Source organism: Cololabis saira, chromosome 19 (genome assembly GCF_033807715.1).
Source record: "Cololabis saira isolate AMF1-May2022 chromosome 19, fColSai1.1, whole genome shotgun sequence".
Lineage (NCBI taxonomy): Eukaryota > Metazoa > Chordata > Actinopteri > Beloniformes > Belonidae > Cololabis > Cololabis saira.
Window position 1 is genome coordinate 39,613,000 of NC_084605.1, and position 72,089 is coordinate 39,685,088.

General features: G+C 43.1%; 2 protein-coding genes across 3 annotated transcripts in view; both read left to right on the top strand.

Moving 5' to 3' along the window:
• The first annotated feature begins 6,101 nt into the window (after positions 1 to 6,101).
• Positions 6,102 to 32,671, top strand: cdc42ep4b (CDC42 effector protein (Rho GTPase binding) 4b). 2 transcript variants are annotated; one of them, XM_061707701.1, is made up of 2 exons: positions 6,102 to 6,306; positions 27,921 to 32,671. In XM_061707701.1, the coding sequence occupies exon 2, from the start codon at positions 28,113 to 28,115 to the stop codon at positions 29,106 to 29,108; it is 996 nt and encodes a 331-aa protein (XP_061563685.1). In that variant the 5' UTR covers positions 6,102 to 6,306; positions 27,921 to 28,112; the 3' UTR covers positions 29,109 to 32,671. The 2 variants fall into 2 exon arrangements, with proteins under 2 accessions (XP_061563685.1, XP_061563686.1); XM_061707702.1 differs by lacking the exon at positions 6,102 to 6,306 and adding an exon at positions 16,174 to 16,244.
• A 36,151-nt stretch (positions 32,672 to 68,822) lies between these two features.
• tekt3 (tektin 3) overlaps positions 68,823 to 72,089 on the top strand; it is a 15,552-nt gene continuing 12,285 nt past the window's right edge. Inside the window, exons 1-5 of the mRNA XM_061708498.1 lie at positions 68,823 to 68,942; positions 69,183 to 69,779; positions 71,595 to 71,678; positions 71,775 to 71,845; positions 71,945 to 72,088. Of these exons, the coding sequence (XP_061564482.1) occupies positions 69,213 to 69,779; positions 71,595 to 71,678; positions 71,775 to 71,845; positions 71,945 to 72,088 (866 nt within the window). The 5' untranslated portion in view covers positions 68,823 to 68,942; positions 69,183 to 69,212. The remainder of the gene's footprint in view (positions 68,943 to 69,182; positions 69,780 to 71,594; positions 71,679 to 71,774; positions 71,846 to 71,944; position 72,089) is intronic.

The following is a 72,089-nucleotide window of genomic DNA, read 5'->3' on the forward strand; positions in this document are numbered from 1 at the left end:
CATGGTGCTGTGAACCAAAACACAAAGAAAATGTTTGCCAGTATAAAGATGAGCTAAAACGGACTTTCCATAAAAAATATGAGAAGAGAAGAAAACATGCAGAAATATGAGAGTATGTAATGTCAAAAAGGCTTTGGATGTGAATGATTTATGTAACCCACGGCTAATTATTTGATGAAAGTGAACCTAACCCAAGTGTTAGTCAGGGCAACATAAATTGGATCCATGCAGTTGCTGTGAAATCCTGTTAACTGGTTATAAACGTCCCTCCCGTCTTCATCTGTGCTCCCAGATAACGCCAGTTCGTCTGGTCATCATTTGCTCCTTGGATGTTAAACTGCCTCAGTTGGTGCGTTCGTCTCCTCTATATCTATGTGAAGTCAAGTCTATAAATAGATGTGACACCATTAATGTGTTGGATGTTTGTTTCTAAAAGTGAGCAGACAACGTGCAAGGACTGTGTCAGGTGGTGGTGGATGCTAATTGGATCACAGTCAGATCCAGTGCTAACCCACTAAACACATAGGCTTGAGAGAAGAAGAGATTATGGGATAGGAGGGAATTGGAATGAAAGCATCCAGAGAGTTAATCCCCCCCTTTTTTTTAAACACATGTGAAATTTCCCTCTGACAGAAGAATCAGAGACAGGAGGTTTTTCACTTGCAGAAATGTTAATTATCTTTCTCCCGTCAGGAAACGTTTGAGAAAAGATTGAGCTGGTGGTCTTTCCTGGAGAGGGACCCCAAGGTACGAGGTAGCCGCGGGCTTTGAGATGCAGTCAAGCTAACAAAGCATTTTAACAAGAGGAGTAATTCCAAGGTCTTTGAAACCATGAGTTTAATGACTTCGTTGGTGGGCCTTCACTGACGGCGGTTTGGGGATTTGAAAAGGATACTGGCAGCTGCTGAAGGTACACTAACTTGGAAAATTGTATGCTCCTTCCATGCTGGATGAATTATAAAGCAATGTTTGTTGGAAGCTTAAATTGGTTTCAGACATGTGCTTTATGGGAAAGAACGGCTCAATAATCGCAGACCTTTCCAGAAGTTTCTGCATTTGAACTCAATCAGGATTTCCTAGTTTCAAGAAAGAAACATTCAACTGGACGTTGCATAATGTTGCATTTCTGACGGGGAACGTCAGAGGAACCGAGCCAGCCCCACAGTCACAATCTGGCAGGGCTGCACCGTAAAAAGTAGTAATTACTCAGTAATAAACTCTTCATTAGCAGCCTTGTTAGTGCATGTGTCATCAAATTACTCAACAAATAATACTGTCCTTAGCAATAAACACATTTCTATTGTGTTGGTATGTGCAAAATTCAGTATAAGGCCTCATTATCATGTTTTATATAAATAATAGCTGGGTGTGAAGGGACTCTCGGCTCCAAGTTCTAACTTATGAAACAAATGCAGCTTTTTCTTTTCTCCAAGTCGACGCTCTGTCCATTTAAAATAGTTTCCACCTCGAACAGGGATCTTGGACAACTGAAAATTGTAACATAAATTGCATAAAATTGCTGGTTGAAGTCTTATTGGGTCACAATCTGATGTTCCTCCCAGCTGCATGGTTCCCATTAAGGGAGTACTTCCTGTACCAATTTCTCCCCGTAACCTTTCCAAACTGTACACAGTACATAACGGTGAACACAAAACCACACAAGGAAGCAATAAATGATTAAGGGGCCAGCTTGAGGGAAACGCAGCAAAGGGTTTTCGCCCTAAATAGCCTTGCTGCAGTTCTCAAAGAAACAGGAGTATCTCATAAAACTCTGCACCACTAATTGGCTCATAATGCAAGGACCGTAGTGATATTTGCAGGTGGGAAAATGTGCTTTAACAGGCAGGTGGGAGTAAGTGGATTTACAAGTGTTTGGTTTAAGTTCACACCTGAGGACCATATGGCTATTTTAACTATTTCTCATGCTGATTTCTACTTGGGCTCAGGATGTGGCAAATCAGACTTTGTAAATTTGCTTTGACTGTGTGAAATTAAAGGCCATATTAAATGTAATCTGGAAACTGTCGTGAATAATTGGAGAAAATGTCATCATGTCTAACCTAATTACTTTCCTGGCTATTATGAGTTCCAGATAATAGGAATCAATTTGCCTGGACCTCTAATATTAGTCATTTTCATGTGTACGGACCTTCAAACGCAGACTGGAGACGGGTCAGAACATAGATTATGCATAAGGTTGACTACGACTTTGATGAGTTTTGTCTATGACCTTCTCAGCGAGCGCTCTCCAACCCAGTCTGAATCTGTTCAGGAAGAAAAAGGAAGAGAAAAGATTACGCTAGCAAAAAGGAAACAAGATTACCCAAGCAAAAATAAACAAGTTTACACTAGCAAAAAGAAACAAGATTACACCAGCAGATGCCAAAGCAGAGCCTGACGCTGCTTTCTTTTTTACCTCAGAAGTCGAGTCAGAACTTGGAATGATGTCACAGCTGACGACGCTCCAACTGCAAAGTCATACGGTGCGTCCGAAATTCCAAACTTCCACCCTAATGAGTAGCAAAATGAGTATGCAAGATTTTTAGTGCGTCCGAAACATTAGTACGTACTCATTAGTATGATTTATCCGTACTCATTCTGGAGAATTTTATTAGTGTGGATTGATGGACACTAGCCGAGCAGAAACTTCCCACAATGCAATGCAGCGGTGTTTGGTTGCTAAGTGATACGTATATGTCAGAAGTATAATATTAAGTATAATAATATTATTATATAATATTAATATTATAATATTCATATATAATAATATTATATAATCTCATCTTGTTTGGGCCAGAATAAACGGGGAAAGAGCGGAGCGCTGCTACCGCTGCTGTGACAGGTTACCATGGTAACAGCTGCTACTGCTGCTGTGACAGGTCACTTCCTCCCAACGGCAGGAAGTGCCGTGTGGCTCTGAGTAGTACGCAGCCCCCGGGTCTGGCACTCAGAAGGCGCGCCGATTTTTTCCAGTGGCCAACCGCGGTACTGCAACCAAAAATCCCATGCGGCCCAGAAAGCTTTTTTCCCATAGACCGCAATAGTAAAAGAGAAGCCTCTAAAACTGTTCACAGGAACCTCCAGCTGTAATCCCCGGCAATTACTAATCTTTGTATTCTATATCTTTAAGTCATGGACTTTATATCCGTCAAAAATGTTTTATAACGGCCAGAAAAGTAAAAGAAAAGTCTCTTTCTGGGCGTGACGTCACGGCTGACGTCACAGCCGTGTCCGTGCATTCCACGGATGTTTTATATTAATATATATTATATAATTATATTATATTAATACATTAATAATATATGTAATGCTATACATGTAATAATATACATTAATTAATATATTATATTAATACATATTATATTAATATTCGCGTCATTGCCCCGGGGCATGATGGGAGGCCCCAGAGCATCATGGGAGGTGACTCAACTGCGCATGCTCCATGGGCCGCATAATGCGGAAGTAAACCCGGAAGTCAGAGATTTTTTCAGCGTATGCGCTGGCTGAGCAGAATGCATTGAAATGAATGGGCGGCCATTTTTAGTGTCCCATCCAGTTCTATAATACATCCATGGTAGTACGTCCGAATTAATGCACACTACTGATATTTACTCAAAATTGTGCCAAACTTAAGTATACTTTTTATTATGGCATTTCGGACGCAGCTATAGCCTTTCCTAACGTCATGTTAGCCATTGCTGCTGTTAGCAATAGTAATTCAGAACAATGCTGCCGGCCACCTGTAGCATATAAAAACAGTAGTAACACACCCAGTGATAAAAGCAGTAGGATATGGGCATATCTGACCTAATGTGATTATAGTAAAGCAGAACTGTCGTAAACAGTCAAATTAGCCTAGTGTTTACTTATGGCACTTTTCCACTAGTACCTACTCGGCTCTACTCAACTCAACTGGGCCTGGTTTATGAACTGCTAAGGACCATCCCCATCCCTTCTGAAATTGGCACTTAGAAACCCACATGAAGATTCATTTTTAAACAAGTGTGTTTATTAATTTTTCAGAGTAAATATTCACATACAACAAATAAAATTCAGGTGCAGAACAAAACTGTCACAATAAGGCTCTTCTTGAATGATACAAACATCATAGGGCAGTAGCATGTGTTATTTACAGTCCAAGAATCCAGATAAACAATAATCTCTCTTGAAGAAAAGCATTTCAAATAAAAAATAAAAGAAGTGAAAAAGAAATAAACAATCAGACGTTTAATAAATATATAGTAATTTTGCTTGTTGATGGCTTACATACAGGGGGAAACTGCCTCCAATGCTTTCCTCCCCTCCAAGAACACCATAAAAGATCTCCACATACTGTCAAAGATTAAATATTTACCCTTTAACGTGAAGGTGAGTTTTTCCAGTGCCAGCGAATCTGATAGTCCTGCAAGCCAGACACTAATACTTGGCTTAGTAGTGGATTTCCATGACTTTGCTATAGTGTATTTGGCTTGTAACATGCAAAAAATAATCATAGATTTAATTGCCTTGGTGAGGTTAGGGTTAACTGGGAAAATACCCAGAATACAAAGTTTGGGGTCTAATATTAGTTTTACACCTGTAACCTTCAAAATCATATCTATCACTTCACTCCAAAAGGTCTGAATCAGTGGGCAATCCCATAGGCAATGATATAGTGTGCCTTTTCTACCACACTTGTAGCACGTGTCAGGGTTGTTGGGGTTGAATTTATTTAGTTGAGTTGGTGTTACATATATTCTCATTATCCACTTATACTGAAGTAGTTTAAAATGGGTATTTATCGTTTGTGTTTGGGATTTTAAGCAAGTCTTTTGCCAATCCTCAATGGAAATTACTGAATTTAAATCCTCACACCATGCCAATCTTTTCCCATGAAGATTCATTTTTGAAGTGGCATCAAAATAAATATGATCCAAGTGTCAAACATGTTATGGGAACTTTTTTTTTTCAATAATTTTCGTGGGTCTTATTTCACAGTTTTTACCAGCTTACTTGGTAGCTGCCAAGTTTTTTTTTTTTTTTTGAGAAGAAGTTATATACAAAGAACATCAGACAAGTGCTCCAATATATATGTAAAAAAAAGATACTGTATATATATATAAAATCCCAGTAAAATTAACAGAAGTAGGTAGAATGACACATAAACAAGTGAATAAATAAAATTAGATTTAAAAAAAGTAAGTGAAAAAATAAATAAGTAAAATGTAAATACAGTATTTATCTTTTAAAAAAACACTACTCGTATATATCAGTGGATGTTATACTTTGTTTGGTGCCAATTAGTTTAAGGGATTTAATGTACTCTTTAAACTCAAGTAAGAAACCTTTAAAGTGGGGTGGAGTTTTGGAGTATTTACATTTGTGTATGTGAAATGTGCCATACAGAATGAACAGGTTTATAATAAATGTGACCTTTTATTATAAACTTGTGATAAAAAAATTTTCGGTTAAAAAATTAACTGAAAAACAATATAGTAACAAAATAACATATGTGAACCATTTTTCAGATTTTTTCAGTTATTTTATTGTCTGAAAAATGGTTCAAATGTTATTTTATTGTCTGAAAAATGGTTCAAATATGTTATTTTGTTATTTGAATTTTTTTTTTTGTTTTGTTGGTGAGAAAATATGTTTCTCTATTTTTCTTATTTTTGTGAGGGGGGATATATATTGTTTTTCGGCACTACCTTGTTCTCTATGGCTGATATAACATGAATTACTCCTATGTGGGATCAATAAAGTTCTTATTTTTGCCATCTGAGAAAATGTAATATATTATATTTGGTGCCTAACTGTTTCCCAAGTATATTAGTGCGTGTGTGAATGAATAAATGAGACGTAAAACGTAAATTTCTTTGTAGAAAGGCGCTTTATGAAAATAAGTCCATTTACTTGTATTAGTTTACAGCGCAGTCTTGCCACATCCAATATGGCGGCGACGTTGACGTATTGCAGCAGCTCCATGGGAGGCGGAGGAGACATGGATATGCCGCCTTTAAAGCGCCGCCGGGGGGCGGGGCTCTGTGTGGAAGAGGCGGGGCTCTGTGGGACGGGGGCGGGGCTCTGGGGGAGGGGGCGGGGCTCTGCGGGGCGGGGGGATCTTTGTGCGCCACACAGATGCGAACCAGCGCCGGGACAACCAGGACGGACAGGACGGACAGGACCGTCCCGCTGCTGCTGATCCTCTCCCTCACACTCACTTCTACTTCTACAACTCCCGGCTCGCACTTGGGTCCCTCGTTTACGTCCAAGTTGAGCGGAATACAGCCTGGAACTTCGCCCCGGGACTCGGACCAGCAGAGAGAGGTAACGTTACTCCGCGGGTCGGTAGTTTCTGGTTCCTTCAGTCCGTCCAGCAGGACCAGGACCAGGACCGGGACCAGGTCCAGGACCAGGACCAGGACCAGGTCCAGGACCAGCATCTGTCTCTGGTCACCGTGTTGTGAGCAGCTTTCAGACTTGTATCGGTCCGAGCAGCAGCTGGGGTGAAGTGAGGCCAGTGAGGGGGTAAATCTGCATCTCATTTGAATGTCAAATGTGCTGCTGGACCGTCAGCATCTGTTGGAGTGAGAGGATCCTGAATGATCCGTCCATCCCCCTCCGTCCCGGGGACAATCTGACAACCACTCCTGAACTTCAGGGAAACTTCTTTGTTCTGGACCCTCATCTGGTGAAAACTACACTGAACTGTAGAAAAACTACTTTCTAGAGGGATATATTTCCATCCTGGCCTTCAGTTTGAATCTTGAAGTTTCCCAGTATTATTCCAACTTTCCAACATCTCCATGTGTAAAAGTGTTGTCTTGCTGACCTGATTAGATTCACAGATACAGGGTTCCTACGGGGGCTGGAAATCCTTGAATAGTGCTTGAATTTCAATGTTGTGTTTTCAAGGCCTGAAAAGTGCTTGCATTTTAGTTTAAGTGCTGGAAATTATAACTCTGTGTCTTTCACCAAGTTGGGATCAGACTGTATAGTTTAATTATTACAAGGAGAAATAAAACCAGTAAGATGAAACATAACTACCGGTAGATGTTTACAGCACAATGCAATGTACATAATTGTGATAAAAAGCAGAAAAAATAATTATGAGTTCATATATTCCTGTAGATATTTGACCCCAGCGATAAGGTGCTTGAAGATTTTGAAAATGACCCTTGAAAGTGCTTGAAAAGTGCTTGAATTTGACCTTGAAAAATGTGTAGGAACCCTGTATCTTTCTTTGAGACAAACCACTTCTACAACAAACACGTGAAAATGATTACTAAGAAGATTTAAAAGCAGTTAAAGTGACCTACTTTACATTTTGGATCCATATTTGGTAACATATGGAGCAGCATAATACACTATATCTCAATTATTCAGCTCCCAAATGCCTTACAGTTGAAAGTAGGTCACGGTTTGAAATTGGAGTCTCAGATAACTCTTTTCAGTGACGGGGCAGAATGTGATTTAGTCGGAGCCGGGGCAGACGAAGGACCCAGCATCAGTTATTTTCAGTTATGCAACATTAATACCCTGCAATGAGATCACTCTTCAAATCTCTGGGAATTCACCAAAAGCTCAAAATGCCCTCTTTTACGTCAACTCCGTCCCAGGGATTTCTCCCACGCCCTGGATCACTCATGACTTTCCCTGTTTATAATTTTGGGCCTGCCCCTCGTGGGCCCCATGCCCGCTGAGCTGGATAGTTTACGCCGGCGTGGGTGTGTGTGTACCTGCTCGGGCTCATCCATCCTGCTCTAATTGAAAGCAGGAAAGTGTGTGCTTGACTTTAACGGCGCTGACCATAAAGTCTGCAGGTCTGTTTTATAACCCCCTGTTTCATTATTCCCCACTCATCCCCTGTATTCAGCCTCTCATTCTTGTTAAACAGTCGCTTCAGACAATAGTAGGACACATTGACTAATGGACTTTGCATTGGTGTTGTCTTTGCACAAGCGCTGCCCTCTGACCCGTCCTGCACACAAACATAGACAAACACGCCCTGGCAACGGCCTTCAAGTTGGTCACTATTAGTCATATGCTTTCATGAATCATTTACTCCCTCACTGACGCTACCGTATTTAAAAGAAACTGGAAAATAACTGCTTTAATATACACTCTGAAGTTGTAACTTATATTTAGACGAAATTGGAGCTCTCTCTCCGTTCTCCATCCTTCCAACAATCCTGGCTTTTCCTGCATCTTTCACTGCTGCTTTACTGAACACACTCCGGAGGTTTCAGCTCCACCGTAGATGGCTTCTGTGGAGCTGCCAGGCAGATATCACTCCAAGATCTGTCGCGTCACAGCGGAGTGTGTGCGTGTGTGTGTGTGTGTGAGATCTCTGACTGTGCTTTTTTCCGCGGCGGAGGCTATGGAGTTTGCTCTGGAGGATAGTGCTGCTGCGTCGCCAGGACGCTGGCCACCTTCCCAACTCTGACTGTGTCCAAGTCATTAGTTTTATATTGGAAGGAGGCTGTGAAGCTGTGGGGGTTGGGGAAAGACAGACTTGTAAAGTCATGATAAACTCAATAGTTTTTCATAAAGTTAGTAAAATGTCTGGCCAGATAATCCTGGTTTCAAACTCTGACTTGTTTTTGGAATCCTTGATAACTATATAGTGATGTCACTTATGCACAGGGCCATTTACTTGCTTTATGCAGGAATGACTATAAATGGTTAACTCCAGGTGTGACCACTTGAATATCATTGCATATTCTTGTTGTTGCTGCCTCAGGAAATGCCTATGTAAATAGTTTGGCAGCTTTAGTTTCAGCTCAGTAGGAAACCAGCAGGTAATGATAGGAGGCTGTCTCGTCATTTGATCCTCTGTGGGACTTTGTTGCTGGTGTGTGCTAAAATAAAAATGTTTTATGATTAACCACTTACATATTTTTGAGGATGGCATGATGCTTTTTTTGGTCACGACTAAAATGAATAATAATATTTGAGCAAAACTGCAGAGCTCTGAAACTCGATGAGCCTTCCAGTTTTTGCTAAGCACTTATCACTTAGTAAGTGATTTTTTTTCTTTCTTTCTTCTCCTTCTGCTTCTTCTTTCAGGAAAACAGTGAGGATTATGTTTTCATAATCATACTTCCTCAGGAGAGTTGTTTTGTCTTAAGACAATTACAGGATTCCCCCCGCCTTCAAAGAAAGCAGGCCGGTGTGTGGACTTCTGAGAGAGCTCAAGCTGAGGATGTTTGAGTTGATCTTTAAACAGGATTCACATCAGTGACCTTAGGCTTTTTACATTTTATGTTAAAAAAAAAAAAGAAGCATGACCTCTTAATGTAAAACAGGAAGTTCCTGCCTTCAGTTGGACCAGTGGTTCCCTAAATCTGTAGCTTGCAGTCTGCTATAACAAAAGATGTTTCCACTTGTATACCCGCCACACTCATTACATGTGGTTACGCACAACAATGTTTTATAGTGTGGGTTTTTAGCATAGTTAAAACCATCTTATTGCGGTGGATCTTAAAATTAGGCAAAAAAGCCCCAGACGAACAATGACCGATAACTTAATAATGGCACAATGGAAAAAAGTTATCTAAATGTAGAACCAAAAAGTAAAATATCTGTCTGGTTTCTGCTTCCATAGATGTAAAGCACGAGTTCCAGCCAGGTGCTGCTAATCACCAGCCCTGGATGAGAGCAGGTTGGTGTTCTCCACCATTCAAGGCACCAACACATAAGCCAGCGTTTACACCGTTCTGGAAATGGTTTTTAAATAATTTGCAAACAATTTGGAGTTGAGTTTTGTGCAGTCTGAAAAGTTATTTCCAGCATTCACAGTTGTTTCCAGGAGTGTGCTGTGCCTGCAGGTTCATCCCAAGGTCATGGGTGCGTAGGGTCTGAGCCGGCTCTGATGTCTACGCCAGCACCATTAGAAGAAGTCTGAACAAGTTCTGTTTGTTTGGAGGTTACCAGGAAAGAAAAGCTTCTTTTCTACTGGTGTAAGGGGAGTTGTTTGGTTTCTGCACTGAACATTAAGACCAAACACAGCGTTTCATAAGGAATGTCTGACCCACTGTCAAGCACAGCAGTGAAGTGGTCATGATTTGGGGTTTGACTGCAGCCACAATAAAAGCCCAAACCGTCACCCTGCACTCGCCCAGTCCACCACGAACTCCCCCGGAGCAGAATATTCTAGATGTAACAAGCTTGGTTGAAATGTGATCATGCAGCAGGATAATAGCCTGAAATACACCCACAACTGCATCTCAAAATAATGAATAAATAAAAGATTTGAGGCTGAGGAATAGTCTGCTCAAAGCCGCAACCTCAGTCCAATTAAAATGCTAGGGTAGGACCTTAAGAGACACGAGCGTAGCAGAATGTCCAGAGAGCCCAGTGGGCTGAAAAAATGTAAAGAAGATGCAATTATATGAAAAAGTGATAACAGACATATGGGGAATGACTTCTTGAGGTTATTGTTTCTAAAAGGGATTGAATTAGGGGGTGGGGGGGTACTCAGTATTGCCCACGCATTTCCTTTCTTTTGCTTTAATGTTTGTTAAATAAATAACAGTTTTTTGTCAGAGGTTTAATTTGCCCAGTAATTTAGATCCACAATGAATATAGGATTAAAATGGGGGATTATGACGAATGTGGGTAATAAGATGTATTTTTTTATATGACCACATAGCTCTAAGATAGGGTTGTTTTGAAGGCTTAAAGCTGAAATCATCATATCTACTAGGAAATAGCAAAGACTCCTGCATGAACACGGTTTACATGTACAAACTAGAAGGGACTTTTATGTTGTTTAAGAGAAACCTGAGCTGGTTCTGGCCCAGGGATGTTTCACCCTCCTCTGACACATTATAACTGTAATTTATAGCTGTTCTAAGGCACGGGGGTGACATTTTGTTCTTTTTTTCTGTTACAACCCCTATTCCTGACACTTGATCGCTTACATCTGTGTCTGTTTTGGTTTTGATCAGTGTAGCATCACCACGGTGGGGGAAAAACAACCCGTTCAACTGGAATTAGCTTCCTGTAAGGCGTAACAGCACAAACCTCAACCATTTCTAAAAAGCTGTGTATTTCAAACTATCACATTGTGTAAGACAAAGACTTACACAACACATTCTTACATCACCTGTTATTGTTTGGGTTCCCCGCCGGCTCTGTTTGGTGTTGTTAAACCAGTCTGGATGATTACCAGAGCTGAGACGCAGGCGGTTCCAGTTGGGCTGTACGTGGCCGGGTTGGGGGGGTTGATCTCACGTTAGTTCTATGTAAAGTTCCACAGAACAACAGCATCAGTCATCAGGTGGCACACCTGCCGGCCTCGCATCCCTCCTTATTGTACCGTCTCATCGTAGAAATGTATTCTGCACCACGTCATGTCTTTGCATGGCTTTGACTTTCTAATGCCTGGTGGCACGGTAGCGCCAGCGGCTCTGAGCGGAGGAGAGATGTCAGTAAAGTGATGTCTCACTCTCTTTAGATGGTGTATGCTGTTTAACTTGGTTGTAATAGAAGAAGAGGTCACTGGTGGTGTACGGCTGACGGCTCCAGTGCAGGCCGCGGCCGTTTTCACAGTCCAGTGAGCTCTCATTGTTTCCTGGCTCTCTGTGGACACAGAAGCAGATGGTTCTTCCCTCAAGCTCGCCGGACAGACAAAGGAAGACTGTTGGCATAGCTGTGGTCACCTCTAAGCCCAATAGATGACAAATTCATGGTGGCAAACTGGCTCAGGAGATGGGGACAGTCACATGAACTATTGTATCGGGGCTGTGTGATGTTCCTGTGAGCGTCGCTGGTTTCCTTGTGAGTAAAGGCTCACTCATCTTCCTGCCTGAGCTCCCGGAGGACGACTAGGTCAGAAATCCTGTACGCCAATGAACTACAGTCAACTCACAATACCTTGAAAGATAAGGATCGAAAGCCTTTGTGCTTTTGTATTAGGTGAAGGTGAATCACTGATGGTAGAGGGTGTCACCCTCATCTCCACGTGTGTGTGTGTGTGTGTGTGTGTGTGTGTGTGTGTGTGTGTGTGTGTGTGTGTGTGTGTGTGTGTGTGTGTGTGTGTGTGTGTGTGTGTGTGTGTGTGTGTGTGTGTGTGTGTGTGTGTGTGTGTGTGTGTGTGTGTGTGTGTGTGTGTGTGTGTGTGTGTGTGCATTTATCTGATATTGTTTTCACATAATTGCATGCGGTTAGGGTGTGCCAGAAAGATTTGGTTGTTCTTTCTCTCCTCTTGTATTTTCTGGTGGCTTCTCTGTTTGTTCCGAAATGACAGAAAGAGTGTCCGTAACTCAAAAACAAACTATGTGACTTTTGGGACCAAAGGCCAAATCTCCCTGATAACCTGTAAACCCAAGCGTGGCCGGTGGAACAGGAGCCGTTGGTGGACTTTAAACATGTTTGTCTACACACACACTTCACAGATACAGTATGTCATGTGTACCTCCATGATTAACCCATTCAATAGTTCTAAAACCTTAAAACAGTGATCCTTCCTACTACAACCTTTTCAATTTTCAGAGAAACGTGAAATAAAAACTACTAGAAAGTTAAAACCTTCTGCTTTTATTACAAATGTCTGACTCTGCCTTCTTGTACGTCAATATGTTTTTAAATCACTGTAGTTAATGTTTTTAGAGAATGTTAACACAGCGTCTGCTTTGCTCCAGCCGTGAAAGATAAAAGCACACATGTCACATCAGGTCCCAGTGAGTTAAAACTTAAAGCTCTCTGCTCCCAGGAAATGAAGGTTGTCGCTGGGTTGCTAAATCGTTGCATCACGTCAAACGTTTTCCTGAAAGCTGAGTGGAACAGAAATGAATCACTGGGAGATGGAGCTAATAATACTTCAAAGACATGCCTGACATAATCAGGTGGTGATTTGGAAAAAAAGCTCCCTGGATTTTAATCTTCTCTCCTCTGGCCAACAGATTTACAGGTTTCGGAGAAGCCTTTCATTAACTCTTATATTAAAAACATTCCTTAAACTTAAATTCTTAATGATCATAACTTTTGTCGATGTCAGTGAGAGTGATGAATCAATTTTATTGATGAATTCAAATTGATAGTTTATAGCAATGTATCCACCTTCGCCCACGGGCCAAAGCCGCTAGCTCATTGGGCGCTTGCCCCGACGGCGGCTGGGACATCACATGGCGCCATTGTAGGATAATAATGGGTTATTATGGGAAAATCATCCAAACGACATGGTTATTTAATTTATGTGATAAGATAAAAGTGGTGACTATAAAACGGTTGTCTTCTGCATTTTGCCCCCCCCCCCTGGCCCGGGCCTGTTGCAGGGCCGGCCTCTACTTGTTGGCGTCTGCTCCGTCCCACGCCGCCATAAAAGGCCTGACTTCAAATTGAATCTCGGTTTTTATTGGACGAGACGTGCTCACAGCAACCAGCGCCGACATCATGGCCGTTAGTAAATCAAGGAAGGACGCAATTATGCTAACAGTGTGCTTTATGAATGCAGGAACTGTGCTCAAGCGGCAGTCTGGTGGGACTTGCAGCTTGTCAGCTCTTGTGAATTGCTTTCATCAAGTTGAAGTGGCTGTGTTTAAGAGCTTGTGTGTTCTCTTTTTGTCTGCCAGTGTTCTGTAGGCGGCCGCCATTGTCATTAAAGTTAACACCATGGGGGTTTATTAACTCATTTTGGTAGCCGAGGCTCTCTGCCTGCTACTTTAGCTGCCTGTCTGACTTTCAGCAGGGAGGCTGCTGGTGTAAAAATAAATAAATAGATAAATAAAAACACCATGAGGTGTTGAGAAGCTGACGTGTTGCAGAAAACTGCTTTACCAGAGTTTGTGTACATTTGTGAGGACATACAGCATGTCTCTTGTTCGCTGTGCTACATTTTAAATAATTGATTTAGCCTATTTTGTTTCCACAAGGTTTTATTTTAAGCAGCTTGTTAAAATGTCTGTCCTTAGAATAATACAAGCCATCGTGGCCACCAAATGAAACTCATTAACCACAGTACAAAACAAGCCAGCACTGACTTTGGCATGCTTGCCTCAGCAAAGTATTATGTATTCCCTCTCGGCATTTTATAGAACAATCCAGCGTAGAAATTCTGCTTTGTTTCATTGTGGAGCAGCCATTGGACGGCTTATTCAACCACTTGGCAAAAGATCCTGACCCCTGGTACCAGGGGTGAATGCTGTCCGTTTGTCAGGGGCTGATGGGGAGGATTTTGATGATTATTCAAGTACTCTCATGTGCAAACACACAAGCACACTCACACTGAGCCGAGTACAATCCCTCCACTGTTGGCGTAATGAGGGTTAGGATATATTTCATGCAGTACATGGTGAAAGAACGTCTGTCAGGGCGCTGGCGGGAGTGTTTGGATCCTGCGGGAAACTTTCAACAGACCGTTTATGGATGTTTCTCTTCACTGGCTCTATCTATGCTACCCCCCCCCCCCCCCCCCAAAAATCCCAACAGATGTATTATTGACCCAAATACGAAAGGTTGTGCCCCCTATAACTTTTCAAGTAATGCTACTTGGAGAGAGTGCCTCCCTGCCCCCACCCCATCAGCACAAACATGTTGTGGGAAAAAGGCTTATTCTGTCACCGTGAAACTTGGTTCTATATCTGGTTGGTTGTTGTAATCTCTGTCCCCTTGGTGGCTGAAGTGCAGCCTGCCAGCCCACCCAGCGCTTTGTCCAGCCATGCAGGAGTAACCGTTTTATAAAAGGCCAGGCCCGAATGGAAACGCAGCGAATTGCTGGTTGTCCTCCGCCGTGGGGTACCAGGATTTGGAAAGATTAAAAAGCAATATCGCTCTGCGTAAGTCACATGTAGGGCAAGGTGTGAACAGGTGGTGGCTGGAAGTCGTGCTGCACAAAAAAAGAAGAAAGAAAACAAATTTTGGATGGTACATTTTGGAGTTACCTGGAGGGTTAGCCGGTGGGGCTCTCGAAGGCTGCTTTGCTCATGGATGGATGGCAGTGTGGCGTTGGCCGGCCAAAGCTCCTGACACAAAGTGCAGAGGCTCAGGCATGCTGGTTTTATTTGCTCACATTGAAAACAAGGTTGTTAATCTTTCCTGTGTGTTTTTTGGTCTGGGCTTTGGAAGCTAATCCACAGCACACTCACACATCTGCACACAGAGAGCCTGTAGTGTTTGGGCAACAGTCGTGTGGATTTTGGTATATTTTTATTGCTCAGTTGTTTGGAATCCCGAAGCCGTCTTAGATTATTCAAGGTTCAGAGGAGCACCAAACACTCAGTTTGTTGAAGATTGCATCCGTTCTCACAGAGATCATAGCTAGTAATGGAATTATATCTGCGTGAAATATGTACAAACTATGTTTGTTTCCATATGAGTGCTGAGGCAGTTTCTTCTGAAGATATTTTTGCCATTTGTCATGTAGGGTTTGCCTAAAGTAGACATGCAGATAAACAGGGAGGACTGGTTTGCTGTGTTGTAAGCAGATACGAGCGGACACTAACACAGGTAAGCGCAGTACGGAGGATCACATCAGAAACCAGTCACCTGTCATCATGTTTGAGGCTATCGGATTTGAGATTTTAGCCTGATTCACTGTTCAGATGCTTACAGGTGTGTTCAGCCAAGCAAGGCTGAGTTCTTGTGCTTCATAGCCTTTAGTCATCTATTATCTATGTGGTGGGATTTGCTTGCTCGGAAACTCCGAGGGACATGGAAAGGCGAATAAAAATCACAGTGAAGTCAGATGTTGCTAACAAGCTCACGCCAAGGCCACGGCTACGCGATGCGAGTCCAAGTAAGATTAATACTTATATGGTACAGTCTCCCACTGCCTTCAGTTTTGAAATATTTAGTATATATTTAATCTTTTGTATGCATTCTATTTTGTGAGGTAAAATCATAGCTAATTTGAAATTGTAGCCTGAACACTAATACCATTTTCTGGCTAATGAATGACAGAGTTGCGTCGTTAGCCTTGGTTGTACTGGGGAAAAACTACCAAGATGTGTTCTTTGTTAACCATTTGAGCATAAAAACACCTTCCTCATATTGTCTTTACTCTTTAGGCACGTTTCCATTCGTGGTAGATTTTTCGGGCCCGGGCCTTTTGTGCGTGTCTCCATTAGCAGTAACGGCCCATCAGGAACATCACAGGGTGAAACACGGCCCTGAACGGACCAGAAACATTTTGCTTAGAGTACATTTGATGGAGTTGGAGATTACATGAAAAAGCGATTGCTGGACCGATGAGTTGGTTCAGGTCTTGTTGCAATATTACACCAATATAAAGGTCCGACGGGGGATTTCTTTTCATCTCAATCGTATGTTTTCTTAATTATTTATTTTCTTAAATGCAAGTACCATTGTTTGTGTGTTTCTTCTCTTTACATTGCGAACAGCAAAAAATCCAAATGTTTTCAGTCAAAGGTTCTTGTGTGGTGCTACATTGAGATGAATCACTAAATCTCTTGGGATCCTGAGAAAAATACGAGATTTTGTACGCATTTCATGTTTCCTTACGTTATACTTTGATTTATCCTTATTTAACATACTGTAATATTGTGTGGGCAAGTACCTTTCCATCTTATTTGCAGAAAATATTATTGCTGCGCAAACGTTTTGTTAGATTAGCAACTTTTTCCAAAGCTGATGTTTCAAGTGCGCCTCTCTTCTTTAAATTGCAATTATTGACTATCGATAACATCAACATTCTTCAAATCTGTACATTTGTCTTTAGAGTGAATCATAAGAGATGGTTTTAGATACTATTTTGTTAATAACTCTCAAGTTCATAGTTATTCAACCAGACAGGTTAAGAAAGTTAATATCCATTGTATAAAACATCCCGTGGTCAGTTTTCTATTACATACCATGCAGTTATCATGTGGAACAATTATGTACATTTAATTGATTTATCTTTGTCACGGTCCATGTACAAACAGAAACTTAAGAATGCTCTGCTCTCTAAATCATTTGATTTAATAGGATTTAATTTGATTTTCACTTTTTCCTTTACAGGAAATGTTCAGTTTGTGCATTTAATATGTAATTGTGTGGTTTTCATATAGGCTTCTAACCACTCCTCACACATATTTCTTGTTGTTGTTGTTGTTTTTTTTTTGGTTTTTTTTACATTTTCCTTTCCTTTTCTTCTGTTTTTTTTTTCCTCATCCTTGTATTTGTGTGAAACAAAATAAATAAATAAAAAAAAAGTAAAACATAAATGAAGACACAGGGTCTGAAGGGGCCGAGGAGACGGTGGGCACCTATGCCCCCTCCCCAGCCCCGGTAGCCGCTGTGTCAGCATCACAATGGCCACGGTCACATTATGTTTTTTAATTGGGAATTAATTATTCCGAATTAAATAATTCCTAATTAAACTATTTTCCTTCGAGTTTACATGGAAATACTAATTCTGAATTGAAGTTTACATGGAAAACACGTTTGATCGGCTTTATCCAATTCTGCTTAAGGTCTGGGGGTTTGGAAGGTTCTGATTGGATAGGGGGGGCGGACATCTTTACGTATTTGCATACTTTTTGGATTTGTTTTGATTTTATTTTTGAAGCAGCAGCACGACGATATCATGTGGATGATTTTCTTTCGTGTGCTGAGGAGGAGGGAGGCAGTAGACCGTGCTTTGGTACGACCAGCGTTAACTGCGTGCTGCCATCTTGAAACTTTGTTTGGAAAACCAGCCCAGCGCAGAATATAAGCGTCATGGAGACAGACGGGCAAGGGAACCGCGCAGGAAGACCGGAATTAATTTAAAGAGGAATGAGTGTATATATCAGGGGTGCTCATACTTTTTCAGCATGAGAGCTACTTATAAAATGATCAAGTCAAAATGATCTACCACCTACCACAAAAAATGCAAAACATATATTTATTTATAAATATATTGAGGATTCTTTATATCGCATGAGCCAATATTGCACAACACAACACAATTAACTATGTTCACTCAAAAAACTAAGGATCTTACCAAGAAATGTTCTTATTTTCTAACCTAAAAATGCCATTATACCTGATAACACACATAACTTAAAAGGTTAGGTGTTTTTCCCACGTGTTTCAATTGAACTTTCATTTGTGTCAAGCAAATTTGAAGTTCTAGTTAAGTTTTAAGTTAGAGTTTTGGCAGTGTTCAAAATAAAATGATGAGCCCTGCTGTATTGGAGCACATTAGACACCAGTGCTGCTTGTTTTATCCAAGAATGACTACGGACCTAAAATTGAAAACTACCCAGTTAGCTTTATTAAGTTTTTATTTTTCTGACAAAATTTTTTCTGACTACCTTTTCTTTTAGTTAAAACTGTAGCGGGAACAGATGTTTATATACCGGGTAAAGGCTGATTTATGGTTCCGCGTTACAACAACGCAGAATGGTGCGCGTCGCTGCATACCCTACGCCGTAGGCTACGGCGTAGCCGTGGAGAGACTGCACGTCAGCGCAGGAGCGGCGTAGACTCTGCATCGATTTAACGTGGAACAATAATTTTGGCTTTAGAGGGGGAACATAGGAGAACGGACCAGAAGAATATAGCGTGGATTAAAAATAAAAGTTAAGCACTGAACTATACGTCTCTCCCGTCTGGGCCATTGCAGACTGCCTGAGCATGGCATGTTACTAAAACCAAACATACCCGCCGCCTCTTTCTTCCTCCTTTAACGTGCGCAGCGCATGGATGTATGGCGCAGCGTCAGCGTGGATGTCTGCTGTTGCTGCTTCCGCCTGCCTGCACCCCCCCCCCCCTCTGGTCATCCCGCTGCTGCTTCCACATGACTGTTGTGTGCTGCTGACGCACCCCTGCCCACCTCCGGTCATCCTGCTGCTGCTTCCACCTGCCTGCTGTGTGCTGCTGACGTTCCTGACTCCCCCAGTCTGGCCTTCAGCAGGAGGGTCCCCCCTTATGCGCCTGGGCCTGCTCAAGGTTTCTTCCCTCCTAAAGGGGAGTTTTTCCTTGCCACTGTTTGGCTTAAGGTTTTTCTCCCACTATGGGAGCTTTTACCTGCCATTGTTTATATAATAATTGCTCGGGGGTTTATGTTTATGTTCATGTTCTGGATCTCTGGAAAGCGTCTAGAGACAACATCTGTTGTATTAGACGCTATATAAATAAAATTGAATTGAATTGAATTGTGTCGCATTAAATGTAGTCCGGGCGTAATACGAGGATTTGAGCTGGTGAAATTAAACAACAAAAAAAAAGAAATTAAACGATTCCTCGAGGCAGAGAAAATCCCTCTATCATTTTTTGTAATCGAATTACTCGAATTATTCGAGGAATCGTTTCAGCCCTAGAAAAAAACCAAAGGCTGAAAACTGGCCGTAACTCGCTGACAAGCTGGCTAGTTAGTTAGCACTTAGCGCAGTTGTTTGCTCATGCGCAGCGACCTATGACCTCAGACAAAATTCAGATGTAATTTGATTGGCTGCCCTGTATATCAATCAAAAGACGGTTGACATCAATTTTTTTAATGTCACGCGATCTACCAATAATACCTTTGCGATCGACTGGTAGATCGCGATCAACGTATTGAGCACCCCTGGTATATATGATCGCGGAATTATCCTATTTGGATTTAAAATCGGAATAAACGAGCCACTTACTTCAGAATTACGTTTAATTCGGAATGGCCATTTTCATTCGGAATTAGGTGTTTACATGGGCTGCGTCCGAAATTGCATACTTCCACCCTAATGTGTATGCAAAATGAGTGTGCGAGATTTTTTAGTGCGTCCGAAACATTAGAACGTACTCAATAGTATCTACTATCCATACTCATTCTGGAGACATTTATTAGTGTGGATTGATGGACAGTAGCTAAGCAGAAACTTCCCACAATGCAATGCAGCGGTGTTTGGTTGCTAAGTGATACGTATATGTCATAAGTATAATATTAAGTATAATAATATTATTATATAATATTAATATTCGTATTTAATAATATTATATAATGTCATATTGTTTCGGCCAGAATAAACGGGAAAGAGCAGAGCGGTGCTGCTACTGCTGCTGTTACCATGGTAACAACTCCCCCCCCTCCCAACGGCAGGAAGTGCCGTGTGCGCTCTTAATAGTACGTCTGAATTAATGCACACTACTGATATTTACTCAAAAGCGAATTTAAGTATACTTTTTAGTATATACTTTTTAGTATGGCATTTCGGACGCACCGATGATAATTTTTTATTATTTTAAATCGGATTTAATTTTACTTCTGAATTAAAGAGGCATTAAACTTCCTATGTAAACGCACTGAATGTCAAGGCACACAAGAACCATTGACTGAAAAAATAACACTGCTTACCAATGCGCCCACCGTTTTTGGTGTTGGCAAACAGCATAAAAGGACATGAAGGAGAAACTAGTAAACATGGAAGGGACCGAGATGTTTCTTGCATTTTTGTTTGCTTTATTTTTTTTGGTAGCATTTGGGATTAAAATAATCAAACTTGAAGAGGATTTCCAGAGGGGCTGAGAGTGTTGAGTTGTGTAATGTGATTTTTGTACATGTGGAAGGGCTGAACACAATTTCCTGCTTGGAGAATGCACAATCACCAGAGCCCCCACCGCAGTTGTTTCTTTAGGCCCATCAGAGCACCTCTCCTGCTACAGGAGAATCTTTTAACCCCTCAAAGGTTCCTGAAGGCTTCTTTTGCTTGACCGAAACGCACCTTTTGGTATGTTCTAGGTCAGTGAGGGTGCAGCGTGGAGCTCAAGGAGCATTAATGGGAGGCTTGTCCTGTGAGATCAGGTTGGGAACTGGGCAGTTTTCATGTACAGTTGAACATTTGGATCTTGTTAATTTTCTTTCAAACCTGTCTTGAAAAGTTTTTTTGTGGTGCTAAACATGGTACGGCAGGGGTGTCGGTGCCGTGAGGGGCCTGGTCTGCAACAATGATGTCATTGGTGCTTTGTGTCGAAGAGAAGCTCCTTCAGATGGATCCCAGGGCCCCATGATTGACTGCTAAATATTGCTTCTAATGAGATTAATCAGATTTTTATTATCATTTTTCACTTTCCATGCCATTGGTTTGAACCTTGTGGTTCATAAAACTCAGTTAAATTATACCTTTTGATTTAATTATTTATGTTATTGTATATATTTTTTTTTTCAAACAGAGTATTGTCATTGGAATGCTTTTGACCTTCTCACCCATGCACACATGCACACACCCACACATGCACAGACCCACGCCCTCCTCCTCCGTGGGAATCCGCAGGGTGCTGCACGAAGTGAGAGCAAATTAAATTAACTGATGTTCTTTGTCAAAGTTACAAACTCAGTATTGTCATGCGCCCCCTTTAAGCTAATGGATTAGGCGTAGCAGAGACGGCGTTGGCTAACTGCTGTGTTCATTTGCGTAACAAAGTAAATCACGATGGAAATGAGCAAAGGCGTGAACTGCAGCAGTTCAAGGTTGAACTGATTGCTCTTATTATTGTTACGTACGAGCCCGAACCAGAAAATGTTAACTGCAAGTTATAATTTCCCTCTTTTATTATTAATATGATTAATATGTTTTGTTAAATTGAAATTGAGGAAAATCCAAAGTCTAGTATTCCGGATTATAAACCAAGAATGTTTTGTTTTATTTGCTTCTATCTTTTGTAATATTTGTGAATCTAAGTCTATGTTGCAGTGCTTAACAAAGGTTGGCAAAGTATTACTTTGCCTGTGTGGTTGAGTCTGTTATTGGCAAATGGTGACTCTTAACAGTGTGGTGTTTGAGGGTGCTTTGACTGTAGACAAAGTTCACCATGATGATGCAGTCACTGGCGACCATGCTGTGTTTTTCCCAAGAGAAAATAAAATCTCTTGGGCCGTCCGATTAGTTTGACTGAATCTGTAGTTTTAACTTACATGGGATCGTCTTAATCCAACAGAAATTGACCCGCGCCGATCCTCTGTCACATTGGCACATCCAGATAATCCAGTTGTAAATCAAACTGCTTCTCAAAAGGTTGAACTGGACTGAAACTGGTGATGGTGAGACTGCAATGTTCCTGTCCTGGGCTTTGACCCAACAGGAACAAAAGAAGCTTTTACAAAGAAGGAAACACTAAAGTGTAGACAGAGCTATACATCTGTCCAGTTCAATGTTCACCATGGATCAAGACATTTATCTGTTGTCCACAATATATAGTTTTTTTTGCCTGGTCCAGTCTGTGGACTTTTTGTTTTTTAATTCTTTAGATATCAAGATGTTCCCTGTGGTTGGGATCCCAGAGCCGTTGTGTAATTATCCTTCCCCTGACTCACTCTAGCTTTTGAATCGAGGCTTCCACTTTGTAAATAAGTAATCGATTTTCCCCTCTTTTCTTTTTTTTCTGTTCCCATCTCATTTTCAAACATTTAAAGGCAGCTAAAGACGAGCACAGTGAGTGTATGTCTTTGGCAGGGCCGAGCTGAGAGTCTGTGATACGTGGGATTACGAGTGTGAGAGTGAACGCTGATAAGTTTGCTGGTTGTGTGATGTCATTCTGGCCGCATCAGTCTGCTGGCGACATACGAAGCCCTTAATCATTCATGGCTCTGTCACCACTTGGAGTCACATGGCACCGTGAGTGCTCGGTTACATAAAGGCTTTGTCCCCAGCTGGCACCATCGCCAAGGCAACATTTCTCATATAAGACAAACTGGATGATATTATCAGATCTTTGTAAAGCAGGGGTCTTCAACCTTAAGCCTGGCTTAGAATAACTTTTGAATGTGTTTAATTCTGCTTCTATCACCTTATTAACCAATTCCTGACTGGGTTATTAGCTTCACGTGTTTACGGTTGATGAAACTTTGGCCTCGTCAGACGTGGAAGGAATAGCGTTGGGCCGAGCTGGAACGTTACAATCTCCAGCTTTAGGCTTCGTTATTGTCAATCATTTATCCATCAGGTCTAACTAGCGTTAAATATGAAATAGCCAAGTCAATTTCACAATGAATTTTCTTTTCTTAAACAGCTAACTAGCTCGTTTTTACGCTCTAAAGTTGACATTAGTCACATGACTCACGTCAGGGGAATCATTTATGTAGACTAAATGGTTATTGTCAAAAGTAGATTATTATATATATATATATATATATATATATATATATATATATATATATATATATATATATTATTGTTTTATTTTTTTAACTCACAAATTATTTTGGTTAAAATGGCCTTTATTTCTTTTGAAGTTGGAGGACCCCCTGCAGTACCTCCGTGGCCCCCCTAGGGGTGGCAGACCCCTGGTTGAACACCCCTGTTGTAAAGTGATAAATTCTAACATAAACATGTTCTGCCCGATGTTAGACCGGCGACATGTCCTAGGGTGTTTCCCCGCTGCTTAAACAGGATGTAGCAGGTATGGAAAATGGATGGCTGGATAGATACAGATACCCAGTGAAGTTTTAGTGCTGTTGCTTCCGCATCGGTATCTTTGCAGTCATCTGTGAACACAGAGCCGGAGTTTGACTGCAGGCATGACTAAAGGTCACAGGTCAAACTGGAACCACTGAACTAATGCCGAACTGTGACAGCGTTTAGATGTCTAGACTGCGTTTAGTGAAAAGTAAATGAAATGAAACGCAAAATAAACATTAGAGGCACAAGGACCGAAAAACTAGCAGCAGTCCCGTGTTGTTGTTATTGACCTCTGTTTACTTTGGCAATCTTCCACTCAGAGATTCTTTTAGTTTACTAAGTTAATTTGAGTTACTCAGTTGTATTGTATAATTGTTTGGACAGAATAATCAATGTATCCTAATTTAATATGTCGCTTTTGTGATCGAAAATGTGGCCACATGAGGAAAAAAAGTATGAATATTAGGAATCATTGAGCAGTGAAAGGAACATCATATAATGGGAATATTGTTTAATTTATAGGCCATCCCTCTAGTTTGTGCAACTAACCATGAAACAAAGACAATCTGAGACCAAATACATCTTAGAAAATCCAAATAACTTTTTTCTGCAATGTGGCAAAACCAAAAAAGTTAAGGACTAAACTTTTTCAAGCCTGGCACTTGAATCTCTGATGAGCATGAGCTGTCTCCTTCTGTTTAAAGTTTTAATTCTTAAGTCATGTTTGATATATTATGAAACGCTTGTGCTGAGGCCTGTAAATAATTCTCCTATCAGACAGACTGTAAAGGCCGTTCAGCTTCACAGGGACTCAAACTGCCTCCCCAGCGCATGCAAGAGTGGGTTGCTGTATTTAACATCAGTCAACTGCTGAGAAGACGTGTTTATAAAATAATGTGCGTCTTAGTTTCTAAATTAAGTGGCTAATTTAAGAAGATATTTGTCATTTTGACAGCCTGTGTCCATGTTAATGCGACTTTGTTTTAAAATGAGAAACTTGGGCTTCAGTTATGCATCACTTACTCATTTATACCACTCTGGTACGTTTGCCCCTCCAAAACAGTTTGGTGTGGGTGGGAGAAAAATCAAATCAAAGTTTATTTAGACGGGACAATGCATATTAATGAACACTAATCAGTGTAAATACACCAGATTTTAGCAGAAATGCTGGTTTCCTCCCGCAGTCCCCACAGAAAACATGACAACAATTCAGTCAAACAATACAATCAAACAAGGGAACAAACATCAAACATACATCGTAGCAAAATAGATTTAACAGCATTTAAAAGCAGTATGGATTGTATCTAAAGTGACTTGAGCAAAAAATGCATATTACAATAATGAAATACCAGCGATGGTAATATTATGGTACTGAGAATATCGAAGTTGTGTGACGTACAAAGTGTGTGTTGCATTGCACATTACCCTAGTACGTACAAATTAAAACAGATAAAGAACATTAAGACAAACTACACCAGTTTAAGCCTGGTTGTGATTACAGTGTTGTTCCTCCAATAGCCTTGATTTAAAATGTTTGGTGAAAGAGCTCAGAGTGGGAAGTTCACGTATCGTGCTTGGTGTTGCATTCCAAAAAAAAATAAAAATGTCAACCCTTCAGGAAGATGACATAGTTGCATGAAATCACTTCATGGTTTATTCTTCTGGAAGAACAACCCATCAACCCTCATCCACGCATTCACTGTTCACAAGTGCACAGTAATTACTTTAGTATATGTAATGGTTAGAAAAAACATCATAATGTCAAGTAAATTAACTTTTTGTCACTTGTTTTCATGCTCCTAATGTGCACTTGAACAATACCGAACACTTTGGCTCTTTCTGGAATGTTGCTTTGTAACAGTATCGCGGCCCTGACATGGACACTGGTGGCCCGTCTTTTATGGGCCGTTGAAAAGCTAAAGCTGGCTATGACAGGACTGGGGCCAGGCTATGCTTCATCTTTTGTCAAGGCCACAATGATGGGATCTTAACGATCCTGGGGGTTTTTCAAACCACTCCTCGTCAAGCATCAAGCGGTGGCCGTAGGTGGGACACTTCCAACCCCAGGTGTGAGCTTTGCACCTTTTCTGATATTTGAGAAGCGAGTGACATCTTTTCTGCAGAGTTTGAATGTCTTCCTGGGATATGGCGCATCAAAAGCATTCCTTTTCAGCTATGGCACAGTGGAGGTTGTCTTATTCCTCCGCATGTGGCCACCGGGCAGGGATAAAGCAAATAAGCTGATCTCTCTTTGTAGGGGATGAAATCTTTCTCTTTCCCTCTCCAGCCGGCTTAGAGACAGGAAGTCCAATTGGTGGCCAGCACCCTGCTCTGATGTTGCCATAGAGAAATACAAAACTCTGGACAGCGGGGAGGAACATTGGTTGATGACTTGTCTTTGGTGGTCAGTCACACATTCAGCAACCATTTATGCTGCAGTAACTAATTGGCTACTGCACAATGCGTTTAGAAATGAAGGCTTTATCCCAGCGGCGGGTCGTATTTCATCAATTTAACCACAACCACAACGCTCTAAGGTAATATTTGTTTGCTGTAACATGCACTTCATCTGCCCCCCCACATCTGAGTGCAAAAGACGAAGAAATCATTCAAACTATTTATTAATCAGACAAAGAATGATACAATATACACTTGCAGCTCAACACTTACACGACTTAAAACACAAATCCAACAGAAAGCATGAGGATGCAGCTTTCTGCAGAAAACTGGCACTAGAGACCAGTTCCTGCATACGACCAGCAAAAGCCTCCTGTCACCTGAACACTCTGGGGAAATCAGTACCAAAATGCCATTTTAAAACAAAATTGTTCCGCATACACACTAGCTTTTCAGCTAAGTGTTGCAGAAGATCTCTATCCACATTACGTCACCACAAACAGAATCCCACGTCCGTCCATGCTCGCTGGGCACGCATGAGTTCATGACGGCGGTTGCAGTTTTCTTAGACACAGACTTTGACAGTATAGCAGTTTATACCAAAAACAACCTAGTCAGCGGGGCTTGTTGCTGCATCTCCACACTGTTTACACGGCATTCAAGGCCTGTCTGTGCGTCATCTTCCACTGAGGTCATGTAATAGTATAGTGAGTCAGTTTTGTGCTTTAAAACAAAAATGTCAAGTTGGAAGTAGTGATGTGTTTTGTGAGGACAGTGTTTCTTTCCTATGAGCACCAGAACGACAGAGGAAGCCAGAATGAAGTGGTTGAAAATGGAAGATGAAACCAGAGCAATGGATAGAGTTCTGTCCTTTTGGGATGATCTATCATTTAAGAGAAAGGAGGGTAAAACCAGAACAACACTGACTTTGTATCATCCATCAAACCCCTTCCTTTTCCCTGTCGCATTAGAGTTGCTTTCCAGTTGAATGAGTTCTTGTCAGAAATGCAAATCATTCCCTGGGTGACGTTTCTTTGGAATATTGTTGAGCCAAGCTCCCGTTCATTCATGGGGAAGATACGCAAGCAAGCTCCGAGTGTGGGCTTCATGAAAACTCTGTGAATGATGGTATCACTGTCTGGCTAAAACAATTGAAGCCCCTGTTAATTTCTCAAACACAAGGAGCCGCTGGACTCTCGCTTGCACACGAGTGGGTGTTTAAACCCCTTCTCCACTCCTCCCTCCCTCCCTCTCTCTTTTTTTTTTCTATTAAAGCTTGTGTTTCAAGGCTTGACTTAGTTTGGTCTTTTAATGTCAAAGATGATCAGAGAAAATCAAGGAATAAACCGACATGTCAGAAAACCTCCTTTTTAAGAGAAAATTTTAATTCGTCACTTGGCCATTCACCACAGCTGGTAGACGCGGGAAAAGGGTCCTGCTCATGAATCTGTTCCGAGTGAAACGCAAATTAAAAGAGACAAACAAAATATGTTGCTGGCGCTCAAATGTCATCTTAAAGGCCAAAGACCAAACAGACAAAGCGAGAGGAATTACACAAGGCTGGCGGGGGGAAATATTTTATCTCTCTGTGATAGGAGGGTGACAACAGAAGTAGTTGATCTGGACTTACTGGGTTGTGCTGTAAGTCAAACCATACTGAAGGAATACTGCTCCACTTTCATTTTTTTCTTTCTTTTTCCCTTTTATTCTTGCCAGCTTAAACGGCTCTGCTTCCCAGTATCCAATGTCTTTCTGGTTACATAACAGTCAGGGGCCTAATTGGGAACTAAAGCACGGCAGCAACAGAAGGCACTGCAGGGGACGCAGGATGGAAAGAACTCAAAATGTGTTGGACGAACCCTCACATGAACGAGAACTTCTTTTAACGTTGCAGACTTGAATGGTGGTCCTTTTGTTGGATTGAAATACGGTGATGGTGCTATGAACTTTGTACCATAAAGCCCCTTTCACTAATGTATAACAACCTCTCCGACTTTAGCCTGTAAAAGCTTTTGCTATTTTAGAACCTCTCAAGTATATCCTTAGCAGTAAAAGTTTCCACTGTTACTAGAGATCAGTAGAGGGGGAATCATGTGATAAAGAGTGATGAGAAATGAATAGACAAGGCTCTTTGGATCAGGATGGTGTGTTATTGTTGAAGGAATGTTTCCATATTGTTTGATAAGTTGTGAAGCAGTGTTTGATTTTGGTTTTAACACTCTCTATTGTCCTTCCTCCTTTCAGGCTGATTCATTCTCAAGATGAATCCTGGGCCCAAGGACTGGAATGGCTTCGGAAATTAAACAACTGGAATTATACTTTTTCCCATAAAAACTCACACAACTGCCAAAGATCTTTGGAAGGAACTCTCATCAGCATTTAAAAAGCCTACTTTGATTTGTATCTGTGGATCGGGATTAAGACCCTCCTGCCATCATGCCTATTCTCAAGCAGCTGGTGAACAACTCCAACCAGTCCAAGCGGAGGTCTCGGGCCGACCTCACGGTGGAGATGATCAGCGCTCCGCTGGGCGACTTCCGCCACACCATGCACGTCGGCCGAGGGGGCGACGCCTTTGGGGACACTTCCTTTCTGAGCACGCGATCGGGAGAACCCCCAAGGGAACCGGACACAAAACAGGGCTCACCGGGTCCCAAACCAGGCCTGCTTTCCCGCACCTTCAGGAGCAGCAAGCGGTCTCACTCGGTAAACCGAGCGGACAAGTACGACTACAACACAACGGCGCCTTCGGCCGGCTCCTCTCAGTTTGTGAAAAACGCCATATCCATGCCTTATCTAAACGACGAGAGTTCTGATCGAGGCTGCCAACTCCCGAAGAGCGTCTCCTCCAGCCCCATGAAGACGCTGGCGGAGACCGGCGGCCGGCCGTTAAACGGAGCAGCCGCAATGGCCACTCTGGATGTGGAGTTTGACGAACGGAACTTTGGCGAACTCACAGATTTGCCTCCATCCATGCCTAAAGGAGGCGGGATGAAGCACGCAGAGTCCATAATGTCCTTCCACATTGACTTGGGGCCCTCCATGCTCGGGGACATTCTGAGCGTGATGGAAAAGAAAGGCTGGGAGGAGGACGACCTCGGCTTCGAGGAAGGCAAGAGCAGCGAGGGCCACGCCTCCCCCTCGCACATTCCCCACATCGACGACGACGATGCCGAGGAACGGGCTCCGGCTAGGCCGCCTCGCACCATGTACCAGCACCAGGCCCTGGTGGACCCCTACACCCCGGAGCTCCGCTCCAGGAACAACCACCACAACACGGACAGCTGCTCCGTGTCCAGCTCGGGCTCGGATAAACCCCAGTACCACCTGCACGACGGAGACACGGACAGTGCCAAGTACAGCTCACCGCGCGGGGAAGAAGACAGAGATTTCACCTTCATGGATGACGATGACGATGAGATCAGAGTGTAGACGGAGCAGAGAACACAAACAGTCTTACGGGGGAAATAAAAGAAAACCAGATCTTGGGGCAAATGCCAATCTGGAGAATCAGGAGAGCGGGTTGCAGTCAGGGCCACGGGAGGTGTCCACTTATTATAGATAAGTTTAATACTAGAACTCTTTGATCCACATCATGAATAAACTCTTTCAAACCTTTATCACTGTGCTGTAGAAAGGAGTCGTGAGCTCTGAACGAGACTAGCTCTAAAGTAGCTTGCTTGAAATGTTTGGGTTGGTTGATGCAATCTTTGCAGCATTACAACTCTGAGCACATTATTTTTTGGTTATTTCACAAGTTTGGAATAATATTGACTTCCACGATGAAACTCTTTCCAGAAGAAGAAGAAGAAGAAGTCAGCACTTGTTTTTAAGAAGAAGTGAAAGGTGACCGTGAGGTTGGATCATGTGAAGTGTTGTCAGGTTCTGAGGAATGTTGGGAAATGGAACTTGGGACTAAACCCAAGTGGTGGGGAATGATTGTGGAGCCGGTGGCACTGTTTTCTGCATAGACACTAAACAGATTTATGTTTTTGAATCCATGTCTGAGTTGAAGGGTGATTTATGCTAATTTTACATTATTGTATGTACATACAGTATCCGGACGTTGGTCTGTAGTCACCTATTATATCTGAGTTGGGTATTTCATTATTTTTGCCACTCTTTCGAGAAGATCTGTATGCTTAAAATTCACATTCAGCTATGGTATTTATTGATTTGTTGTCAAAAGGGACAGTTTTAATGTGAACTGTGAGGTCTTAAAAGATTAGATTGGGATATATTCTGATATGTCATCTCAAAAACTGATTTAACGGTACTACAGAGAAATTCCTCTTCTCTGCAGAGAAGTTCGGCACATAAGTTCTCAGTTTAGGAAGACATTAAAATTGTGTAATTTGCATCACTCCTGCTGAAAACTGTGAATTATGGAGGTCTTTGTATGCATTTCCTGCCTTGTGTGTTTTCTTTCAAACATGACAAAAGTTTTGTCTGAGACCAGAAATGTGTTCTGAACCTGTCCTTCCTCATTATTTGATGTTAGCAAGTGGTGGACGGATGTTTTGAAGGGGGTCGCAACGGTTAAAACGATTTTCACTGCCAGGATACAGTGAGATGAGGCAAAGCGTGCCCAGGCTGGTGTTGAAGGACAGGGAAAGGATGCAGAAACATGTGCAAGTGTTATTAGAGCACAGCTGCTTAGTAGAGTACTGAGAACGAGGTGCATATTCACCTCCTCCGTGCACCTGAGATCAGGTAGTAGTAACAGATGATTAAATCAACAGAACGTGTGGCCTTTCCCAGTCTTTTCATTAAATGTGTTAGATTACTGGCCCCCAGCCAGCTGGAACTGCAACATTAACAGACTGCTGGGCTTTTTCTCTCTCTCTCTCTCTGGCTTTTATGTGTTTAGTCTGCTTTAAACTACAAGCTTAATCACTAGCTTACTTTTCAGTTATAAATTCAAGAGAGGATGACTTGTCTTTGATGAGAGAACCTGTTGCTACATTTTGCCAATGGGAGCTTTTTGAATTCCCCCCCGTGGCTCGGATCCAGGATGGGTACACAGAACCGGGATGCTGTGCCATTTGGAATCAAGTTTTGTCTTGTCTTGAAACAAAGACCTGGCTTCAAGAAGTTAAGCTACGTGAAGGAAAGTGCCAAGTATGCGTTTAAAGTAACAGAGCCGGGCTGGTGTTTTTAGGGCTGATGCAGAGACAGAGTTTTAGCAAGAAACTTTATAAATACCGTATATATTCTAGGAGTTGTACTGAAAAGGGAAAGCGATGGGTTCTTTTTCACACGGTTGCTCAGGTGTAACGAGTAGTCTGATGATACGCTTAGGTCCGTCTGTATCTCATGAAGCAGAGGACTCACAGTTTGCTTCACTGGCCAAAACAACGTGACACCATTTTCCAATCATCTCCAATAAGAGCAGGGTTTCCATTAGTGGGGGGTCCACATGAGTTTTACTGGGTCTCGTCCACCAGCTTGTCTTCATTATCTTGAACTACACAACGAGGATTTTCAGGAAGCTCTACAAGCCTCAGACTTAGGTCGGATACTTCAGCACAAACATTCATCAAAACACATGGATGTGACGGACAAACAGATCTTTATTGCTCAGAGGGGAGTGTTGCTTTGTTGTTGTACTGTAGTTCTGATAAACACGTGTCGTCTCTCGTAGCGTTACGGTGAGTCACATGGAAACAATCACTGACCGGTTGAAAACATAATCAGCTTATTAGTCGCCCACCAAGATGCTACCGGTCCTAGTAGAAAACAGAAATACTGCAACCAGTATTTCTTCTTTAATGTTCATCTCATCTTTTTAGTTTGTCTTCTACTTTTATTAGTGGTGGGCGAACAACAAAAGTGGTGCGCTGCTGCCACCCAGTGGCCTGGAGAGTTAATGTGCCCAGCCAGTGGATCCTACCTGGTCCTGGACCAGTGGGTGCAGACGTGTCCCGTTCCACTCCCAGCCTGGTGGGTCGTACCCCGGACCCCCCGCTAGTGGAAACCCGTCTCATGTGTGTTGTTTTGGGCTGTTTTGTGTTTCCCAGGTTACTTTTTACTGATGCATGTGCAGCAGGATGATGCATCTGAAGAGGCCACCAGCATGTTCACCAGACTCTGAACAGAACTATTGGGATTGATTGTTAACTATTGGGATTGATTGTTATGGATTATGTTTGTTTCTTACTTCTGTGCAGATGTTTTTTACTTCAAGTCAAACCTCTTTCATATTTTAATGTATATGGGCCAAATTTCTGCCAAATGTCTTCTCGTGAACGGTTGTGGAAGATCTTTGGATTGTTGGGGTACATTTAGCTCCTCATCTTAGTCCCTAAGAAAGTCTTTTTTTTTTAGAAAATAAAATAAGAAAAAGACAACCCTTTAACACTCCTGTTACTGAGGATTTAACCGAGCGATGGAAATGTAATTGGTGCCCTGAACAATTCCAGTGAACAATCTTCCTCGGGGGTGAGTTTGTTACTGTGAAACACGGAGGAGCGGCGGCGGCTCTGGGACGGAGCGACACATTAGTGATTCAGAGGTCTAGCGTATGTGAATCTGAAAGGTTTGGGGTTAAAATTTGAAGTAATTACCGAAATATGAAAATGTGTCTTAAATTGCGCTGAAATACGTCCTCGTAAATGTCCTGGCATTTGTCGTGTCTCTCTCTGTGGGAAACTCCTAAGTAGGCCAAAACAAACTGTGCTAAAGAATTTGAAAGCACTGCCTGCCCAAGGTCTGCTTAAAAGTTTTCCATTCCCTGACAGCAAATGCTGGGTGAGTTGCAAAGAGAAGATAAGGACTGCGAAGAAATGACTGGCTCAGTGTTCGGCTGTAGAATGCTTTCTCCCTTTCTTTCTTTTTTTTTCTATTCAGTGGCTGTAGTGTTATGCCAAGTATGTACCGTTTTCTCTTCCATTTTCTTGTTTTACAGTATATTAATATATTTACCGCCTTCACTTTCCTTTCTTTTGAAATAACTGCTATATTTTTCAATAAAAGACAAAGCTGGTAATCTGTAACTGCAGCTGAGCGGGTTCTTCTTTTCGTACGTGGGAGTCTTTCCCCGCAGGCCGCCTCATTTTGCAAACCTCTGTTTGCAAGTCTTGTTCTGGTTCTCCCCCCAGAATGGGCCGAACGCTGATGGAAATCTGACCTTGAAGTCGCCCCAGAAACATTTAGTGAAGGAGCCGCCGAAAGAGCTCCGGCCACACTCGGAGTTTACCCGACGCCCAGTCGGAGTGGACGACTATGCACCAGCGAGGCTGGAAAGCAAGATAAAACCTTCCCCGGTACGTTTGTGCAGGACTCGGGCCGGACCCTGCAGTCTGACGTTGATGTGAACAAGAGCTAGAACTAGAGCGCGGTAATAAAACATAAAGATCCTCAACACGCACAGACGGAACCTGGGATTCAGAACCGTCTGTAAAACCTGCTATTAACTGTAGGCAATAAAAAGTACGTTGTTTATCCCTCCACCGATCGGGTTCCTTTTGTGAAGATGAGGAAACGCTTAAGACGTCAACATGATGAACAGGAGGAAGACATTCCTTTATTCAAACACTAAAGAGCATTCATCTTCTTTATGCAGTCACTTACTTAGCGTGTGTGTGTTTGCTCAGCACTGTTGTTTCCCGTGGTGAAGACGACCTCGTCTGACAGCAGAAGAAATGTTAAAGTACCATCTTAAATAGGAGATCAGTTGTGCTTCAATCATCCACTCGAGAGTCTAAAATCAACATCAGCAGAATTAAATGGACTTAAAAAGATTTTAAATAGTTTTTAACTCCATTTTGGACTTGTCTTAGTTGTTTTTTTTAGAGAAACCACCTGATACGTAGCTTTAAAATGGCACTGCTGTTTGCTTTACTCCTATTTTCAGTTAATCCTTCTGTTTCTACCTGAAGACGAAGACAGATTTTCGGTCGTGGTGTTACTTCTTCCACGTCCGTCCCAGCAAAGCCTCAAATCCAGTAGCAGACTGCAGCTGCATCAGCAGCTCCTAGTGAAGCTCCTGCACATCCGTGAGGATCAGAGAAGAGCTGGAGCCCCAGCAGCAAAACCACGTGGCTGTCCGTCTGCACACGCGCCGCTACCGCCCTCTGGTGGCGCTTTCCTGCAAACGCAGGCCAGGTTTTACACCCTCGACCTCAGTGAGGAGTTGTTCTTTTAAATGTTTACCTGCTGGAGGTCCAGGATCCCTCCTGACACGTTCTGGTTTAGTTAAAGAAGGTAGAACTGATGGCAGCCCTTCTCTCCTAAGGCAGTAAAGCAGCAGGATCTGCTCTTTCCGAACAGCAGGAAAACTAAACGCACCAACTCTGGAACGTCTGAACGTCGTTAACTTTTAGTGAGCAGACATTTATAGTGTTTGCAGCGTTTTAAACCAGTATTTAAGAAATAAACACAATCAATTATTCTGTGCAAGAACAACCACCTGAAATTAGCTTTACAATTGCTTAATGTTTAACAGATTTGGTGAAATCGATGTTTAATGTTTAATACTGCGCATCTTTCTTGGAGCATTCATGCTTGGCTCAAATTTAATAAACCAATGATTGTTAACATTTCGACAAATCTCCGGACTATATAGGATAGATGTGCACGTTGTAGAAAACGGTCTTGAGGCTTTCTTTCAGTTTGTAGGAAACTTTCACCGCAGCTCCACTTTGAAACAGGAAATCCAGTTCACCCCCCTCCATTTTGGTTCACGTCTCTTCTCCACGCACAGGTTACCATAGCAACCGTGTGGTGTTTTTTTTTTCATCATCAAATCAGATGTTGGGTGCCGTGTGAGCATCATTTCAGAGGATCACATGTAACCACATCAAATAAGAAAAGGTCAGCGTGTAAAGGTGGTCTCCACCGTCACCAAGGCAACCGAGAGGTCGTTCACTTTGCTCTGGAAGGTCTGGAGAGGGAAATGCAAGTGGAAAGAGTATGAGAAGAGTCAGACTTGAGGATCTCTGCTGCGTTGTGTAGCCGGATGGCTGCGAGGGCTTTGGTCCTGCCAGGGGCCTGCGCTGTCTCACCTGGCGTCTGCAGGAGCACAGACCACCCGACCGGCCCGCGGCCCGCTGCTGAAACTGAAGCCCCTTTTCTTTTCCACCTCTCTGATGTTCACAGAGATAGTCGGTGCAGGCCAGCGTTCGCTCTCCAGGCTGCTATGGAAATGTTTCTTCCCGCCAGTGATGTTACTGCCTGATATGTGTGCCAGGCAGCCGTATTGGGTCCCAGCTAAGAGCCAGGAGATCCCACTCAACCTGAGCAGACGAAGGCAGGGAGACCCTGTGGACGAGTCTTTCTGGGACCGTTATTTACAGCCTTTTTTAACTTTCATATTGACTGATGGATATCCAGACAGTGAGAGCACTTTTTCTTGCTTTACACACAGATCATCTGTTCTTATCGTATCTATAAAAATAAAATGTCTTATTTCTGATAAATATGTTAGACTTGTGTGGAAGAAATTCATTGTCAATAATTGTTTTCATCAAACGTAATGAAACATTGCAGCCTTCAAGATGAAACGGTGGAAATGAGGATCTTGGCATATTTAAACATGCTGCGACCCTCTGGTCATCCCGCTGCTGCTTCCACCTGCCTGCTGTGTGATGCTGACGTCCCCGACCCCCCAGTCTGGCCCTCCTTATGATCCAGGTCCTGGTCCAGGTTTCTACCCCCTTAGGATCCAGGTCCTGGTCCAGGTTTCTACCCCCTTATGATCCAGGTCCTGGTCCAGGTTTCTTCCTCCTAAAGGGGAGTTTTTCTTGCCACTGATTGGCTTAAGGTTTTTCTCCCACTAGGAGAGTTTTTACCTGACATTGTTTATGTAATAATTGCTCAGGGGTTTATGTTCTGGGTCTCTGGAAAGATCCTAGAGACAACATTTGTTGTATTAGACGCTATACAAATTGAATTGAATTGAATTGAATTAAAGGTTTTGCTTTCTATTGAAATCCTGGATCTTCAGTTGAATATTTTTGTCATGGAAAAAGACTCATGTTATCACAGTTGGAGGAAGTTTGAATGAAAAAGCAGCGTTCCTGCCGGAACATTTTACTTGCAGTATCTATTTATGACCACCAGGTGGCGCTGCTAGTATTTGAACATTCTTCTGCTCCTGGCAGACTGTTAGGGCTTTAATCAGTGCTGTTAGCCCGACATTAAGAACGCAACCTACCAGGTGGGATTGAATCCCTCTTTCCTCTAGAAAGAAATGATCAGATCAGTCCCGGTCTGAGTGATCTGCTCTATCTGAGGTTCAGCTGCTGATTATCACCTCAAATCATGTTTGTTTTGGTGTAACTAACTTCTAAAAGTGTCACAAATTATAGTTTGGGCCATTATTGTCTCAGCTGCTCCCATAATGAGCCAGATAATCTTTGTCCAAGATTCATGTTCTCACAATAGAACGAGCCATTGAAACAGTTTTAACTGCGTTTACATTCCTCTCCACTTATTTTTTCTCATCTGTTTTTGCTTTTCTTGGCGCAAAGCTGCTGACGTGCACGTCCTGGACCGTCATTTCCCCCCATAATGTCTCAAGAAGTCTCAGCCAGTTATTATTAAGTCATTGCTTCAATGTGACTCTTAAAGGGGACCTATTATGAAAAACATGTTTTTTCTTGTTTTAACATATATAAAGTGGTCTCCCCTCACCCTGCCAGCACAGGGGAGACAAAATACCATGAATTTCTGCAAGGTGTCTGACCCCCGCCGGACAGAGTCCCCCAGTGTCACGTGGTTTTTTTTTAGATGATTAAAATCTGCTCCCGTCGTTACGTAACGACAGGAGCAGATTTCCATAGGTTCAGCCTCCGCTGCTGAAACCACGCCCACAACTAGCTCTCTCCGCTGCTGGAGCGGTGCTTCCTTCAGCCAGTCGGACGCGGCGCCGCGGCGGAGCGGATCCGGGTTAAATCATCCAGGTTCCCGGGTGGTTTGGGAGCTGGGTCCTCGGGGGTCTGTCCCAGGTCGGACCAGCTTCACCCTCCGAGATTTTCAGCCCCGGAGCCGATCTGTGCGCCTGGGGTTGCCTGGGGTTGCGGCGCCCGTCGCGCAACATCCGCCGGGCAGAATCCGGCTGAAATTCCGCTGGTCGGTCCCCGGGAGTCCCTGCTACCAGTCCAGGCGGGTTCCTGCGGTCCCGGCCGGTCGGAACCGGTCAGATTCCCGGGTTGAAGCCGCGGTGATGCGCGCTGCTCCAGCCTACTTCCTGGGTCCGTCCGACTATATTCTCCAGGTTCCCGGCCACTTTGGGAGCAGGGATTTCTGGGGTACGTCCCAGGCTGGATCAGCTTCACCCTCTGAGATTTTCATCGAAATCTGTCGGTTTGATCACTGATAACGGGCGATGCGCCCCGGAGCCACGCTGGGCGCCCGGCGTGGCTCCGGGGCAGCGTTCAGCATCCGCCCGGCAGATCCGGCTGAAATGGTGCATAAATGTTATTTATATACAACTCATATTTTATTTTTTTAACAATAAAGTTGCCATTTGTGAAAATTCAGTGTTGTGATTTATTTACAGGCTCGGGCTGCTCTGGTGGAGCGAGGTTTATTCTCCTCCCCTGCTACACGTCATTCAGGGAGCCAATCAGCACAGAGCCTCATTATCATACCCCCCCCCCCCTTCCCTTAGAATGGAGCACAGAAAAAGGGGTTAGAAGCGGTAAAACTAGTGACAGGGCCCACAGGCTGGATTTCTGATTTATGTAGAAAAAACAAGCTTTAGATTGTTTTTAAGACATTCAAGGCCTGTTTAAAATATACATTAAATGCCATAATAGGTCTCCTTTAAGTCTTTCTTTTAATTGCGTTGCGCCGGTCCATCATCTCATATGCTCTCGGTATAAATATACACTTAAGTCTAAGTCTGAGGCTCACTGGGACCGGGGGCGTTTAGTTTCTACATAAGCAGACACACGGGACATAAAATCAGTTCAAATAAACCATAAAGTCAAGTCTAAGGGGTATTAATATCACAGAAGAAAAGAGCTATTCCTGATTACCACCTTAAATTGGGAAGACTTGGGACAATTTATTGTTGAGGTAAAAGAAAAAAATGCAGTTGTATAAAACAGTTAATTGAATCCTTGCAAGACTTTTTCCGTTCATCAGAGCGTGTTATAGGGCGTCATCAGGTGTCTCTCAGCTCCCAGGAGGGGAGGACTGAGAGCCAGGGCCGCTGTTCTGCCATTCCATTCTCCCTGCCATAAAATGCTACTTTGAGGTTCTGCGCATGCGTACAGTCGATTTTCAAAGTTTGATTGCGACGCCAATCATTTCTTGCACGATGTAAAAAGGATAATATGGGATGTCGAGTATTTGATCCTTCAAAATACATTACACATGACATGAATTGCATTACACTTTGTGAAAATTATACGATAAAGAGAGAAAAAAAAAGAATTCTATCGCTTTATTTGATATTCATTCGGCTATTCACCTTTATTTAACCAGGCAGGTCATCATTAATAACACATTCTTATTTACAATAACGGCCTGGCAAGAGACAAGGACCACTTGGGGGAAAAGGACGTGGTTTAGGGAGTAAAACACAATAAAATTGTAGCTCTACAAAGGTGGAAAACCATTAGGGAGCATTTTTTGGCAAAGCAGCAAAAATTGGCAGAACACCGGTTCTAGAAAATGATGACTACGGTGCATCTCAGATCAGAGGGGGTGCACATGCCTGGCACCTTATTCAACACTAAATTATGCATTTGCCCATAATTTCAAGCGGAATGATACTATCAAAACAAGAATATTTAAAGTGTATTTTAAATGCTTTATTGCAGCAATATCGCTGCAAAACAAAGAAAATGCTACATTTAGTCTGAGCTACCTCACCCATCAGACAATCTAGCAACAGATGTTTCTTACCCTAAAAATAAAACATAGAAATTCAAACTAATTTTATCTATACAGCTCAAAACCATCACTAAACATGACAGTCATTTCAAGTGGAATGATACCAGTCAAACAATAATATTTAAAGTGTCTTTCAAGTGCATTTTTGCAGCAATATCGCTGCAGAACAAAGAAAATGCTACATTTAACGTGTTCCGGTGCAGCAGATAGCAGCGTCTTGCTGGTGCAGGTAACGCAGATGATTGATGTACACTAAAGCCTGAATTATGGTTCTACGTTACACCAACACTGAGGCTACGCCGTAGGCTCTGCGTTGGTGTAACGCAGAACCATAAATCAGGCTTAACGCGCACGCACTTGTCAGTTTTTTTTTCATCTTTTCAACTGAGCATGCAAACACATAAACTGAGGGTGCGATGCTTATGCACCCTGGTAGAACCGGGCCTGCAGAGAGCGTCTCCCTCCAGTCCATCTCTGAGCGGTCCTGCTCAGCCAGACACGTGGGAGGTTCATCCTGTCCTCTGCTCTCTCCTCCAGGCAGCAGGGGCGGGGTTAGAAAGTGCACACAGAACCATTTTGTGCCCACCTTGATGAAAACTCTTTTTTTTTTGTTATTTTGGCTGGCGTCTTTACTTGGATTTGTGGTTTAATAGTGTGTCATATCTGAAAGCAGCCATTTGGTTCTCAGAACTTGAGCTCCTCCAGGGGTCAAGGAAGTGTAGTCTGTCCTAACCTGGCAGAAGTGGCGAGATGCTGCAGCCCACTTTGCTCCAACAACATGGTTCCAGCGACCCTGAACTGTAAATAAATAAATGAACCTATAGCATTTATCCTGGGTTTGGGCTGTCCACAAAGAAATCAATGTTACAATGAGACAAGGAGTCACTGTTTTCATTGAGTGGTCACTTTCTTTTAGTCTGAAACCGATTCAGTTTAGTTTCTCCGTAGTGAAATAGGACCGGTCCACTTCAAATTCATTTCCACTGGTACAGAACACACAAGCAGTCATCATGGGACGTGGGTCGGGGGTCGGGGGTCCGGGTCGGGGGCGGGCCTTATAAAGGAGCCACAGCAGTGACGTCCTGGACGTCCGGGGCGTCTCTCGTTGACTCCAGTCCGCTCGCTGCTTTGCTGCCGTACCTTTCCCGCAGAGGTTGCTGCTGCCTGGAATCAAAGATGAACCCAGAGGAACCGGCTGACGCTCTGAACATAGAAGAATCAGGATGAAAGGCCGGGTGTCTCCATTTAGTGTTACACGTGTCACCTCCTCCTCTGAACACTGTCAGATAACGTTTTTTCAGCTCAGATACGCCACACGGCATGCTGTGATGTTCACGGCTCACGGCGGGTTCTCAGGCACAAAGTCTGAGTTTGAGACATTTCACTTAAACGTACGTTTGTACCGACACTGACGATCACTCCCAGACTTCCCAGCAGCCTCTTCTCTTTGTTTAGACTGAGCAGACATGTGCTCCTTTTAATCCACAGTTTCATCCTGTAATAAAACTGCATTACAGTCACCGTCACACAGGAAAGTGGAGTTGTGCACACTCTTACAATCTCTTACTGGAGTTGAGGGGGGATGAGGGGGATGGCATCCCCCCCTGAAATAAAAACGGTCCAAATCACCCCCCCCTGAAATAAAAACGGTCCAAATCATCCCCCCTGAAATAAAAACGGTCCAAATCATCCCCCCCTGAAATAAAAACGGTCCAAATCATCCCCCCTGAAATAAAAACGGTCCAAATCATCCCCCCTGTAAAACTGCCATCTCTCCTTTCCATCCCTTATGTCATTTCATCAATGAATGTGGTTTTACTGCTATTTCAACATTTAGAGTCATCACCAGAAAAATAACTTATTTGACAATTTTCACCTGTTTCAAGTACATTTTCACTTGAAATAAGTAGAAAAATCTGCCAATGGGACAAGATTTATCTTCTCATTACAAGCCAAAAAATGTTTTCCAGTGATGAGTCTTGTTTTAAGTGTAATGAGATTCTTTTACTAAAATGAGACATTTTAACTAGAAATAAGACAAATATTCTTGTTAAGATTGTGAGTTTTTGCAGTGATCCATTGTACTTATCCTGTGAAGGACAGAGTCATATCGATAAGTTCAGAAAAGTGTTTTTTATTGTTGTGTTTTGATGTATTTGATGTAAGCCCAGTGGATATTTAAAGTTTACAGAAGGCTGCATTTAACTGCTGCTATGTCATTCCTGCAGTATTTCTGCAGGTGTTTTGGTCACTGCTATTATTTGTAATATATTATATTATTTGTAATCAGCACAAATTATCTGTCACCATATGATCAAATCCACCCCCTGATTTCTTTTTACAACTCGAGCACTGCTTACACGTGCAGGGAACAAAACAATGAAACTATAAGGAGATAAAGGAGCTATTTAGTCATTTAACTTGTTAGTTTCTAGCCTGAGAGAGACCCGACTCACGATCAATAAACAGTCCACAGGTTTCTGTTGCCACGGCGGTTCTACAAGTGAACGCAGTAAAAAACATTATCACAACAAAACGAAACAAACAATAACACTGAGTGGCTGGTGTTGTGGTTGACTCACAAACACACAGCAAAGGACGGCGGCCGGTGTCCAGGAGTCTGCACGTCTGCGCCGACACTTCTGCTCGCGAAGCATGTGTTGTGTTCATTTTAAAAGCTGTTTAGTTTGGAGAATCAAGGCTCAAAGGCTGAACCTCATAAATTATGATTAATACGTTTGGCAGGTGCTTTTATTTTATTTATTTTTTAGAAAGATCTGTCATTTTCAGCTGAGCAAAGCACCGTTGGGAGCAGGGAGAAGGGGGAAACAGCTTCACACTGCAGCTTTCATGGACGAGCTCCGGGTTAGCAGGAGTTTGGAAACGACCCCCCCTCCTGGAGTAGGTTTGAGAGGTTCGACGAGGCCTCTTTTTCTCCCGGTTCTGCTTCTTTTGAGCACACTTCAAAGTCTGGGAAAACCTCAGACCAAAAGGAAACCTGAGCAGAACATTTCCAACACGCGGGCGTTTGCCCAGGTGGCTCAGCGGACGCACCGACTTCACTTGTAATGACAGGGTTGATCTCTGGCTGCACACTTTAACACTTTAACCTGACGCCCTGTTTTCAGAAACGCCTCTCAAATAGTAGAAAAGGGTGTAAAGTTGATGTGAAATGCTGAGAGTGAAAAAACACGCTCTCAATGGTTCAAAAGTTGTCCCTGCAGAGAAATTCGGCGGTGCTGCAGAATCAGGCGAACTTTGTGCAGAAAACACCACAAACCACATAGTCGTCTTTCACAATAATACTGTATCACTTGAGCTTAAGAAAGTGTATTTGTCTCTTAATGTCTCATAAATGTAACGTCTCAGCAGCTCAGTTCAGCAAAGCTACATCTGAGCAAAACACAACAAACACTTTTGGAAGTGGAAAAAATCAAAAACTGTCTGTAATCCAGAACCCCAGAATCCCAGCGAGGACGACCGTCTCACAGCAGCCGTTCAGCACGGCGGTGGACGGGTCATGACGCGGGCTGGTCTTCACGGGGGGGCACCCTGCCGTCGTGGGCGGGTCAGGGACTCCTCTGGGTGGTGAAATAAGACAACGATCTGAAGCAACTCTGCAACAATGTGACTAAGACGAGAATCTAATCGCCATGACGACCCAGAGCGGTCCAACTTCAGCAACTTCAGGCTCTGCTAAAAGCTGCAGATGCACGGGGGCACTCGGATTTTTATTTTATTTTTAATGGAAAGCTTATTGATCAAACGCAATACAAAGGTTCAGTCCCATTTCCCCTCCTTAGCCCTTCACCTGCACCTTTTCCTGACCTCTACCCGGACCAGTACCAGCAGAACAGAGGAGTGGCCTTAACACATATATGACTTTACATCATCTTAATCACCTTGTTTGTCTGCATTTCTTTGGGTTTGTCCATGTGAAGAAGCAGAAATTTGCCTTTTCCTCGTACCGCTTCGTTTAATACGGGATAGAAAATAAAAAAACAAAAGCAACAAAAGAAAAAATATGTCAAAGGAAAATCCTGTCAAACAAGAATGTGATAACGTTTCATGTTTGAAACTGAAGGGTTGGTTTTTCATAAGAAAAATGAGTGAATATATATTTTCTTAAAAAAACTGTCAATTTCTCAGTTTCAAATGTTGTCTTTGTACCTTTTTCAGTTGCACACTGGATTCAAATGATATGTCACTATGCCCTGAGCCACTTTTCACAGAACTTTGAGTCCAAAGCGGTTCCCAGACTGGAGACAAACGTGATATTTGTAAAGGACTGATGTCTTCCTGTGAAGTCAGCTGTTACAGAGGTGGAGGATGTGCGTATGTATATGTACGCCAGGAGCTTGAGACGGGTCTGCACCGGCCGTGTGAGGCTGAGCGGGATCATCACACTTGTGGCAGGTGTTGGTTTAAATAAACAGCACTTTTGTAGTTTAACCAGTTGAGTTGTTCTTTTTTTTTTTTTTTTTTTTTTTTTTTTTTTTTTTTTTTTTTTTTTACCTTGTCTGCACACATATTATTGAATTATACCATGACGGTAGAAACCAAAAGTGTATATATGTGCATTATTACTATATGTAATATATACATATATATACGTTGAGTTGAGTTGTTCTTAACTGGAAAGGTTTTGTTTTTGGTACCCAAAGATACTAAAAGTAATGTCAGCTTTCAATGTCAAGGACATTTTGTGCAGAAAATGTAAAATACAAGGGAGTAGAGTTACGTATGGACGGTAGTCATTTGGATTGGCAGAATTGTCCCCAACGAATGTGCGTGCCATCCTTCTGCAGCGTAATGATTTCAACTTTTGGCTCGGCTCTTTATAGCGACACGCATCAACGCGTGCAGCTCCAGAAAACCTGACGGACCTCAAAATCAACAAAAGGGAAGCCGACTCTGGCATTTAACACTTCCCTAAGTGTTGAATATGAGTCTGAAGCCAAACTGTGGCATAAAGACAAAAGCTTTGGTGTGGAAAGAAACTTTCGACTGCGTTTTTGGACGCTATGAAAAAGCAACATTAAAACGAGTCCGTGTCCTTAACCAAAGTAACGATCAACCTCCAGAAGAACTAAAGGAGTTGAACTCCAGATGGACAGGTTCACTAACTCTTCCACCAGCACACTGAATGTGTGACGGGTGCGTTCAATAAAGATGCATAATAATAATAATTCATAATAATGATAATAATGTGTTTGCGTGTTATCATCTTAAGCACGTTGAGTTTCTCGAGTTCGTGCTGCGTTGTGTCTTTGATTGGTTGTAGAGGAACCAGATCAATCCTTTACATTGAAGATGAACAGTGATGCTGGCTCGCAAGACTAGATCAGAATAAAAACATCACATTTCCTGGTAAATTAAAGAGGAAAACCAGTGAATTCCACTTCACTTGTTGTTTTGTCGCTACTTTAAGTAAAGACGTAATTGGAGCGTTTCCAGCGCGTAAGGTTGTCGAGCCCTGACACGCGGAGCTTATCACCGCCAGCCTGACATCACACATCCTGTCCGTCATCAGTGGCAAACAGTCACGCTGTTCCCTCTGGTTTCCTGCTGTCAGCTGACGGCCTCGCACCGACACCGCTCTCCCTTCCCTGCCTGGGACTTCACCTCCTCTCCACCCTCCTGCCGGGTGGAGAGGGTCAGCTTCCTTTCCTGTGAGTGGGCCTGCAGGAGAACGGGGCTGCCGCCTCCGCTGCTGCCCCGGGAGGAGGTGGCGGGGAGGAAGTGGAGATATTTACAGAGAACGCAGGCGTCTCTATGAATGAAAATGCCGGGGTGCGGTCGGGAAGGATTTCTCAATAAAACACAGGGGAGTAAATAGACTGGACTCACCACTCCATCATCTGGACCTCCCATTTCCCTCCCAATGTTTCATTTTTGGCCGATGTGTGTGTTTATGGCTTTGGTCAATGCTCCACAATCCAGACTTATTTTAGGAAAGCTTGATGGCATCACACCCGACACTCATCAACCTCTGGACAGATTTGTTATCTAATGTTCTGACACTAAAACACGAGATATCTGCTAAATTTCCCTCGAGCTGATTCAAATGGGGAGCAGTTCAGGGACAAGCTGTGACGTTTTCTGCAGAAACACAAATATGCAGCAATGAAGTGGTCTAATCTGTTTCACAAGGCCGACAGAGACGTGTGAGACAGACTGCCGCCTGAGCAAACCTTAAACTGAGGGGTCAGACTCTTTATACGCTAAATGGAACGACAGTAATAACCACAAATGCAGCCATCTCATATCACCATCTTTACCCAGCAGCCACGAGGCCGTGAATAAAAGCCGCATTAAGGCTCCAGAGCTTCACTTCACACGTGCGACCCTTGTCTAAGCTGTGCACAAGAGTTTTCTTCCTCTCCGTTTCCTGTCAGGATTTCCCGAGAAATGGAGCGCAGATTCCCTGGATTTACTCTGATGGTCACTTCAGCTTCAGGAACAGGACTTGTATCCGAGCGCTGGATAGATGGTTAATCGACGCCGGTTTTAGGGGGGCCAGGGGTGGGCTGTGCCCACCCAAACGTGCGTCCTGCCCACCCAATCAAAGTTATGGGGATCCTTTATTTTTTTTATTATTTTAGTTTTTTATAAATACAAAAAAATATCACAGAATATCTGTACCGTTTCTGATTGGGTGGGCACTGCATCATTTTTAGACACAACAATGAACGCATACCGCAAAAGTTGTGTCTCGGCGGAGGGACCTGATGTCCCAGCAAAATCAGCACAACAGAGAAGTTCAGAACAGCAGACAGAGACACACTGAAGGCTGATTTATGGTTCCGCGTTACACCAACGCAGAATGGTGCGCGTCGCAGCGTACCCTACGCCGTAGCCGTGGCTCCAGAGCCTGCACAGCACCACAGCGCACCGCCACCCGCACCGGTGTTCTGCCAATTTCTGCTGCTTTGCCAAAAAATGCTACCTAATGGGTTTCTCTTTGTAGAGCTACAATTTGACTGTGTTTTACTCCCTAAACCACTTCCTTTTCCCCCAAGTGGTCCTTGTCACTTGTCAGGCCGTCATTGTAAATAAGAACGTTCTTAATGACCTGCCTGGCTAAATAAAGGCGAATGACTGAATGAATATCAAATAAAGCGATAGAATTGTTGTTTTTTTTCTCTTTATCGTATAATGTTCACAAAGTGTAATGCGATTCATGTAATGGGTAGTGTATTTTGAAGGATCAAATACTCAACATCCCATATTATCAATTTTACATGGTGCAAGAAATTATGCAAACTTTGAAAATCGACTGTGCGCATGCGCAGAACCACAAAGTAGCATTTCTCGACAGAGAGCAAGAATTGGCAGAACACCGGTCCCAAGCCCGGGTAAATGCAGAGGGTAGTGTCAGGAAGGGTTAGGGTTAGCATACTGTGGAGAAGATAGATGAACTGATATGATGATAGCAGAGTTTTCTATGCATTTCGGGGGTTTGACCCCCCAAAATTTTTTCGACCACCCTACATTTCAGTCTGCCCACCTTAGTGGGCCTCCCTATGTGGTTAACGCTCCTTTATTGTGTGTTTTACAGTCAGTGCGGTTACATGCACATCTAAATCAAGCTATTGGCAACAATCTAGCTAAGGATTAAACTGGAGTTTCTGACAAATCCAAGTAAATATGTGCGAGAAGACATCCAATTATTGAGTGAAGTGCGTTCGACTCCGCAATGCTAGGTGCACCTTTGCGTTGGCGTTACTTCTTTGTTCTTCTACTAAGCATGGGTTGCGTATACATGCCGGAATAACTCGGATTAGGACCATATTATCTGGCACTAACAGCTTGATCTCAAGAGCTTCAGTTTAGTTCCACTCCAGCCTGGCTAAGGTGTATACATGGCTTTTAAAACTTCGATATCGATCAGATTAAGGCAACAATTCGACTTTCAATTCGACTGAAAAACTGCACTGGGTTGGGATTTGAGCGATTGAACTCATCATCCGGTTTATGTGCACGATTTCTTGATGAAGCAGCGATTTAGTTGAAAAGGAGGATGAGTTTAAAGAAAGGATTCAATTCAATTCATTTTAATTTTATTTATATAGCGTCTAATACAACAAAAGTTGTCTCTAGGATCTTTCCAGAGACCCAGAACATGAACATAAACCCCCAAGCAATTATTACATAAACAATGGCAGGTAAAAACTCCCCTAGTGGGAGAAAAACCTTCAGCCAAACAGTGGCAAGGAAAACTCCCCTTTAGGAGGAAGAAACCTGGACCAGGACCTGGATCATAAGGGGGTTAGAAACCTGGACCAGGACCTGGATCATAAGGGGGGTAGAAACCTGGACCAGGACCTGGATCATAAGGGGGTAGAAACCTGGACCAGGATCTGGATCATAAGGGGTTAGAAACCTGGACCAGGACCTGTATCACAAGGGGGGACCCTCCTGCAGGGGGCCAGATTGGGGGAGTCGGGGACGTCAACAGCACACAGCTGGCATGTGGAAGCAGCAACGGGATGACCGGGGGTGGGGACCGCAGGCAGGTGGAAGCAGCAACGGGGTGACCGGGGGTGGGGACCGCAGGCAGGTGGAAGCAGCAACGGGATGACCGGGGGTGGGGACCGCAGGCAGGTGGAAGCAGCAACGGGATGACCGGGGGTGAGCACCGCAGGCCAGCACGCAGCTCCTGAAGCTTCGGCCCAATCAGTAAGTCCCAGGTTAGGTGCAGGGTCGGGGAAAGGTTGAGAAGGGGCAGGGCCAGGGATTTGAGAAAAGAAGCGGGCATCTGCGATCGTTCCTGTTCACCGTAGTTCCTGGTGCTACTGACGGGGCAGTGTTTATCATGATGCATCTGGGACACCCTAAAGATCAGGCAGCCCTGGAGCTTTATACCTCTATAACTGCAGTACTGCCTATCCACTGACATATGCTGCAACATATCGTTTAATATCCAGTAAGAATGGAATAAAAGGCATCAGGAAAGACAAGGATCATAAGATGAGACGTGTTGTCGTCATTTTGTGAGGCTTAAACATTTATATCTGACAGCATCAGGCTTTTTTTTCTCACTCAGACATATCTTTAAATCTCGGGGATGCAGCTGATGTCTCAGAAGCAGAACAGCATAACTGTCAGCAGAATGCGAAATCACAGCGCCGACTGGGTCCTCTGTGTGTTTGAGAGCGCTCACATGCAGTTTGTAAATGCAGAAGGAATTTCTTAGTAGCTCGTAGCTCAGGAAAGTAATAGTTTTCAGATGTATGCCCTTTTTTTCTCTCTCTCTCTCCCTTTTTTTTGAGCTTGAATGATAGTTGTAGTGCCCATGTAAACAAACCCGTCACCTAAAGTGGAGGTGTGGGATTTCTCCGTGTGTGGTCCTCATGCAGTCTTCTCTGCGATTTGCACGCTTCACAGAAGAAGAAAAAAGATTCCTGGAAATGAGACGGCTTGAGGTCGATTGTCAGTCTCCGTGGTTTAACAAGCTTCTGTATCTCTGCTGATGTATGCCGCCACATAAATCCAGCTAATTACTCAAACACTGACGTGCGTAAGTGTTGCCATAAGTGTAATTGTGACCCTTTTATGGGCCGGCTGCCGGCTGCGCAGCCCCCAGGCGTTGTTGAGGACTGGGATGTCAGTCGTCTCTTGAGGTCTGAGTTCCCCAGAAACAAAAGCTCGCTTCAGACTGTCAGATGAAACATTCTACACCAACTCTCTGATGTCTAAATTTAAAACATTTATTTAGTTTTTACTGTGATTGCGCACTTCAAAAAAGCTTTGTTTACTAGGCCAAACTGTGCAAGGAGAGAAATGTCTGCTGGTGATTCTTCGATGTAAAGGACAGCCCGAGGCCTGTCATTAGCTGGATTAGTGCTCCATAAGTGAGTCAGTCTGGAACCGATCTGAAATGCTAAGTAAACGTCACTAGTAAAAACTACACCATCACCCGGTGGAAACAGGTTGTCTGAACAGAAACCTTTCGGTCGTGTGACGGTGTAAAGAGAACTGGACAAACCTTGTGTGGTATCCAGTACTCGAGTTGTAAAAAAAAATCAGGGTGGATGGTGGATTTTATCATATGGGAACAGATAATTTGTGCTGATTACAAATAATATAATATATTGCAAATTATAGCACTGACCAAAACACCTGCAGAAATACTGCAGGAATGACATAGCAGCAGTTAAATGCAGCCTTCTGTAAGCTTTAAATATCCACTGGGCTTACATCAAATACATCAAAACACAACAATAAAAAATAGTTTTCTGAACTTATCAATATGACTCTGTCCTTCACAGGATAAGTAAAACGGATCACTGCAAAAACTCAAAATCTTAACAAGAATATTTGTCTTATTTCTAGGTAAAATGTCTCATTTTAGTAAAATAAATCTCATTACACTTAAAACAAGACTCATCACTGGAAAAAACAACAATTTTCACCTGTTTCAAGTAGATTTTCACATGAAATAAGTAGAAAAATCTGCCAGTGGAACAAGATTTTTTTGGTTATAATAAGAAGATAAATCTTGTCCCTCTTGCAGATTTTCCTACTTATTTCAAGTGAAAATCTACTTGTAACAGGTGAAAATTGTCAAATAAGTTATTTTTCTGGTGTTATTTTTCTGGTGATGACTCTAAATGTTGAAATAGCAGTAAAACCACATTCATTGATGAAATGACATAAGGGATGGAAAGGAGGGATGGCAGTTTTACAGGGGGGGATGATTTGGACCGTTTTTATTTCAGGGGGGATGCCATCCCCCTCATCCCCCCTCAACTCCAGTACTGGTGGTATCACTCCTAAATGTCACTATTAGTGATTTTTAAGTGAGTTTTTTTTTTTTTTTTTGCACTTTGGGGGTCTCACTTTGACAGGAACCGACACTCCCCAATAAACAGGAAAATGTGCAGTAAACACAAGCTGGAACATGCTCACCTCCTTTACCATAAACTGCTTATTCTAGTTTAGCTTAGCACATGCTAGGCTATAATGCCAATTACCTTACATTTAGTTTGATAGACTCTGTCTTTGTTTCAGATGTCGCTACAGAAACTGCACTGAACCAGAGCTGAAATGAGGACTGCCAGCGGTCCAGCTGGGCTTGGTAAGACCCATTGATTCTAAGAGAGTCATTCAAGATAAGTAAGCATGCATTTTGGCTTTATATAATTTGACCTCATGAAGCACATAAAAGGTTCACCCCAGTACCAGGCTGTAAATATATAAACTCTGCTGTAACTTTGGACATTTAAACAGGAAAATGAGCAGAACAAAGAAGCCTGGCAGTCAGCCCAACTCAGTAACTCAGTTACCACAAGCTACTTAGTTTAGTTCATGCTAACCCAAATGTTAGCTTACATTCACTTTCATCAAATCCAGCAGTTGTTTTTAAATGTTGCCAGTAAAACAATATCTGAACATCTGACACAAGGACTGCCAGCTCCAACCAGATCCCTGGACACAGATTCAGCTGGAGTGCATTGAAAAAAAACTATACATTTACTTTATGCCAGTTATATGCGTATATTTATTATTTTATATGTTTTTACATGAGAAACTACATAACAATCCATCCCTGTTAAGGTTGTCACGTATGTGAAATGGAAACCGAAATTTTTTTTATTTACCAGGCTGTAAATCTGCCAGCTGTAGTATCGGACATTTTAACATGTGGATTGACAAAGACTGATTTATATTGAGCTACTCCCTCGTTGAAGGTCATTGAAGGAACTGTACTGTTCCATGCTTCAGAGTTGGTCTCAGTTTTAAAAAGGTTGGCCCCTGACAATAGCTCACACATGCAGCTTCTTAAGAATAGATATTTATAACCGACACATCTGCTTGTGAAGTATTTCATGTAACACGAGCCTCCCCAGCGCTTTTTCCCTCACCATGTGTAGTGGAGCAGGCCTGCTCCACTTCTGCATGTTCTGAGACATCTGAGATCAGCATAATTAGATCTGGTAAAGGCAATAAATGCATTATTTCAATTCAATTTTATTTATATAGCGTCTATTACAACAGAAGTTGTCTCTAAGCGCTTTCCGGAGACCCAGAACATGACCCCCGAGCAATTATTACATAAACATAACATAAACATTAGTTAACAGGGGGGCAGGTCAGAATATCAGCAAGCATATAGCAGACATCCACACAGACAGGTGGAAGCAGCAGTGGGATGATCAGAGGGGGGCAGGTCAGCATGCAGCTCCTGAAGCTCTGGCCTGCAAACATGTACAGAAGAGAAAAGGAGGGGGGGCTGACCAGCACAACAAACTACAAGAACAATGGAGAACAATTATGGTGATGAGATACTTATAATTAATAACTGAGAAAGGAAAGAGAAGGAGGGGTGATAGGCACCACTCAGTGGATCATGTTGGTGTCCTCCTGCAGCGTAGCTCTATAGCAGCATATCTAGGATGAAGCTATCTAAGACCAGCTGCTCTAGTCTGGTCCTGTAGCTGCAGCTACGACTACTGACTCTAACACACTAAAGTTTACACTAACTAGATGCTTTACTAAACAGAAACGTTTGAAGTTTGGTTTTAAAGGTGGTGTCAGCTTCCTTAACCCAGATTGGAAGTTGGTTCCATAGTAATGGTGCCTGATAGCAGAACGCCCGCCCTCCAAATCTACATTTGGATACTATAGGAACTACGAGTAAACCTGCACTCCGAGAACGGAGAGCTCTGCCAGGAACATAAGGCACTATCAGGTCTTGCAAATAATGCGGAGCTAAGCCGTTTTGGGCTGTATAAGCAAGTAATACAATTTTAAATTTGATTCTGAATTTTACGGGTAGCCAATGGACCGACGCTAACACTGGAGAGACGTGGTCTCTCCTGCTGATTCCTGTCAGTACTCGTGCTGCTGCATTCTGGATCAGCTGGAGCCTATTCAGCAAATTACTTGGACATCCTGCTAATAACACATTACAGTAATCTAGTCTAGAAGATACAAACGCATGAACTAGTTTTTCTGCATCACTCTGCGAGAGGATTTTCCTAATCTTTGCAAATATTACGGAGATGGAAAATGCTATTTTACAAACCTGATTAATATATGGTTTAAATGACAAATCCTGATCGAAAACAACACCAAGGTTTCTCACAGTTGCACTGGAAGCCATCGCTACACCATCTAATCCCTTCCTAATATGCTCTGGACCAAGAATGATAACCTCTGTTTTATCTGAATTTAGAAGCAAAACATTTGCGGACATCCAATCCTCAGACATACCTGAAGTTTAACTAACGGTTCTGTTTTCATCCGGCTTCATAGACAAATACAGCTGTGTATCATCAGCATAGCAATGAAAATGTATGCTGTGATTCTGGGTTATACTTCCCAAGGGCTGCATGTCCAGCATTAAACCGTCTGCTGTTAGTAAGCACTTCTTCGCTTGCCTTTTTGTCTGCAGTCTCTGAAATGTTAACCGAGCTGAGACTCAGGTACAGAGGTGTTCTTGAAAATGCTTCTCCAGATATGTCTTGTGAGACACATTAAAGCTGCTCCCTTCTGATGTTCCCATGTGTCTGTCAGCGCTTCAAGGTCATCCACGATATTTGCCAGGGTTTTTCTATGCTGCGATTACACAGCAACCAAAGTAACACAGCTGAGATGTCTCAATATGGACACAATAGTTCAATGTTGACCTGTCGGGGGGCTGTTTTGCTCACAGCGATAAGCAGGTGTCTCACATACAGAGGACCTAGTCCTCATGCTGGTGGTCCAGGCCTGCCTTTCACCTGAAAAGAACTGGGATATGGTAGGCTCCAGCACATCCGTGCAACCCTAAATAAGAAGGCAAAGATATTGGATGGATGTTCATGCAGAGATGCTCCTTCACAGTAACACGTCTAGGATTACACCATCTTCTTTACTCTTGCTGCTTTGTCGGCAGTGTCTTTCTGCCCATACAGTCTGGAAGTCAGATGTAAACGAGTTAGACGACTAATACAGTCTGCCCTAATTCATCTCTGCAGTCTTGATATTACAGGTGTATCAGCTCATCCATCTTATTTGCCAAGGTCCTCAACACTCTATTCATACCAGACTGATGTAACCTGATATCTGATACAGCAGATATCAGCTATACTACAAGTAAACAATATATATTTACGTATGTCTTCCATCTATCTTCCATGTGATGAACCACATGGAAGGAAAGACCTCCCAGTAGATTTTGGGCATGCTTAGAGAGTATATTTATAAGTGGCGAGCGTGCCCAGCCCGGCATGCTTCAGATGCTTTGGGTGTTACCAGAACTGCCGCAACGAAAGCTAGTGGCATTCCTAAAGTTATTAACATTTAATAAAAAGTGCGCGATTGTACCAGCATTTGTGGTCTTGAGTACTTAAAAACGTGACAACTTATGTGTTACCAGGAGACGTTCGTTTCAACTCAGCCGTGGCGACGCGGGCTTGTTCTGGAAACCGCCACTGGTGGAGTTTGAAGCGTTTGGGCGTGTCTGCTGTGTTGGCTGTGGTGAGCACGTCTCAGGTCACAAGGCCTGGGGCTTCCTCTTTAGCATGTCCAGAAAATAGCTGCCCGCTCTCCATGTCGCATGCTCGCTCGTGCTCCTGCTTTCATTTCCAAAACAAACAATGACATTAGTCATATTTGGCGGAGCAAAGTTTCCACTCCTCTGTCCGCAGTTTCAAATAAAACACCCACAAAATTATTTTTAGCCTCACAGCACTTCATCAAAAGAAATTTTCCAATACAAGATGACAATGTGAGGCTTCATGATTTGAAAATAGTTTAAATACAGGGAGTACATGAAGGGCGGTGCTTTGGTGGTGTCATATTAGCTGCTGTCTTTCAATATGACCCATTTAAAAAGGGATGAGATGACACATGTCCATAATTTGCAGAAATGCAATGTAGCAACTTTTCACTCAAGCTGTTCCCGATCAGTGTTTTTTTTTAGTTTGTGGGGACATAATGTCCAGTCAGCTTCTTCTGTTTAGTTAAGAGAGTAAATAATGTCCAAATGATTGACAGGACCCAACATTTCCCACCAAAACGCCACAACATAATGATACATATATTTTCCCAAACACTGTCTTTACATTATATAAACTGAACCAAACACGTCCTGGCTCTGTTTGGTTGATATTTGTGTACAAAATAAAAGAAGTATTGCTCTAATTGAGAAACACAGAGCTGTATATTTGGAATAGTGTCCCTTTGTTAAATCCTTGCATACATACAACTCTTTAATACCGGAGTAGATGTTGGAACCAGATTTAATGGGGCATGAACACACAGCCAGTTTCTTGGGTGAGAAATCGGTTCGTACTCGCTGTAAGTGTTTTTTTCTCTCTGTTTTAAGGTTGGACAATTTAACATTGGGGTCAAACATAGACATGATAAGAAGAAGTGTTCAACACCCCCCCCTCCCTCATGGTGTCACCCGTGGGTTTGCTGAAAAAGGTTTTCAAGCCTTTTTTGACCCATGTGTGTGCCCTCTTGGATCACGCCCACCTTATTCTAGCTACTCTGGCTTAGCTTATGCTCACCAACGATGCTAGCCAACATTACTATTCATTAATTATGATCAAATCAGGCCAAACGTCACAATTTCAAATGTTGCTATGGAAACGATTGCTGCCAGAGCTGAAACAAAGGCGAGCGGATGGGATCCAACGTGTTTAATGGCGAGTGGCTGCAGGTCCCAGTGGGCCGCTACTAGTTCCTGTTAAAGTCTCATTTAAGTAACACTTGTTTCAGATGTTGTTGGCTAGTAGTTTGGGTAATCACCAAGCGTACTGAAGTTATCCAAAGCAAAAATGGCGTGACGGAGGACTCAGTCAGCGAGCTAGAGTGACTCACGTCCGTTGGTTAGCAGTGACGGTTAGCCCCGGAGCCAGCCCCTAGTGGTCAATTAAGGAAATCGTTGTTGTCTTTTTCACTTCTCAGTTGGCCTCAAAGAAACTAAACCGGAGGTCGGGCCCTCGGTTCCAGCCAGTCTGCATGACCTTCTGTAAAATAGCTGAGATAGTTTGAAACTGCAGCATCAAACAAAAGCTGCAGTGTTCTCCATCTCCGCAGACTGTATACAGCGAGGACGCTGACAGGATACAATGTGTTGATGGTAACTTGATTCCTCTCCTTCCACCTCCCACGGTTTGCCGCTCGCATCCTCTCATTTGCAGGATTACCACTTCTTTACCATTTCCTCTGTTCACTCCTACACAGCTCTCCTTTCTCGCCTTCCTTCTACCCTCTTATTGTGTCCCATTTGCACCCTTCCCTTTCCACTTCTGAACTATCGCTCCGATTACACAAGGCCTTCAGCTGTCTTCCATTTTCCTTCTTATTCCCATTTCAGAACATAACACCCACGTCCTTCCTGAAAGCTTGCGGGAGCCAGTCCCGCAGAACTCTGAAATCTGTTAGAAGAAACTCCAAAACTAAAAATCTAAACTCCAAATCTCCAAAACTTCCAAACTCAGAACTCTGTTTCTCTTCTTGGTGCCTTCAGCACAAAGAAAAAATCATGAGCGCTTCAACGAAGCGTGATGACCATGTGCCATAAAACATAAATGATTGTGCACTGAAATGCTGTTGGTAGATTCTGCAGAATCACTCAGTAAAGAGCACAGTTTTATGGTGGTATGATATCAATTTGCATTGTGGGAGAGCATTGGCTAGGTTTTTCTAGCAGGCATAAGCACAGTGGGAGTTTGAACCGGTGAGACCGTTAAACTGTGGATGCAACACATAGCTGCTCTTTGTTTGCCGTAGCAGACAGGGGGCACTGGGCCGCTGCGCCGGCTCCGCCGTGCCCACCGCTCAACGGCAGCCAAGACAGCAGCCAGTCAGGACCAATAAACTCCACCTCATAAACAGAGCAGGCTCTGCCTCCATACGGGCACATGCTTATGCAACACTCTGCAGGCCTTCTGAGGACAAGACAAGACAATACCATTTATTTATTTTAATGCTGCTGTGGTTATGATTACGTTTCAGTGCACAGAGTCAATACACAGCGGCGCGGCTCAGCTTTCAGGCCGTCCAGCTGCACGGCCTCATTGTTAACGGCTCATACGCTGAAACATGTTCGTCTTTGTGCCCTTTGAGATGTAAATGAAAACAGTGAGCTGGCAAACTGGCAAATTATCCAGCCGCAAAAGCGCTTACAGCTGTTTATATTCCTGCAAATGATGGATAGTAAACATCTATATTACCTAGATGGGAAAGTTTCTTTTAACCATGCATAAATTCTTACTTGATATACTCCATGTCCTTCCTTCCTCAAATATACAATTCATTATTGTTCTTTTATTAGCTTTTATAGATCTAGAAAGCCAAAAAGTGCTCTGATAGCAGTATATGAAATAGTTGTTTCCAGGTTGTAAGGCTTCTTCTTCAATTTAGAATTTTGAAGTTCAACCTTATTTGCATCTGGTTTTACATTAAATTCATCTAATGTTTAAGTACCTTATATGTGATGTCATTACCCCTTGCTATCCTATACAAAGGAATCTTCTTTTATGTTAAAATATTAGTTTTAATTTCATTTGAAAGAATATTTGATGAGTTTAAGGAAATATCGAGGCAAAAGCCACTCACAGTAATGTCAGGTTCCTTCCCCATCATTTCTTGTCATAACTGTATATATATATGTATGTAACTGTAGGTAGGACTAGGTCACACATCAAAACAGGTGAAACCAGCTCACAGAGCTGCAGTGGACATCACTGGAAACGCAACTAAATGATCCAGGAACAAAATGATAAAAGCAAAAACAAGAGAGATGCTGAAAAAGGGGAAAATGACAAGAGTTGATTACTTTTGCAAGATAATCTTCACAGCACACCTGAATAGTTACAGTAATCATATGCTGCTCTGCAACATTTTTCGATCCTCTTGGTGAATGTAAACTGATTTTTGGTGGAATTTGTATCATTTGATCCAAACAAAATGGCTAAAACTTTGAGAATGTGAAATACTTCTCATCATGAAGCAAAGAAGAAAAAAAGGAATTAAAACCTGTTCAGAATCAGAACAGAATCCCAACAGTATGACACTGCCATTATCATACTTTACTACAGGGACGTTGTTTCCAGGTGGTGGGGGCTGGTGATTTTGTGTCAGGTGTATTACTTTTCTTGATGGCCAAAGTCTCATTTTACCAGAGGACCTTCCTCCATAAGTTTGCCGACTCTCTCACCTTTTAACAAACCTTAATTATTTTTTTCTGTGAGCAAGTCACTGTATACGTTTGTCTGTGGGAGAGTTTGATGAGCTTCGACTTCACTGATGTCCTACGGAGCCGGGATCTAGCATGGCGGCGAGTGATGCCCGTGCAAGGGAATCCAGGGCGGACACAGGAATGAGGCCGTAAAACAGTGAAGACTTTCCTCTTCTTCTCAATCTGGTTTGGCTGCAATATGTATCGTGGTACAGCGCCGTGGGTGGTCGCCGCAAGGGCAGCATGGAAAAAAACGCTCAACAAGTATGTCTCCACCGCATCAGCTAGTGTTTCACACAAACCCGGAGCAGACGAGTTAGCGGCGCTCACACAGGAGCCTTAACCTGAACTGCTGAGTAAGGTGGGATATTACACATTTTTCAGTTTGAGTCTAGTGGGGAAAGCAGAGCTTGCATGAAATTATTAGGGATTGTAGCATCAAAATGTCTCAAAGAGGAATGTCATGTTTTTTTCTGTGCAACAAAATCCACGACATGTCTGCCGGCCTGCTTTCTTTTCTCTTTCTCGGTGCTGATTTGTGGACAGACTGTAACATTTCTGTCCTTTCTTTTGACCTCACTTTTGCTAACTTTGGCTCCTCCCACTGAGGTTGATGGTGCATTCCCAGCTGCTGCTTCCCGTCCCGTCTGCGCTCACAAGATGAGGCTGTAGCTGCCACGGCTCTGCCAGCACCATGCAAGGAGCTGAGTCGCACTCACATGACCCAAACACCTGACGCGGTATCAAGTGAATGTACACATTCTAAAACAGCATCACTGGCGCAGCGAGGATGGACTCTAACGAGAGCCCGTGTTAAACGCGGGCTTTGAGATTCGACTGAGGCGGAAAAAGTGGCCAGTTTAAATTCCACTGAGACATTTTTTCAGCTCAACTCTTTGTCTGGTGCCAAGATAGGGAGCCGTGTGGTCATAATTTTCACATGCCTACTCCATTTATGATCTCTTGGCATCTGTAGTGAAAGTATGTCATGCCGGTGACCCTTGATTGTGATGAACACATCCCAAAGCACATTGTTAAAAAAAAACAAGGGGGGAAAGGCCAAATCTGTTGAGTGTTAAGTTGCCATCAAAGATTTATGAATTTCTCTGAAGACGCTGACAAAAGCAGCATTCTACTTCGGTCTGGGAAAGGAGAACAATTCGAAAGCTTGTAAGGAGCTGCCGTCCAGATGCCTTTGGCATTTCAGAAGCTGAGGGAGGGCGCAGGGGTCGGAAAATGCCTCCGAACAAAACAGCCATGGTTTCTGAATGTTCTTCTCCGCCTCGCGGTGATAAATTAGGATCTTTCCTTGGCCTTTTTGTTCGGCATGTGTGAACTTATTAGCTGCAAATTCGGGGCGTGTGCACAAGCGACACAAAACAAATACGCTGAAACTGAAAAGAAAAGTAGCTGGAAACCCTTCTTACACTTGTTAAAGGTGCTACTTTGGAGGTAGATTTAAGGAATACTATCCCTTTAAAGAAAGTAAACAAACAGAAATTGCATTCTTAACATTTAAAGGTTATTTTTCCCTTCATAAGTTGCTAATTTGAAGCAGGGTTACGTTACAGCAGTGAGTGTCCCTCGGTAAAAGTTACACGGGTACATGCCTTTGAATACATCTGATATGGTCCTCCATGCTCTCTGACCTTTGGCAAGATGCAGGAAGAATGTCTGACGAGGGAAGGGTGTGAGGTCACAGCCGTGCGTGCGTTGAATGTACATCTGCTGGGTACTTTGTATCACTTCACCACACAAAGGGAAAGCTGGAGCGCTACCAGTTATCCTGCCAAACACCTCGCTTTGCCGTCATTAAAGTGTCTGTGAAGTAAGATGCGTTTGCACAACTCAGGCGAAGGATGAACAGCTGCCTGGCACTGCTCCACTCCGCTCCTGCTCCACTCCGCACCTCACGGCCAACAAAGCCTTTCAAGAGGTGGATCTTAAAGAGACAGGCGCCGTGTTTCTGAACTCGTCAAGATGTTCTGGAGAAATGTAAAGAATGCAGAGAATACAGGACTGTCTCAGAAAATTTGAATATTGTGATAAAGTTCTTTATTTTCTGTAATGCAATTAAAAAAACAAAAATGTCATACATTCTGGATTCATTACAAATCAACTGAAATATTGCAAGCCTTTTATTATTTTAATATTGCTGATTATGGCTTATAGTTTAAGATTAAGATTCCCAGAATATTCTAATTTTTTGAGATAGGATATTTCAGTTTTCTTAAACTGTAAGCCATGATCAGCAATAATAAAATAATAAAAGGCTTGCAATATTTCAGTTGATTTGTAATGAATCCAGAATGTATGACATTTTTGTTTTTGTAAATGCATTACAGAAAATCACAATATTGTAATTTTCTGAGACAGTCCTGTATGTATTTTGAAGACTGAAGGAGTCCTCTTTAAAAAAAATAAATAAATGACACAGTTTCTTGAGGTCTTAGTGAAAAGTGAGTGACGTGTTTAGGTCAACATACCAGAGACTAACAGTACACATGCACGTTTTTGGTCTGGAGGCTCCCAGACTCTTCTTTGGTATTGGATGCAGTATAGGTGAGTATTGTTTTGCTAAGAGATGCAAGGGCTTCCCCTCTGAATGAGAGCATATGTTGCTCTACATTCTGAATATAGTTCTCAGAAATGATGATTTCGTTCCAGATGAGCAAGCTGTTCATTCCATCGGCACTAATGCACCCCGAACATCAGACGTGGAGGATATTAGACGGAGCGCTAATGATTCCTCTCATCTTTCGTTTAGAAAATGTGACATCAGTGGTTTGTGTTCAAAAGAGTTTCAAACTCCAGTTTGTCTGACAAAACAAGCTTTGCACTTTGCCTCCAGAAAAGACTGCATAGCTGTCACACATGGCTTCTGCGTATCATAAAGCTTTCATCTGCATTAGTGGATGACGCAGGAGCGGGGGTTTCCAGCAGTTCTCCTGCACCCGTGTGATGATTTCCGTTAATAAAGACACATACCTGAAGAGTGTGGGAATCCAATCCTGATGTTTGGCCTTGTCACAAGCGCACAGAGATTTCTCCAGATTCTCTGAATCCTTTGATGATTTTATGTACTGCAGAAAATGAGATATTCAAAGCCTTCCTTTATTCTAAGAAAGTTTCTGAATTTGTAGATCCAGTTTTTCACAGATTAGACAACCTCTTTCCACCCTTTTTATCTCTGCCTTCAAAATATTCTAATGTATTAATAATATGACAGCCAGTCATGTCACTGATTGGGATATCCTCCAATACATGAAATAGTGAAATATCTCCCTTTCAACATTTTATAGGTTTTATATTTTCTGCTGTGACCCAAATATGGGTTTATGACATTTGGCAGTCAGAATGCAATCTATTCTGATGTGAGGTGGGTGATGTAACAGTGCTCTCTAACCGCTTATTGAATTACATGATTTCAGACTCAGACTTTCAAAAAAGGGAACAGGGTTGTGAAATGTTGAATTTTTTTTGGTTTGTAGCCGCATTGCCAAAGTACATCCTCTCAAGCACAGAAAATGCAGTTTTTTTTCCATATACTACACTTTAACGTATGTAATATCTCTTGCAGCGCTCCACTTCTGAGATCTGAGGTCATCCCCAACTAAGAAGGGGTCAGTGGGTTGAATGAAGAAGTCTGGCAGGTGGTTGAAGCAGCGCCGCCTGACCTCACTTACCAAACGTGACTGTTTTAGCTTAGCTTAGCTCATGCTAGCCTATGATGCTAACTAATGCTTGCAGCAAGGCTAGTGCTACGGGGGTCACCCGACAGGACAGAGGACACAGGGTTTCGAGCAGGAAACGGTTTATTTACTCCTCTTTCACCCAGACACACGTGTCAGCACCTTCAGCAGCTTCCTCCCAGCAGACCTCTTGCTGGTGTGCAGCTGCTCTTTATGAAGGCAGGCAGGGTGGAGAGGCTGATTGGGCACAGGTGTGCCCAATCAGCTGAGTGGCTGCTCCTCCACCCTGCCTCAATGCTACTCGTATGTTTATTTCTGCAAAATTGGACATTTTCATGTGGCAATCGGTGGAAATCGACTCAGTTCCGGAGGCGGCCCCTTGTGGTCATTTGAAGGACTGCACGTTGTATTTAGCTCGGGTTCAACAGAGGGAAAAGCACAGGTTTCCCGCTGGTCTGGAGCCAGCAGGGCCGGAGGTCCCAGCTGTGCATCGCTTCCTATCAACACTCACAGACACCTCTTTGTGAGGACGACCCAGCCAACCACACTTATAAAAACGGCACTGACAGTCCTCTTGTAAGTGGGAGATTTACAAGATGGAGAGGAATAATTTAAGGGGGCAAGAGGGAGGGTGAGTCTCTGTGAAAATAAAGGGAAGGACTCAATTTAAGACACAGACAGTAATTTCCTCAATTCCTCTCTGTCTCTATTTGTCCTCTTGACTCTGATGCTTGATGTAATTTGCAGACCAGCTGGCCACAGGTAAAACATTTCACACTCTCGCTCCTAAGTGACACAAACACGAGGAATGCCGAACACTTTGTTCCTCATCGAGGCCCAAGATATTCCTCTGACCGTTACTCGAATGACCATGAGTCACTCTGAAACCATCTGAGGTTTATATCATTCATGTTTGCTTTCGGTCCCGCCTGGATGACAAGCTAATGCTGCATTTTCCCTAATTTGGGGTGGAGGTCTGAATGTGAGTGTAAAACACACACCCAGGGTGAATTATCCAACTCCTGAGTCAGCATGGAAACATGAGACCTTTTTCCCCTTGATGCTGCGTTGGCCCCGAAATAATAACTAGAGTTACAACCGCTACTTCAGTTTGTGCCTCAAGGCGCGTTAAAGACGTTTATAGACTTGGACTTATTTAGAAATCCTCAAAAAGAAGCTTTTGTTGATGTTGCACATCGGCAGAGGTGTTAATTAAAAGCATTTGACTCTTGTGTGCACTAGCAGCTCATCGTGACTCATATTTTCCAAACCGAGCCGCAAATCAAAGCACGAAAACAACCATTTCAGCAAAGGGATGCTCCCGTTGCGCTCACAGGCTTTGTGAAGGATTCTGGCTGGTTGGTTGAGCGCTGCTGCTAATTGCACGAGGAACAGGGTTTACACCACGAGGAACTTCGTGCTGCATGACGGTTTGACAGGTAGAGTCTTGCAGAGTTTCCTCCCCGGGCCTCCCCTCTCCTGCACAGTCCGCTCCGGCCCTGGCATTCACTCTCCTACGCTCTGCTGCGCTCCACAGAGTGGCTCCGGTGGAATGTGATGACCACGGAGCGGACAAAGCCCCGCATTCACAGCCCCTCGTCCCACTCTGGAGGTCTGCTGCTGGGAGCCTTGATGGCAGAGTGCAGGAGGTGGTCAAAGTCCATCCAGCCTGCGTCTGTCCCGTCAGACATGTGCTGCCTCCTCTGCACCATCACGCCTGCAACACGCCTCCGTCTACAGTATCTCTTCTGTTGCTTTCTCTTTTTGTGCTGCTATTTTTGTACTTCTTCAGTTCACAGTTCACATTAAAATTAATATTATGCAGGATGTTGCTGAATGGAAAGTGTTTGACATCCTAATAAAAGAAGAAGAAAAAAAGAAAAGAAAAGAAAAGCACTGCTGGAGTAGTCTGGTTTCTGTTGACGAGATGACCGTGTGTACTGTTTTGAACAAGAATATCAGAACATGCAAATAAGGAAAGATGAATCTGTGTCAACATCAATTCTGAATTACGGGCCCCACATCCGTCATGTGCTGCCTGCCTGTCTGCCGGCCTGGGCTTCCTCTGTCTGAGTGAGTGATCCAGCATCCATTAACCTGATTTGTGCAGGTAAATCTGTATAATGGAGCCCACAGAGCACTCAGCGCCTCAAGAGCTTTTCCACAACATCTGTAGGCATCAAATTGCAGTTGGTTGCCATGCGGCGAGCCACTAAGACAAAAGGGACCTGCATTCCTTCATTCTGTACGCTACGTGATGTATGTGTACACAGACTCAGCTTTATTTAAAGATACGCCATCTGCTCAGGCCCAATATGAAATTATCTCTCGGGATCACAGAGACCTGGTGGTTCTCTGATGTTTATCACCACGTTGGGCAAAAACCATCACCTATCTACACCCATTTATTCCAAAGCAGGGTCACAAGGATCTGCTGGAAGTTATTCAGCTCCCTCCAGATGAAAGGCAGCGGTAAACCCTGGACAGGTCACCAGTCCATCGCAGGGCCACATGTAGACGACCAACCACACACCCACTCGTATCGGGGATTAGGGATCATCAGTTAACCTGAAATATACCTTTTTGGACGGTGGAGAAACCCACATGAGCACGGGGAGAACAGGGAAAAGGTTCCCGACAGCACTTTAACCCAGAACCGTCTTGCAGCGAGGCCACAGTGTTACCAAACCCAGTAAACCCGGACTAATGCTTCACACCCGCTGTGAAATGTGGCAGTGTAGGGGTGATGATTTGTTTGTTTAATGGTTTGCTGACAATGTAAAATCATTGAAGCAGACCTCCATGTATTTTTAAACCAGGACTGAGCAATGTAAAGTGTAAAAGTATTTATAAACTCATAAATAAATATGGAACTCTTTCTGAGACTTTCTGAGACTCTTACTGAGATGTATTAATCATCCTGTAGAAAATGTAACTTCAGTGCCATCAGATGACATCCAACAAGGAGATCTTTGGATCTCCCTGCCGAGGACGTCCTGTATGCTCAATGAGAAGATCAGCGGTGTTTGAGACGACTGCTGATGAGTGAAGATGAGCCCAGGAGATGCGCCCCCCGCCCTCTGGTCATCCCGCTGCTGCTTCCACCTGCCTGCTGTGTGCTGCTGACGTCCCCGACCCCCCAGTCGGGCCTTCGGCAGGAGGGTCCCCCCTTATGATCCAGGTCCTGGTCCATGTTTCTTCCCTCCTAAAGGGGAGTTTTTCTTGCCACTGTTTGGCTTAAGGCTTTTCTCCCACTAGGGGAGTTTTTACCTGTTTTACCTATTAGACGCATACAAATAAAATTGAATTGAATTGAATTGAGATGAGCCCAAGAGACTGCTGTGATCCCTTCATCTAAATGCTCTTTAATTCAGCAGGGGATCTCTAATTTTGCCGTCAAGGTTTCACATTTCATGGTCACCAACCTTATCGACTGTTTCCTCTGCAACTCATGAGAAGAAACGGATGCAAAATGGATGAATAACAAAAGAAAAGAGAGAGAGAAAGAGAGACGTAAGCAGCATTTACCAGTTTGACTGTGCAGCTATAACAGCAGGAAAACAAGGGTGCAAAGCCTGATAAGCTTGGGGGGGTGGGGGGGGTCAAGGTTGTATCAAGACCTTCCAGTGTGTATGTGTGTGTGTGTGTGTGTGTGTGTGTGTGTGTGTGTGTGTGTGTGTGTGTGTGTGTGTGTGTGTGTGTGTGTGTGTGTGTGTGTGTTTCGTGCGGTGAGTGTGTAACGTTTCATGTTTATGGGATGAAATTACAGGGCTGTTAACGGGTTAGCTAAGGCTTTGACACTACATCCTCCTGAAACTGAAGAGGTGCAGTGAATCCGGGACCCTGGCGAGCGCTCTGATGTTCATTCCCTCCATAGTTGGAGAAGTCATTCTTAATTAAAAAATTTAAAAAATAAAAATCTTTTTAGTGCTATGTGAAAACTAGACAGGAAGTGATCTTGATGGAATGGGCTGGGGGGGTCCGAGATGGCCGACAACGAAGCTGAAATTCCTGCTTTTGTGTCCGTACCTTTTGGCAGTCACGTCTGTGGAGACGACCTGAACTGTTGCCAAAACATTCAGTTTGGACCACTGAGTGTGTGCTCCAGTGGGTACAGTATTAGCACAAGCTAATACCCCTTATGTTTGTTTTTAAATGTAAAAACAGATTTAAATTCATCTGATCATAGTGGGCAAACAGAACCTCACACAAACAACACGCAAAAGATTTTTCACCATCTCATCATTACTAAAATCAAAATTAATAGTAATGATAATAATAATGTGGACAATACTAATGCCCCATTAATGGTTCAATAGCATGGTAAGTTGTTTCCACGTGGTTTAAATCATCTGCCCTTCATTGAGTGAACAAGATCATGTGAGTAGACCTCTATAAAGGTTTGGGAAGTTTGCTAATTTGCAGCATGCAGGGATGCATTAATGCAATGCACAGAGGGGAAGACATAAGCAATGCTCTAGATTTTGGAAAGGTTGCCTCTTGTGCCTGAAAAGAAGATTGAAGCATGACTGAGGTTTCCAGAAGTACATCTGAACAAGACATCTGGAACAATGTCCTTGAGACAGATGGCACCAAATTAAAGTTGTTTGACTTTAATACCCAGTGCCATGTTTTGGTGAAATCACATTGAATGGGGTGGTTTTGGGTTGTTTTGCAGCCACAGGAGCTGGCCATCACGATCAGCAAAATCACAAACAGAAACAATTCTTACACATTATGGATTTTAACGCTTAACTTTAAAACTCTTTTTCTGGAGTTTCAGTTCCCGTGGGCATTACACACCAGTCCCGCCAAACTGTAAGCGGAGTGGAGAGCATGCTTTCTACTATGCAGTAATTCACAACATACTCTCATGAGCTGCGACACAGGAGTATATTAATAGAATTTTCTGGCGCTCTGAGGCCTGTGGGGAGACCAAGCAGGAAGCACATTTTCAGCGAACACTCACTGCTCTATCCAAAACAGGAATTTCATATGAGGACTGCCTTTTTGTGCTTTTCTGAGGCGTATTTATAGCCGTTGATGTAAGGGAGGAGGCCTTCAGCAAACCAGCCATGTTAAGTGATGCTGCAGGCTGTAGGGGGGCGGAGAGAAATGACTCGACCATTCTGCATCTACACAGCCTTCTTATAACAAGAGTATTCTGCCCCCAAATTGAAAAACGTGTGCAGGAAAGGCACTTTTCAATACTTGACTCGGAGGAAGTGCTTGGCCAAGACACATGAACATAACATACTACTTTCCAATGGGAAATTCCATTGATATCACTAAAATCAGCTTGACAAACCAAAGGAAGGAAGGGTAACCGAAAGAGAGTCCTGGTTGAAATCTGCAGAGATTGGCATGATTGCACCGAGGTGTTGTTTAAGTGGACTGGCGGTCACTGAGCTTATGATGTCACATGCAGCATCGGCAGGTGGCGCTGCTGAACTCTCTTTATGGAAAAAAGATGGAAAGTCACTGCCAATATCTCAAGGTGCAGCGATGCTCCTTCACAGCAATATGTCCATGATTGTGCACGTTTTCCTTTCCTCGTTGGCAAAGATTTTTTGCTTAAAATATTAGCCACCTGTTCCTTACAAACTCAGAAATCCCTTATTTTTTTTTGTCTTACTGATGTGTCTTCAGTCTCTTTTATTTATTTATTTTTGCCTTCATTGTTTAGATTCACAATGATCAATTTTGGACTCTGGACTACATTCATACAGCCATGTTTCAGTGAAACGCCTGATATTGAATATCCAATACTCCCCGCATCAGCGGTCCAAACTCATCCATTTTATTAGCCAGTGAGCTCACATTCTCCAGGATGAAAGCAGGAATAAATGGTTGAAAGCTCAGAAAATACAAAGAAATATGGAATGTGACCAAAGCTACTGAAACAGACCTAGTGTAGTGAGCTAGTGTAGCACCACTGCAAAGAGACTGCAAACAGCTTAAGATAACATGTGTCACAATGATGGAGGCAGGATAAAAGCAATGGAAAAACGAAATTTCATGTGTTCTGATAATTCCAGATTTCCCCCTATAAAGAATTCAGGCATCAATTCAATTCAATTCAATTTTATTTATATAGCGTCTAATACAACAAAAGTTGTCTCTAGACGCTTTCCAGAGACCCAGAACATAAATCCCTAATGGGAGAAAAGCCTTAAGCCAAACAGTGGCAAGAAAAACTCCCCTTTAGGAGGGAAGAACCCTGGACCAGGACCTGGACCATAAGGGGGGACCCTCCTGCCGAAGGCCAGACTGGGGGTCGGGGACATCAGCAGCACAGCAGGCAGGTGAAAGCAGCAACGGGATGACCGGGGGTGGGGACTGCAGGCAGGTGAAAGCAGCAACGGGATGACCGGGGGTGGGGACTGCAGGCAGGTGGAAGCAGCAACGGGATGACCAGGGGTGGGGACCGCAGGCCAGCACGCAGCTCCTGAAGCTCCGGCCCAATCAGCAAGCCCCAGGTTGGGGTGCAGGGTCGGGGAAAGGTTGAGAAGGGCCCGGGCCGTTACCCTGCCCCTCTCACTCCCACGCTGCAGGTTCCGGTGTTGTGCATTCAGAGATGCTCTTCGCCACCGGCAGAGGATGCTGCACCATGTACAAAAGAGAAAAAAGAGAAGAAAAGGGGGGGCAACACACGCTGCAGGAGCGACTCTAACACACTAGAGTTTACACTACCTAGAGATTTACCAACACCAGCTAGAGGTTTACTAAACACTAACTATAGGCTTTACTAAACAGAAAGGTTTTAAGTTTAGTTTTAAAGGTGGAGGTGGTGTCAGCCTCCTTAACCCAGATTGGAAGTTGGTTCCATAGTAATGGTGCCTGATAGCAGCTGCTTCCACCTGCCTGCGGTCCCCACCCCCGGTCATCCCGTTGCTGCTTCCACCTGCCCTCCAAATCTACATTTGGATACTCTAGGAACTACGAGAATGGAGAGCTTTGCCAGGAAGATAAGGCACTATCAGGTCTTGCAAATAATGCGGAGCTAAGCCGTTTTGGGCTTTATATGCAAGTAATAAAATTTTAAATTGGATTCTGAATTTTACGGGTAACCAATGGAGCGACGCTAACACTGGAGAGATGTGGTCTCTCCTGCTGATTCCTGTCAGTACTCGGGCTGCTGCGTTTTGGATCAGCTGGAGCCTATTCAGCAAATTACTTGGACATCCTGCTAACAACACATTACAGTAATCTAGTCTAGAAGACACAACGCATGAACTAGTTTTTCTGCATCACTCTGCGAGAGGATTTTCCTAATCTTTGCATCAGGATAAGAAGAGCAGCAGATAAAGTGATGCACTCATCATACCTACTCTACCAGCCTCAGGAGGGAGTATTATATTCTAGTGTTCCTTCAGCTAGGCATGTCTAAGTTATTAATCTTAAACATCTCGAAAAATTAGGTCAGCTGCCCATCTGAATGTATTGAATAACCAGATTTTTCTATCAATAGATCTTTTCTTCCCTTATTGCAAAGACATTTCCAAAGAAAACAATGTGAAAATTCATTGGGTTCATCGGGTGCATCATTGTTACATGTGGATTGTTATTGACTTCCATTGGTGAACAATTTACACAACTCTAGACAGAATCAGAAACAGAGTGTGTGACTTGGCGTTTTTCAGGGATGCGTGGTGTATTTTGTTCTGATAACGGTTATGTGATCACAATCGACCAGCTGAGCTTTTCCTGGATACAGCTTTGCATGTCTCCACAGTGGAGACCAGGCTATCGTCTGTCCAGCCCTACCCCCTGAGAAGTGATTAGTGTAAATGATCCTCATTTTCAGTGGCAGGTAACACAACACAGATTATTATTCTGTGCTGCAGGGGTTTGTTTGCGCTCTTCCTGCAGCATGAATCATTTAACTTGTGGCTGTAATCCATACACACAGCGAGGCTCGAGGAACGACAGCGAGCTACCTGATGCTGCACGCAGAGCAAATTAACTCCTCTGCTTCACAGACAAAGCTCAGATTTCTTTAACAAGCAATGTAAAGATAAATGACATGCTCAAAATGTGAATTAGTTGTGTAAATTACCAAAGAAATATATGATATTCATATGTTATCCCTTTATGTGCAATCATCAAATGCATGCTCAATAAAGTATCTCCATTGGAGAGAAAGAAAAAAGTAGGACGAGTATGTTGGAAGGGCCCAATAGGTATTAACAAATGTATTAGTTGGAAAAGGGAACATTTAAAACACCGCAATGTAGAGACGTTTTGTAGAGCAATTGTTTGAATAGCGCAACAAAAAGACACCTGGTTGCCATTAATCTGAAAAATGTTGGCATAGTGTTGCAGTAACCTATGGCAACTGCTTTGGTGTCAACAGAAATCTTGGACAGCTCCTGCAGTCTCTGCAACGCCATTGGCTGCCTGAATGAATGACTTCCAAACTTGTTTATCCATTATGCATGTCAGTTTACCTTTAGTGTGTTCTTGAGCTCATTCTCAGGTAAACAGCGCAGAGAGGAACCCGGTCACAAGATAAAGTGGACCAAAGGACAAGCTTTCATTTCCGTGAGCTATTTTATTCATGTTTTGATTATTTCAGTTGTTATCAGATTACATATAATCTTAATATTATGATGCTTTCAAGGACTTTTTTTTTCTTTGCATTCCATTAAACATGTGATCTTTTTGTCTAAACTATTTTAATAAGGAAAAGGCGAATTGCCTTGTGGATTATGCAAAGACAAAGGTATCTTTCTTGATATGAGGATATCAAGACTGATGTGATTTTTTTTTTTTATAATTTAGGCAAAAAACTGGACCTTGGTTGAGTCAAAGATGGAGCTAATTGGATCCACTCGGACATCCACTTATGCTCGGCCAAAAACCAGCCACTTCCTCCCAGCCATCTCCACCATGGCATCCAGCTATCGCAACACCCAGCTTGCTCCAGCCTTTAATCCTAGTGCCAATATGTGGAGAACCAACAGCTATTACAAGAGCACCACTGTCCCATCCCTATCTCCCATACAGCATGATACTTTCGATCTGGTTCGTGCCAGAACCGCGCTGTACCCCTCTAACAGGACTGCGCTGACCGCCAGGTACACCCCTGATGACTGGTACAAGTCCAACCATATCCACTACCGGGAGTCTGAGTCCTCCAGGAAAAGTGCGGAGCGACTGAGGAAAGACACCATCAGGCTGATCCAAGACAAAGAGCAGCTCACCCGACGAACACAGGAGAGTACCAGTAAGAATATTGCAGACAGGCTCAATGACATTGTCTTCTGGAAGTCTGAGTTGACTCATGAGATTGACAACATGGTGACAGAGATAGCAGCTCTCAGTGAGGCGAAGAGGAGGCTGGAGAGAGCCTTGGCTGAGACTGAGGGCCCTGTCCAGGTGAGGAGGAATCAATGGAGTGGCTCATTTTTGTGTAAATATGGGCTTGGGTCAATATGTAATGTAGGTTAAAGAATAGTTGCATCATTTCTGCTATCTGCTACCACACATTGTTCTCTGGTATTTATTTTCCTGATTCTGAAGGAGCTTGTTGCATTTCTTTTTCTTGAAATGATAACATGGCCAGAACACGTCTAAAGGTGCTCATGATTCATATAAATCATGTCTGAGGGTGAAATAATATAAAATGTTAGATTTATACGATAGCATGCAAGCACCTTTCTTCACCTTTTCACTTCATAGGGGTCGCCACCAGTGAAGCATCAAGTTCTGCCTATGGATTTGGTAGGAGGGTGCCTATGTTACCAGAGCCCGATGTTCAAACTACCCTATGTTCCCACAGCTCTCATACCCTAACCCCAACTCTAATCTGATACTCTAACTCTAACGCTGAATAGCAGCCATCTGAGCAAACACTGTGGACCAATCAGCATCAAAGGATGTGGGAAATGTGGGAACACAAGTCTGTGAGAACATACAGATGACCCCAATTTCAGATAAGTTTTACTTTGGATGCCCTTCCTGACACCAACCGTCCACATTGATCCAGGTTTGGGACTGCACTATGCAGTGCCTGGAGCAATCCTTTAGCATTTTTTTTAAATATTAGACCATGTTATTTTCCATGGATGAAGAACGTGTGCTTAGCATGCCCAGGGCAATGTAAAGGTGAGTCATTGCCTCCCCAGTGATGGTGGAAGTGGAAGTGGAGTGGAAGCTGGGAGAACAGTCCTGTGCTGTGGTGCAGGAACATGTTTTTATCCAAACAAGTTTAGCAAGAGAGCAAGAGAGCTGGGGTAGAGAGGGTGTTAGTCTAGTGGCTACAGAGGTAGGCTTGGTTAAAGCCCCAGAATGGCAACCAAGATGAACCACCTTGGGCCCCTGAGCAAGGCCTTAACCCTAATTGCTCCATGGTGTGTGTGTCTCAGTTGTAAGTCGCTTTGGATAAAAGCGTCTGCTAAATGACAGTAGTAGTAGAGCGAAACATTTTCCCCAACAATTGTTTGGCCCGCTCTTGTCCGATTGCGCTCAGGTTACGTCATGATTTAAACATATATCATTTTAGAAAGAGAAGGGTGGAAGATACTGATACCAGCACAAGATAAAGCCATCTGATGAAGCGTTTTCCATTCTCAAGCCGGTTTCTACCTTGTTGTCACTGGAGACGGTTAGGGGTTAGGATTACAAATACAGAATGAGGCTTACTTGCAACCATTTGAGCTGTGAACTTCTGTAAGTTTGAACACAGAGGTTCCTATGTCCAAATGAGTGTGTAACAGATTGTGTGTGTCACATTTCAACATGTGGTGGCACCAGCTATCATTGATCTGTTCATCCCAGTTTAACAGGTTGTCCTGTTAAACTGTTTTACCTTTAGTGTCCGTTCCCTTAAACTGTTAAACCTTTTAACTCAGTCAATGCCCTCTTAGAGTACCAATGGTCATTTTTGTCACTCAGGGTATGTCAACTTGATCTGACCGACATAAACACCTTGTTAGATTGATATTATATGGCAAGACGCTTCCTTGGAGACTTCTCCAGGCAACAGAAACTGGAGTATGGTTCTGATAGAGTGCAACATGGATACAACACCTTAGTGTGTACATAAATGCCTTTACACCTTTCTCAAATGGTTCTTCACTTGTGTGAGTGTTGCAGGAAATGCCGTATGTTGATACTGTAAATTATATTGATTGACTCTTAATTACATACAGCCATCTCAACTTGTCATAGCCACAATCATTTTGTCAACAGGTGTCTCGGGAGTGTTTGTTCCACCGAGAGAAGCGGATGTCCATCGATTTGGTGCATGACGATGTTGAAAAGGCCCTGATAAAGGTGAATAACAAAGCAGTTAATGTGTTACCTCTGATATCAACCTGAGCAGAGACATAAACAAGCTGTGATAACCTTTTTTACCTGTGATTAAACAAGGAGGTAGAAGTTGTAAAGTCGTGTCAGGAGAAGATGAGGCGCCTTCTGGACAGAGCCATCGCACAGCTGGCGTATGTCTAACAAAATACACTCTTCATGTGTCTGACATGACTTTGTTTGAATAGGAGTGAGGTTTAGGATGCATTTATTGTTTATGTGTGACTTCTTAGGTCAAACCGAGCAGCTCAGCATGAGTTGGAAAAAGACATGAGTGACAAAGTGACAGCTCAGAGGATTGATGACAAATGTCACCACTTGAGGAACACATCAGATGGCATCAGCTATTACAGAGGGATTGACAGACTCGACCATTCG

Coding starts and splice junctions, on each gene's coding strand:
- cdc42ep4b (XM_061707701.1), top strand. CDS start 28,113: ATGCCTATTCTCAAGCAGCTGGTGAACAACTCCAACCAGTCCAAGCGG.